The sequence below is a fragment of the Glycine soja genome, chromosome 8 (assembly GCF_004193775.1).
Source record: "Glycine soja cultivar W05 chromosome 8, ASM419377v2, whole genome shotgun sequence".
NCBI classification, from domain to species: Eukaryota; Viridiplantae; Streptophyta; class Magnoliopsida; order Fabales; family Fabaceae; genus Glycine; species Glycine soja.
The window spans coordinates 41,140,387-41,212,475 of NC_041009.1; the positions used below are offsets into that span (position 1 = coordinate 41,140,387).

At 32.9% G+C, this 72,089-nt stretch overlaps 6 protein-coding genes across 10 annotated transcripts; 1 reads left to right on the forward strand and 5 right to left on the reverse strand.

Moving 5' to 3' along the window:
* Positions 1-850: 850 nt before the first annotated feature.
* On the reverse strand, positions 851-1,598 carry LOC114420888. Its single transcript, XM_028386601.1, has one exon. The coding sequence runs from the start codon at positions 1,478-1,480 to the stop codon at positions 1,103-1,105; it is 378 nt and encodes a 125-aa protein (XP_028242402.1). The 5' UTR covers positions 1,481-1,598; the 3' UTR covers positions 851-1,102.
* A 3,734-nt stretch (positions 1,599-5,332) lies between these two features.
* LOC114423223 (serine/threonine-protein phosphatase PP2A-2 catalytic subunit) lies at positions 5,333-11,004 on the reverse strand. The gene is made up of 6 exons (XM_028389894.1): positions 10,357-11,004; positions 9,249-9,363; positions 7,252-7,360; positions 7,102-7,179; positions 6,163-6,354; positions 5,333-5,883 (listed from the first exon to the last, which is right to left on the reverse strand). The coding sequence occupies exons 1-6, from the start codon at positions 10,607-10,609 to the stop codon at positions 5,710-5,712; spliced, it is 921 nt and encodes a 306-aa protein (XP_028245695.1). The 5' UTR covers positions 10,610-11,004; the 3' UTR covers positions 5,333-5,709.
* Positions 11,005-14,817: 3,813 nt separating this feature from the next.
* On the reverse strand, positions 14,818-21,123 carry LOC114423224 (TMV resistance protein N-like). Of its 4 annotated transcripts, XM_028389898.1 has the most exons (6): positions 20,482-21,123; positions 19,001-20,090; positions 18,020-18,436; positions 16,072-17,676; positions 15,884-15,955; positions 14,818-15,781 (listed from the first exon to the last, which is right to left on the reverse strand). In XM_028389898.1, the coding sequence occupies exons 1-6, from the start codon at positions 20,970-20,972 to the stop codon at positions 15,266-15,268; spliced, it is 4,191 nt and encodes a 1,396-aa protein (XP_028245699.1). In that variant the 5' UTR covers positions 20,973-21,123; the 3' UTR covers positions 14,818-15,265. The 4 variants fall into 4 exon arrangements, with proteins under 4 accessions (XP_028245699.1, XP_028245696.1, XP_028245698.1 ...); XM_028389895.1 differs by having other exon boundaries at positions 14,818-15,955; XM_028389897.1 differs by having other exon boundaries at positions 14,818-15,955; positions 16,072-17,673; positions 20,482-21,122.
* Positions 21,124-31,816: 10,693 nt separating this feature from the next.
* LOC114424342 (proline-rich protein 4-like) lies at positions 31,817-33,624 on the forward strand. 2 transcript variants are annotated; one of them, XM_028391183.1, is made up of 2 exons: positions 31,817-32,015; positions 32,876-33,624. In XM_028391183.1, exons 1-2 carry the CDS (start codon positions 31,904-31,906, stop codon positions 33,433-33,435), a joined length of 672 nt encoding a protein of 223 aa, XP_028246984.1. In that variant the 5' UTR covers positions 31,817-31,903; the 3' UTR covers positions 33,436-33,624. The 2 variants fall into 2 exon arrangements, with proteins under 2 accessions (XP_028246984.1, XP_028246983.1); XM_028391182.1 differs by having other exon boundaries at positions 31,818-32,015; positions 32,867-33,624.
* A 2,466-nt stretch (positions 33,625-36,090) lies between these two features.
* LOC114423225 (phospholipid-transporting ATPase 3-like) lies at positions 36,091-59,256 on the reverse strand. The gene is made up of 27 exons (XM_028389900.1): positions 58,892-59,256; positions 53,955-54,020; positions 53,261-53,322; positions 51,949-52,030; positions 51,459-51,569; positions 50,771-50,848; positions 50,581-50,677; positions 49,282-49,388; positions 48,155-48,220; positions 47,073-47,194; positions 46,562-46,652; positions 46,391-46,468; positions 46,184-46,300; positions 45,868-46,014; positions 45,687-45,791; positions 44,878-45,020; positions 41,048-41,149; positions 40,899-40,962; positions 40,597-40,809; positions 39,139-39,304; positions 38,948-39,027; positions 38,622-38,861; positions 38,182-38,403; positions 37,938-38,105; positions 37,466-37,828; positions 37,249-37,355; positions 36,091-36,761 (listed from the first exon to the last, which is right to left on the reverse strand). Exons 1-27 carry the CDS (start codon positions 59,069-59,071, stop codon positions 36,455-36,457), a joined length of 3,684 nt encoding a protein of 1,227 aa, XP_028245701.1. The 5' UTR covers positions 59,072-59,256; the 3' UTR covers positions 36,091-36,454.
* A 7,152-nt stretch (positions 59,257-66,408) lies between these two features.
* Positions 66,409-69,144, reverse strand: LOC114423226 (transcription factor BHLH089). Its single transcript, XM_028389901.1, has 6 exons — positions 68,638-69,144; positions 68,182-68,385; positions 67,933-67,998; positions 67,595-67,663; positions 67,408-67,479; positions 66,409-66,916 (listed from the first exon to the last, which is right to left on the reverse strand). The coding sequence occupies exons 1-6, from the start codon at positions 68,917-68,919 to the stop codon at positions 66,788-66,790; spliced, it is 822 nt and encodes a 273-aa protein (XP_028245702.1). The 5' UTR covers positions 68,920-69,144; the 3' UTR covers positions 66,409-66,787.
* Positions 69,145-72,089: the final 2,945 nt, after the last annotated feature.

The window sequence follows — 72,089 nt, forward strand, 5'->3', positions numbered from 1 at the left end:
GAATTAATACAAACAACACCTATAGAAATAATACTTATATATAGTTGTATGTGAGTTTTGTCCTAATTTTAATTTGGTCATTTCTTTTATGTGATTGATATCATGATATGGTACATGCAGCCTCATATTTGAAAATTAAATCCCCCACACCTTATATATTTAGAAATTCCTCGGAACTACAATATGGTATGAACTTTGCTCACGGAGGGACTGGTATTTTCAACACTTTGGTTGATGGACCAAACATGACTGTCCAAATTGACTCATTGGAGAATCTAATCAAACAAAAAGTCTATACTAAAGCTGACCTTGAAAGCTCAAGTTGCTCTAGTGAATGCTGCGGGTAATGACTATGCTACATTTCTACTACGAAAACTTGGGAGCATACAAGTGAGTGGTTAAGCTAATTAATTTTTTCTACATACATCTTTGGCACGGTTTGGTGATCCAATCTTCTTTCTAATTTTGTTCACCGACTAAATTAGAATCATGTAGAAATTTTTTTTACCAGTTTTCCACAATGCTTATGAGAAAACGACAAAGATGAAAGCACCACGACGACAACTAACAAAGGTAAAGGAAACGAGAAACCAGGAGAGGTAAGGGCAAGGCATGGGGGGTTCTACGAGTATGGGCAAGGTACGCGAGATCTCCAATGGAATTGACACTAAGATTTTAATTTTTAGATTGATCAATACGACGATGATTATCCAAAATTATTTTTAAACTTGTTTTATCGACGATGGTTTTCACCAAAATTGTCATCGTATCAAATGTATTTATAGTGATTTTAAGTAAAATTGTCGTTAGCATGTTCCATAAATTACAAAATTGCCACATTTGAAGACGGTTTTGGTACAACCCTGGTTGTCCGAGCATCATTAAAATTTTTATTTATAGTAGTGTAATCTTTACACAATTGATCACCAAAAGTGCAAAACCTACTTGACTATATATAATATTGGTGAAAGGTTTTTTTTTTCCTTTTGTACAATGACGGCAATGAGGATTGAAGCTAGATATCCTCATGCATCTATCAAACCTCCCACCACTAGCAAACGGTTTGAGGTGGAAGATATGGTGAAAAGTGTTTTTCTTTATATCAATATTCAATATTACCACTATCCCTAATAATCTTTCCACGAATATGGCTGATATAGTTCTCAGCGTTGACATCAACATCGTCTAGTGCCTGACTCAAATAGTTCGTTGGATCCTCCTTTGGTAGTTTCATGAGGTACGAACGAGGCCTTTTGATCCTCTCCAGCTTTTTAGTTCTTTCACTCTTGTAAAATTTTGATACCGAAGAAGATTCATTGCCTTTGCCCACATAGATTCCTTCCTCTTGTGGAGGTTCAAGGTCTTTCGTGAAACTCTGGCCAGAAAATCTTAGAGAAGATAATCTGATGATGTTTGCCACCAACAATATTGACGTCTCACAAACTGATCTCTTGTTGTCTCTGTAATCTTTGTTGGCCATTGCGGAGAGGCAAGAAAGTGATCAACAATAAGAGGCGAACTTAAATGGTTGTTCTACTACAAGAAAAAGTGAAATTAAATGGGTTATAGTCTTATAGCTAGAAATATATAATCCTTAGTGGATTCTCTCAAGAACCGTGACTAAATGGTGACCACGTAACACATGCACTTTGAAGAAAGGTTCCGTAACAATAATTTAAAAAGTGATAAATCACGTAAGTATATGTACCATGCACGTATCTTCTTCTAAAAAAATGTACCACACGTATCTATATGTATGTTGTCCATGCTAAATGATAAGTATTCGTAAGTATGATATAATCATTAATACATGTTTGTGGGATATTTAATGGAAAAAAAGGATTTTATTCTAGGTTTTGGCTCCTTATAAATGAGTTATGGTGTCCTTGCTGTCTAAGATCACGATCCCTTGAAGTTAATAGATTAGTTAGGTGATTGAAAAGAAAGGTTTAAGAATGGAAGGAGAAAGAGATTATGGATTCAAAAAAAAATCCTTCTGTTAATATTTTAATAAAAATTAACAATAAAATAAAAAGTAAAAAGATCACCATCTCCCTCAATGAATTATGAACTTACTAATTCAAATTTATCACGAACCATGATCGTTTTCATATTTAATAGCTTTAATAATCATGAACAAAATTAATAATATGTATGTGTGTGTAAAATAAATGAGTAGAGTGTTAAAATTAAAAGGGAATCAATTTGTATTTATTTAATACTTTTTATAGACTTTTGTTTTATTTTGAATTTTTTAGACAAATTTTGACCGGTCAACCTATTATATTATAACCCAACAACCCACCATTTTATCTTTTGACAGTCAACTTGTTAACCCATCTGTATTTTCTAACCCACTTTTCATAAACAAGTCAACTTGTCATGTCCTACTTTAGGAAGGTTGATGACAAGTTAGGGTGAGTTGATCCATTTTTTCACCCCCTACGTGATAAGCAAGCCTCCATTATATAACACGAGGGGAGAGAACTCAAGAAACCTTGAGAAATCTAGATATTTATAGTGAAAAATAGGAGTTACAAAAATTGCATCAGTCCACTAATTAATTACGTGTTTAGTTTAAAAAATAAAAATAAAATATTTTTTGAATTAAAGTAAAGTATAAATGGTGTGAGTTTTCCTATAAAAAAAACTATAAAATTTCTCTCCGATAATATTATTTCCATCTTTCCTTTGAGGTAAGAGAGTTGCGTTTACTTTGATGTTTAAACTTTCGCTTAACGCCAACCCATTATTTCTCTCCATTCACGTTCAACTTCATTGAAATGTGTGAGAATGGTTTTACAAACACTCACTAAATCTGACCAAGTCAAATATAACAAAAATATCTACTTTTTAGATAAGCACTAAAACTCAAAATAATATTCTCTACTAATTAAATAAATATATTAACCTTTTGAAATATCAACAAAATTTACATCAAATTATATGTATATATTTATTCGAATCTATCAAACAATGCTCATTGACAAAGCATAGCTATTTGGCCGATCCTAATTGAACATCACACGTACCCTTAGAGGGCTTTGTCTTTGCAATCATAAAAGACAATCTACCTTTGTCCTACTTAACTATCAAGGCATCAATTACTCACAGCCAAATAAAATTATGGAAAGCTTTGCACATCACATTAAGTGTCATTTAGTGTTCAATTTCCTTAATTTTTATTGTTGCCTAATGCAATTGTGTAATATTCAAGCCCTTTCCCGAAAGGCCTCTTCGTGCATTCCTTTAAGTGGTGAGAACTAAGTTTGATCTCTTTGTGAATCAGTTATCATCTTTGGGAGAGTGAAAGAAAGCAACTAAAGCATTGATTCCTTCAGGCCTTAACTTCTCGAATCATGCTTGTTTTCCCCATGAATCAAAGGCTTTTCGTGAGGGCCCACACAAGACAGGTGCAGCTCTCACGAGCTGAGATTCAAACATCCACCAATGATTTTTTTTTTCTTCGTTTGTTTGTTTCCCCTAAGTTCTTCTTTTTCTATCAACTTCATCATATCAATCAAACCTAGCCTGTCCCTCAAGGACCAATGTCTCTGTCGGAATCAATACCGTGTGGAGTTTGCGTGGTGATTTCAAATTGTTCTCAATGTTCATAAAAAAATTATGAACATAACATATATGTCACTTTCTCTTCAATACCATATTTTCAGTTGTTATTAAGTTTTGGGCAATTGCTTTCTGCCCCCACACTTTTTGCTTTCTGCGCCCATATGTTTTAAAATTTTCATTTTACCCTTACCCTATCCAGAATATGATTTTTCTATTCTGGAATAAGTTTCTGGATTACCATATCCTATATTGGAATACGTAATCCGAAATATGAAAATTATATTCCCTAAAAGGTATTCTGGAATACCTATCCTGTTCTGGAATACCTATCTTGGACACCTCTTTTCATGGCACTGACATAAATACATGCACCACTTCTTTAATTCTTTGCATATCATAGCAATTGCAAGCTCACAAGGGTGCTCTTCACGTCTAGTGGGGGCAGTGGTGTTGGGTAGCGATGGGGCGCAATGGTGGTGTGTGGTATGGTGGGGCATGATGTTTGGGTAGGGTGTTGGTGAGGGGTATTTTGTTCTATGTGGGCCTTTCTTGGGTGCAGGAAGTAATTCCCTTGGTTTTGAATTGCAATGGACAGAAAGGTAACCTTGATCAGAATGTTCATTTATGCATATTCGACCTATAGTTTAAGCTCTGCTCACACTTGCTACACCATTATCAGATTGGGTCGGAACAAATACATCGTACAAACTAATGAGCAGAAAAATTGAGGAACAGGGATTTCCTTTATCTTTGTTGATGGACCTAAGTTCTTGTTTTTTGTGCCTGGCTATTAGCTAATTCTTGATGCTTAAGAAATCCCTAATAACACCTACGAATGAGTCATATGCTGAGTATGATCTCCTGAAGGATAAGATAATAATAGTCAACAGAGGGGGGCCTATAGTACTCCAACTTTGATTTCAACGAAACCCAGTATTAACAAACTTTAATTTTGGTCAAAAATGAAATTTTGGTTAAAGCAGTTCAAAAACATCAACAATAAGTTTAGCAAGTCCAATGAAATATATTTCATCTCAAATCAACATAAACATTGCAAGTTTATTGAAAAACTATTGGTAACATTTTTTATATATGTAATATCATGATCACTTATTTGTATCTGAATATATGTACATTTTGTTTCTTGATTATCAAACTGTTCGTGTAAAAATGACAGACGCATACTCTAAAATCTAAACTCTATTTCCATTATGTAAAAATTTACACAATAGAAACTCATTTTTAAAATGTAAATTTACATAAAAACTAGTTTATGTAAACACGTAAAAAAAAATTATTATATTATATTACGGAAACCAATAGCTACATTATGAAAACAAATTTTCGTAATGTAAAAACTTAATAAACTAGTCTCTAATGTTTATGTAAGCACGTAGCACACCAGAGGGGGCGACAGGGAGGTAAGAAGGGCCGTGAGGGAGTGGTGAGGGGAAGGTACTTTGGGCATTTTAAAATGTCCAAAAATAAATAGGTGTGCAGAGTAAAAAAGTGGGTGTAATAGCAATCTCCTTATTAAATCGATAGGCACACATAGATACCCTCTAGTACCCTCTGAAGAATTTGGCATGTTAACCCACAATTTGAGACGGTCATAAATTTGATAAACTCTGTCGCCTCAGTTTAGCATAAAAGGAATTCAACGACGAAATGAGCAACAGCAAAACCGAAGGGAATTGGTTCAAATAGGTTCCTAATTATTAGGTCTCAATGCACCATCCCTACTCAACCCTCTACCATGATATAATTTAATCACGAAAAATGAACACCTGCACTTTCATTTGGAATCATCAAAAGTCTCAAATGGACATCATTGTCAGGACTCAAAAATCTGCTCTCTAACTTGAGATTCAATTTAAAGAAAAAGGATTACAGAACAAGATATACCATGTTATTACCGCTTCCTCCCAAAAATATACAACCCCAATTGGTGGCTTGTGTCAGTTCTATTGGTTTCTTGTACAAATAAGGCAGCGGCAGCGGCAGCAGCAGCAGGTAAACTCCAAAAGAAAGAATTATGTTGATGACCACCCTCCACTTAAACAGCAAAACTCCTTTCCTTAAAGACACATCTACAGTAATGGCAGAGAGCAGTAACTACAAACAGGCAGATAAATGAAATTATAAAAAATAATCTGGAGTCTTGCGTGTGGTGTCAGGCTCAATTTGCCTGGGCGCTGGATCAAACTGAAGGAAATTCTGATCCATATTCTCTCCTATTTCTAGTATAGCAGCCATATTCCCACATCGGTAACAGTAATTTGGTGCACTAAATACAGTCACCACATTTTTGTCCTGAAAGAGTCATCATCAAAATGAAATCAATAGATAAAATAAAGAAGGTATTCTCAGAGTGGAAAAAGATTATTATATTGCTTGAAGAGAAATGCTAGTAATACACTTTCTTAAACACTCTTCATTTTTCGCAGGAAATCATTGAGAATCAAAAATTATATAGATCTTGCCTTATTTAATGAGTCCCCACTCATGATTTTGTAATTTCTACTAAATTTTAATCAATAATAGTGTTAAAGAGTATCACTCCTCTTAATTGAAAATAGCTATGTCCGTCACCTGGCACCAATTGAATCCTTCCATAACAAGCTGATGAGCTCTCGATATCAGGGAGAGACCATTGGTATGATTAAACTGAGCAGCTATATCCTGTCCAAATGTGTATCCTGCACCACGTGGAGATATTCCCCATCCACAGCGATCATCAGGGTCAGACCACAAGAGATCACACATTGGTCCTTCATGTGGAACCTGTAACATAAAAGTACAGTTGTTAGACAAACTAGGAGACATAATCACAAGGTATCTAGCCAATACAAATGTTAAGAAAATAGCATTCCATTGTGGAGTATAAGATGAGATATCCTAAAAGCTTCATGTGCCTGGCTAGGCCAATAGACATAGCATATTAAAATATTTTATTAAACTAAAGAGGAAGATATTGTGGGAGCTATATCGTCATCGTGGCTTGGAAGTAAAGGATACCATAATGTGGTCATTGAAGTTGACTGCCAAAGAGTTTCTAATAGTGTCAATAAGGAGCATGTGGATAGCTCTGAATTTCGAGAGATTGTCAAGCATTGTAAAACTTTGTTGAAGTCCTCACTGGATTACAAAGTTTGCTTTATTAGAAGGAAAGCAAATCTAGTAGCTCATTCTTTAGCTAGGGATTCTAGAAGTTATGCTAGCTTTCATGATTTTGAGATATATCCTACTTGTATTGCAGAGCAGTATTTGAAGGAAGTAATAATATAAGTCTCTCCGTTTCAAAAAAAAAAACAAAAGAAAGCAGTCATGATGGTAGGTCCTAGATGAAACATCTCGAGCAAAACAATATTACAAACTACAATTGCAACATCAAGTAAAATATTTCTCAAACCATAGTAACCATCAGATGTATATCTAACTCAAGACATCATTCTGCAAATAAAAATGTTCTTCATATTAAATGGATCATAAGGCAATTCAGTGCATTCATGCTAGCAATTGCATACAAACCTCTTGTATACGATCCAATGCTCTGATGTTATCCAGTGTATCCAAAGAAGGTGAGAGACCTCCATGCAAGCAGAAAATCTGTATACACAGAAGTTAAATGCTGGCATAAAATTAGTCAGATGAACATTCTGCAACATATTTAACTCAAACCTGACTCTCAATGAGGGCAGTCAGAGGTAAATAATCAAACAAGTCTGTAAAGTATTTCCAGACATTGGCATTTCCATATTTTCTCAAGCATTCATCATAGAAGCCATACCTGAAAGCAGTAGGTAAAGGATAGATGAAATAACACAGCAATAAAACAATTTTTAATTAAAAAAAAACTTGTTTGTAGTGTTTAAAGAGATTTTCTATTTTTTCCTGTTTCATTTCTGTCAAAACATTGATAAATTTGTTTTAACAAGTGTCATTCAGACAAAACTTACAAATTTGCTTTATAATGTTTCGCAGTTAAAGGGTATCTTTTTAAAGTTAGTTACCCTAGGAATTCACGTACCAGGTTCATCTCAACAAAGTACTTTTCTGGTTTGAAGTTTAGTATAATTGATTATGATAAAATTAATTTTGAACTGCTGAATGTACTGAGAGATGTGTGCAAATTAATTTCAACCACAAAGTTCACATTGGAACACGTGCTACAATGGGAGAAATTGATTTTAGTAAACCTCACAAGCACAAAGCAATCATGCTACTCATTCAGTGAAAAGACCATAAGTTGATAACAGCAGTCAGCATTGGATACATAGCTAAAAGCAACAAATATATTATTTTATTATTCTAAATATTAAAATCCTAAAACAGTCAGCATAATATTTTTTTTATTGACAAATGTTAGTTGTTAGTATTGTTAGTTTTTGTTAGCGGAGGGATTCGAACCAGCGACCCCTCCCCCCTTCCCTTCTCCCTTCACCACTAGACCAACCTTATATCTCAAGTCAACATAATAATGATGAGAACGACAAATCTAGAAAGAGAAAAAAATATGGCCTAAAGCCATTACAAACCAAAGCTGCTCTTAAGCCCTTAGAAATCACCCATTGGATAGATGGTGCACCAACAAGTTGGCTCCATTTGGTAATGAAGACAATAATGATTAGAGGTATTGAGGTTGCATGCAACTCCCACAAACTATTCTCAAAATTTCAAGCTGAATACATAGTTATCAATCCTAGATAGCGGTGTGGAGTGGTTGACTCCAAAGTCCAAAACTGTTATAGTGGAATAGCAGATAGCAAGATGGCCACTATTGTGAAATTTTAGATGCAAGTTAATTGATACACACACACACACACACACACACACACACACACACACACACACACACACACACACACACACATATATATATATATAAATGTATATATGCTCAAATATTAAAAAAAATCTAAAAGTTAGACATTCATTATTAGCAAAAGACAGCCAAAAGGGGCAGAAAACAAACAAAAAATGATAGGAAAGAGAAGAGAACAATTAGAGGGTGAAAACAGGGATAGCTGCAAAAATGGCAGAAGAGGATGGACATAAACTTGGGGTATGTCACCACTAGCTGGGCAATGTCGCCAGAGAAAGGTAGGTGTTCGCAAGAGAGAATGCATGCAAGAGTGAGAAATTTGGGGTTTCATTTGAAACCTCTGATTCAATTAAAGAGGGGGAGGGAGGAGGCAATCAAGGTTATCAATGGCAGGTGGCTGAAGGCCAAAATTCTGCCATATAAACACGCCATTGCAGCCCATGATGTCACCATAGAAGGCTGCCCTTCACAAATTTCCTGTGGCTGAGGGGTTGAAAAATAACATTTTATAGTAATGTAACTGTTATTTAACAACATTGGGGGAAATATCCTGAAATTACCCCCTATAAATCCCTAGCAGACAGTGAGACACTATTCCAGCTGCAAAAGATAGCAATTTCAATGTTATAGCAGCTGAAATGGCTGCTATTCAAAACCACAAAACTATTTGACTTCCATAGCACCCAAGAGCAGCATTGTGATGCGATCCAACTAAAGTGCGCTATTGACACTTATGGCTGAATATATATCAAACCTTCAGTTTAAAATGATAGAACTTAAACATATATAAATGACAATGGATCCAGAGATTGTGTTGTGTGACAAACATTGAATAAGAAGAAATGGTTCATACACTTGAGTAATTTGACGACTTTCATGATTTCCCCTGAGAATTGTGATTCTATCTCTGTAACGGACTTTCAAAGCCACCAAAAGTGTAACAGTCTCCACTGAATAGTATCCACGATCTGCATGAATTAAGCCATTATCATGAGGAATTGGAAGCAGTATCCACAGACACTGAAAATCCTTAAGAGCAGCGTGACAAAAGAAAGAAATATAATGACCAATGGTAAAACCTATGATGCACAGATACAATACAGGTATATAAGGCAACATGTCTATTCATGCAAAATGTAGTATGCAATATGTCTAGGATACGCAGATAGATATGCATGGAAAAGAAAATCATAAAGATAGTAAACATATGATTGCAATTCCAAAAGTTCAAACTAAGAACATACTTCTTAAACATTAGTGCATTACTAAAACAAAATAGAGACTGTAAACCATATCAGCAAAAACCATTGCCTATTTCCTACATTGAAGAATAGTTTCAATCTCATTGCCCCACCGACCATCATCTGTAAGGGTGTGAAAGATGAGATTTTGGTAATCATGCTTTGCTCATCCATTGTGTTGATAGTACAGGCACTATGCAGAGATAAGAAGATCAAAATAGTCATGCAAGAGAAAACTGAAATTTCATGTGTTATGATATGTATGTGCCAATTCCAATGCAACTACACTCCCATAACAAGATCTAATATACCCACAATTTCAATTTCAAAGCAGCCCTAAGAAAAATCCTTATCACGGATGCACGCCAATCACCGAACCAGGCGGGAGGAAGCAAGTTTCACTAAACAGTTCCCCATCTAACAACCCTTGGGCAGCTCAAAAAGTTGAAGTTCTTACTATTAGACTTCATCATAACCATCACAGACACAACACGGAACACAAACACGGAAACAATCAAGTTCATTTAATTCACCCAGAAATCATTAACAGTTATAAATAAATAAATAAAGTCAACACCGTGCTATCGACCTGGTCATAATTTCATTAAACCTTTATGGAACCAATTACAAATTGAGCCCCCAGAAAACCCTAACCACACACACACAAATATTAAAAAGATGAAAAAACAAAAAGGGAAATTGAATCGAAGAGTGACTGACCTACATAATCACCCATGAAGAGATAATTGGTATCGGGTGCGTTCCCTCCAATCCGAAACAGCTCGATGAGATCGTAAAACTGGCCGTGAATATCGCCGCAGACGGTGACGGGGCACTTCACCGGTTGCACGTTCCATTCCTCCACGAGAATCGCCCTCGCTTGATCACACAGCGCCTTCACCTCCGACTCCGACAGAGGCTTGCACTCCATCAGCTGCTCGATCTGTCGTTCCAGATCCGCGTGAGACGGCATCGTTTCGTTTCGCTCCCACCTCCGAGATCGCGTCTTCTTCTTCTTCTTCTCTCAGATCGATTCGGTTTATTCGGTTTGCGGCAGTTGGCGCGACGGTGACGGCGTCGACGGCGAGCGGAGGAATGCCGTGGATAGGGTTAGGGTTTCGAAGCAACGCGAGGACGGGGGAGTGAAACGCAGCGTTTTGAAGCTGGCCTGGTTTGATTTGGTCTCTCAATCATTCATTCATTTCCACCGTTGTGTGTGTGCCTTTTCTTTCTCTTCGTCTCCTCGGCTTTGTGTTTCTCAGTCAGACAGAGACAAAAAAAAATAAAAAAATAAAACTATTTTTTCTCTTTTAAGAAATAAAAATGATAATTTAATTGTTAATTTAATATTTGTGTGAGTGAGAGAAGAGAGGGGAAGAAGGTGGGTTTTTTTTTCCACCAATACACTCTCTCAGATTTTCTTACTTTATACCAGTTTGTTAGTCTCGCCATCCCCGACATTGTCCTTTTTTTCTTTAGTTTAATTTATATTTTATTTTAAAATTTGTTTTAATTTAAACTATTAAAATAATATAAATATTATATTATATAAAAATATTTTTAATTGATTTTTAAAATAATTTTTATTTGTTTAAGAAAATCATGTTATTAAGTATAATTATTTTTTATGTTATTTAATTTATACAATACTTTTTATATATATTTAATTTATACAATACTTTTTTATAAATTAAATAATATAAGAAAATTAATTATACTTAGTAACATCATTTTCTTAAACAAAAAAAATTATTTTAACAAAAAAAAATTAAAATCAATTAAAAATATTTTTATATAATATAATATTTATATTATTTTAATAATTTAAATTAAAACATAAATTTAAAAATTAAATTATATAAAAAAAGGCTTCGTACAGAAGTCAGGTGGTCAGATACGACTTCTCAAAGTAAAAAAAAAGTGGTGTAGATTGGACAATAATATACAAAAGCGGTGTATATTAAGAAAATCTAGAAGAGAGAGTGTGCTTGGTGGGAAAAAACCATCGTGAGTTGTCAGCCACAGCCAGAGAACTAAATAGAAAAATGAAAATGAAATTCAAATGCCGAAAAAATAACAAGAAAATGAATTTTTCTAAGGATGAATTATATATTTTGTGCGTTTTTATATATAAGACTCATCTAATTAAGAAAAATGGTTAATTTAATTAATAGTAATATATTTGTCTAATATTTATAATTTCTTTTAAATTATTCTTATCATTAATATTTTTTTCTTTTTTAACAATTTGGTAATAGATTTTATTTTTTTAATGAGGGATATTTTTAGTCTAAAAATAATTAAAGTAAGGATAGATTGAATATTAGCTTTTTTTACTCTGATTTATTTTTTAATTTAATTTGATTATCTAGTTTTTTTTAGTTTTAATTTGATCCTCTAATTTTTAAAGTTGATTTTGGTTTACCGTCTAAATTGAAAAAACAATATTAAGAATTAAGAAATAATACTTTGTGGAAGTTTAAAACTTCGCTTAATGATTTTAAATATGAGTGATAAAACTGGTCCAACCCGACATTGATGTTTCCAATCCACTTTAACACATCCATTTTTTAAAAATAAATAAGTTTAATATTTATTTTGATATCTTATACGTATATTATTATTTTTTATTTAATTTATTTTTTGTATAAATAAATTATTATTCACAATTCAATGTAATATATTCAATTTTTAGTAAGTATTTATTATTTAATATTTGTGAAAGATGAAACTAATTAAAATATATTTATTATTTTATTTCGTTCTTAATTTTTTCGTCTTTCATAATGACCCTTGTTTTTTAGGCTATGTTTCATAAAACTAATTTTTTAAGTTAGATGAAAAGTTATAATTGATCCTTAAATCTTGTCTCTTTTGCAAATACACGCTATAAAACTTTAATCTTATTCTAATTTATCCTTAATTTTCTTTTGTAACCATGATATTAGTATGAAATTGCCTTAAACTTTATTCTATTTGCAAATAAATACTATCAACTTTAATTTTGCTCCAATTCATCTTTAAACATTACCACTTTTGTAAATAGAGACTTTAAACTTTAATTAGATTTTATTCTTAAAATTTACCCCTTTTACAAATAATTATTCCTATCAAGTTAAATTACGCATCTTAAATATCAATCATTCATTAATCTTTTTTATTTTTTGTCACAATTCATTTCTACAAAACATTAAAATACAATAAAAATATGGATTTAGACAAAAAATAAAAATAAAAAACATAACTTTTTTGTTAATTCTAAATTTTATTATGTTTGGAAAAGTGATTTATAAATATAAAACAACAAATGACTAGGATTGAAAATAAATAAATGATTGAGATTTGTGCATTGCTAGTATTTTAGCCCTAATGTAATATAAAAGACTATTCATAAAAGGATAAATTTTAAAGATTAATTGAGACGAAGTCAAAATTAAGACGTTTATTTGCAAAAATAATAAAGTTTAAGATCAATTGGAACATAATTAAAGTTTTATGATGTATATTTACAAATAAGGTAAATTTTAAGGATTAATTAAGATAAAATTAAATTTTATGGTGTCTATTTGAAGAAAGGTAAAGTTTAGGGGGACTAAATACTCTTTTCCTTTAAAATAATAGTTTTTCAAATCAAAGTGCAAAATATGCTGTTATCCTTCAAAATAATTGAAATTTGATTTTAATTTCTATAAAAAAAATTCATGCTTTTTTATATAAAAAAATAAATACATTCTTAATTCTCACAGTTATCAAAAGTAATATGATTTTAATCTCTTATCATAAACTAAAAATAGGCATTTCTATTAAAATGTAAAGATTAAAAGTATATTAAATGTTTACAAGGACTACATAACAAATATTTTGAAAGAACAAATATATATTTTATCCAATTATCAAAACCATTTTAGTAATAAGAATTATACAATAAATAATATTTATAACAATAGTATATAAATATTTTTTTAACTGTACCGCCCATGGTGCAACGAAAGGATGAAACTGAAAGGGAAGGGACAGGTATATAAGAGTAGTAACCCAATTGTCAACAACTTCAATTTAAGGGTTTTTTTTAGCAACTTATAAGTTATTTTATTTTATTAGCTTATTTTTTTATAAATTACTTCAAAAAGCTTAAATTAGCAGAAAATTTATAAGTTAGGAGCTTAAAACCTAAAGTTACCTGAAAATTTATAAATTAACTGATTTAATTAAAAGTATGATAAGACCAACGGATAAATATTAAATGACATAAAGGATATATATTTAATATTTTTTACATTTGAATTTATTTCTAGTAACTTATATTATTAAAATGTAAGACAAACATTTTTAAATTTTGTATTATAAGAAAATGGTAAAAATTTGGTGATTTTACTTATATTGTTTAAACTCAATTTTTAATTTTTTTCTAAAAAGTAAAATTAAATGAAATAAATTTTATTAGAATTATATTTTTTTTAAATCATTTTTTGACATTTAAATACTTTATTAATAATATTATTTTATAACAAAATAAAAAGTGTTTTTTCTTTATAATTTTCTTAAACATTTATTTTTTATTTATACAAGAATAACTTGGATGTATATGTCTCTCAATTGCATAATTATGAAACATGATACAAATTATATCTTCTATTTAAAAATAATTGTATATATTTAAAATTCCATTTAAATTAGGTCATATAATTTAAAAACATAAAAATAATTCAACAAATAATTATAAAATTGATATAATTCAAATCATTTGTAACCTTAAAAAATGATGTGACGATGACAATTGACTATCATGTGTGTGTAAGAAGGAAAACCTATCAAATATTTAACTTGGGAGTAAAGCTTATCAAAATTAATGATTTTCAACAAATTTTACATCATTTAAATCAAGAGAAAAAATCATTAACTTAGAAGTGGAACCTATAAAAAATGATAATTTTCAACAAATTTTAATTAATCGCATCACTAGTGTTAGAAAAAGAGTATCAAAGATAATATCACTAGCCTTTCTCTTATTTTACGCCCACTATACCAATTATCAAACAAGTAATAATATTTTTTTCTCACATTATAAATTCTATCATATTTGTATTTTATTTCTTTTTTTTCTCTTAGTAGGTGTTGAATAAGGACATTAGGACTTAGGTGTCCATGCAATTTTTTATTCTAAAATTATGAAGACTTTTATGAACATGCAAATGCCAATCAACACTATACATAGGAGAGAAAAACCCTAGCAAAGGTACATGTCATTTCCATTTTTACCTCTTACTAATCAACCCATCAACCTAAGTACTAGAATCCCTGTAGGTAAACCTACCACCATCAATGGAGTAATGATACATCAACTATAGTTTATTTTAAATACCTCTCATTTTTCTCTATCACTCTCATTGTATCACATCATAAACCATATCAAATCTATCTTTTTCTTTCTTTTTTCTCTCCCTCCCTAAGTGTCTAATAGCATTGAGGGTGTTCATCATATATTTTGCTTGCTGAACTCTCCAGAATCAAAGAAAGACCACAACATCACCGGAAACACTGCAGTGATTCCTACCTTAATGGGCACGTGAAGAACAGAGCTAATAGCAAATTCTCCTAATAGAAAGACAATCATATAAACTCAGCCCAACTATATGTATCGATCTCTTCTAAGCAACACCAACACATATATATAGCACAAAGAAAAGAATAGACCAATCAGGAAAAGAAAAATAAAATTGCTTCTAAGTGTAACAAGAAAAGATCTTGGCTCTTGTCCCATCATCTCCAATTCATTCTGATTCCTGACACTCTCATCTTCATAAGTCTTGAAAAAGTTGGCTAATTTTTCTGAGACAGATTGTAGGTCTTTGTCCAATGATTCTTCCCCTCCATCATAATCATCATCCCCTTCAAAGATTAAATGAACCCCGCATTGTTTTAACTCCAACCCTTTATCAAAAGGTGGATTTCTCTTACTCACACAAAATGTATCACCATCTTTTAAAATGGCTATCAACTGATGGTAATCATGGAACCTACACAAGTGTATGTGTTCTTCATCTGTCCTTGGCACCCCACAGATATTTAAAACTGTACTAAAGAGAGTTTTGCCCTGTTTGAGGACATTTGCTTGAACATCAAGCACTCCAGGCATATGCTCTCGCTGCATATTAGGTATGCCAATGTTAATATTATGGTTGATTGAAAGAACAACACCAACAATTACACCTTTTAGCTCAAGATTTTTAGGCTTGGAAAAGCATACAGTTTGTCCTGAAAACCATTCAGGTAATTTGCCTCCTGGCATGCTCAAGTTCTGTAAATTCTTCAATACTACCTGTCATACAAATACTTCGTTGGTTAGAAGCTATAAGAAGCAACAAGTAGTATAGTCTTGATTTTTCTTAATTTATGTATGACTTAAATATGTATGATTAAAAAGGGATTAAAAACCTTTGAAAGTCTCTTGCGTATTTGTGAGGAGCATGCAACACAACCACTCAGGTACAACCTTCTCAAGGACTTCAAGCCTTCAAGACCAGGTATATCCCTCACTTTTACACAGTTTGTGAGTTTCAACTCCTTCAGACTTTCTAAATTTGACATGTCATGTATAGTTTCTAGTGCATAACAGTTTTCAACATTCAGCTCAATCAAGCTTGAAGGAAGTGAGGGGAGAGAGATCAGCTGAGTGCAGTTTGGAAGTGAAAGCACCTTGAGAATAGAAAGGCCCTTCAAGCTGGAAGGAAGTTTTTGAAAATCATTCATGCCCAATTTTAAAGTCTCTAATTGTGATAACTTCTCAAATTCATCTGGAATTTTCCCGGATATTCTCCAGGAACGAGCATCAAGCTCAGTTAGCAAGGTCAGATTGCAAAAGGAAGGTGTAAGTACAAAAGAGTTGTGGTTCTCTTCAGGTTCTGCAAGGAAGCTATTTTCATTGGTATTTAAATTAGGCCTCTTTGCAATTCTCAATGTTCTTAAGCTTGAGAGCATCCCAAAGCTTTCAGGTAAGCTTGCCACACAAGTTTCCTCCATGAAGAAGTGATACAGAGATTTCAAATTTCCTATAGAAGCTGGAAGCTTGCTGAGCATTTTACATTTGTTCAATCTTAAGGTGACAAGATTTTCTAGCCATCCAATGGACTCTGGCAATTTCCTGATATTTCCATTGACCATGTTCAGTGTAGTAAGAAATGCTAGGTGGCCAATAGATTCTGGTAAATATTCAAGATTTTTGCAATTCATCATCTCAAGTTTCCTCAATAATTTCATCTCTCCAATCTCATCTGGCAAATCTGTGATGGTTGTTCCATCTAACTGAAGCTCAACAACTGAAGCCAAAGTTTTAATTGAATTTGGCAATTTACTGAGAAATTTACAGTTCCCAACTGATAACTCCCTCAGGTAATATAAAGAACCAATGGTAGAAGGGAGTTCTTTAATTTTAGTGCTATTAAAAAAAAGTTGTGTCAATGATATGAGACTGCCTATAGAATCAGGAATTACAGTGAGAGATTCACACCACATCAAATTGAGTCTCTCAAGGTTATTCAATGATCCAATAGAGTCAGGTAATTCTTCTAATCCAGACTGATATAGAGATAATTCTTTCAAAGAACATAGATGTCCTATAGAACTAGGTAGCCTTCTCAAATGTTTGCAACCTTCTAAAACAAGTCGTTCAAGTTTCGTGAGGCGAAAAATGGACCGGGGCAACTCTGTTATAGCTGTGCCATCAGCATGAAGTGCTTTCAAGGATTTCAGGATTCCTATGTTTTCTGGTAATGATTTTAACTTGGTGCAGCCAGAAAGAAAAAGGCTCTCTAGATGTTTTAGCCCTGAGACATCAATGGGAAGGTTGATAAGGCTTGAACAGCGCGTCAGTTTTAAACTACGCAAGGTACTCAAACTGCCAATTGAGTCATGAATATTAGTTAGATTAATGCAGTTCTCTAGATCAATCTTTTCTAGATGTCGACACCCAGATAAATCAGGGATAGCAGTGAGTTCGATGCAGTAGGAGAGATTCAAGACCATTAAGTTTCGCGGCACCTGCTAAACAATGTGATTTATATATATGTTATTATAGTTAAGTAAAACAAAAGAAAACATATCCTAGCAAGAAGAATTACAAAGCTTGATTTAGTTATAATAACCAAAATTATTAGAGAAATATCACTTGAACACTTCCACTCTTGTCAAATGCTTATAATAAGTGTCTTCAAAATTGTTTTTTGGTAAGTAAAGTTTCATTAAGTGGTTTGACATGTGTTTACTCTTTACATATCATAAAGGGCTATAAGCTAGATTTGAGTAAAGATAATAAGTGAAGAACCTAATCATCAAATCATAATAATTTTTTTGTATTCATACTAGACAAGATATAGCTGAAGCATACCTTGTAATCATTCCATCCCCACAAGGTTTCTATTTTCTTGCTGTTTTTGAGATCAAGAACAGCCAACTCTCGTGGCCAAGATTTCAAAGGCATGTGTTTTAAAGGGCACCCTTGCCATTGTAGCCACTTCAGTTCAGCTGGAAGAAACTTGCCTTCTAATCTCCGATTATTAATCTGAAGTTGTCTCAGATTAACCATTGGTTCAAAGGATTTTGTATGAAGTATAACCTCTTTGTTTTCCTCTGCTTGAGGGTGGAGATAATTCTTAAGGCATAGGCATTGTTCGATGATGCCTCCTAATACATTTCTTAAACTTGATCTCCATTGAAGGTTCGTCGAAAAACCTGATTCGGCCTTGCTTCTATAAAATCTTTCTTCTTCAAAATCTAGCACAATTCCTTGAATACATCTAGTTCCCTATTATAAAAAAAAAGTTACTCAAACAAATTAGCATATAGCAGATTAAAACGTACGTATTCGAAATGTTTCAATCTTCAAGTAATACCATGCCCATCAAATATAATATATTAATCAAACAAGAACATGTAAGTATAACACTACATCCAACAAAAGATGTAATCTAAGTTATATTACCTGAACAGTGTCAAATAATTGGCATAATTAATGACATCCTATTAGACATTGTATATAATTATATCTATTTCTCACTCATTTTATCTTTTATATATTCAACAAAAATTGTCGTAAAGGTGTTGTGCAAAAAATATTATTGTATAATTGAGTAGTATCTCATTTCTTCTTTATTAGAGAAATGGCCACAATGGCCGAACGGCTTATATTTTATTTGCAATGCTCCTTCTCCAGCACGAGAAGCGACCCTTTTGAATAAAAAATGAATTAATGGTTTTGTTTGTGAAGTTTCTATATTAACGTATCTTAATTAGTGCTGAGAGACTCTTCACGTCATACATGTATATTATAATCAAACTCTCTATATGTTGCAATTTTAATAATCCTTACCATATGACCCTTCAAAACAGACATGATTTCAGCACGATCCCACAGTCTACTACGCTTACCAGGATCAACAATGCTTTCATCTACAACAATTTGCCTCCCCATGTCTCTAATTTGATCATGCATCCACAGTGTATTGTCCTCATCGGTGATTTTGATTAAGCATTTCTGCACAAGCACCGTAATAGCTATCTCACCCCTAAAACCACAACCTCTTAACACATCAATCACATCATCACGCTTCATTCCCATTTGGACAAACAAACAAGCCATATCAAGGAATATGCACTTCTCTTCTTCATCTAATGCATCATAACTTATCTTCAACACATCTTGAAGATGCTTAGGGCGAATTTGTCTCAACTTCTCCACAGCATCCTCCCATTCCTCCACCCTCCTCTTATCAAACAAAAACGAACCAAACACTTCTAGAGCCAAAGGCATTCTTCCAGTCAGAGACACTATCTTCTTTGACAGATTCAGAAAATTTTCTGGCGGTTTATTTCTTCGCAGTGCATGGTTACTGAACAACTCTAGTGCTTCATCAAAGTTCAATTCTTCAACTTCATACAACTCATTCACATGATTCTTAATTAGAACTGTATCCCTTGTGGTGATTATCACACGGCTTCCATCATAAAACCATTCCCTTTTACCAATCAAAGCATCAAGCTGCTTTACATCATCAACATCATCCAAGACCAACAAAACTCGATTCTCCCTAGCTTTTACATGATCACTGATGATGGTGGGAGACCCTGGTTCAGGGAAAAGGTCTTCGATGATTTTGGTTCGAAGGGAAACCAAACCGTCTTGTTTTGATGAAACTTCTCTGACATTTGAAATGAAGCAACGATGCTCAAAATGATTGAGAAGATTGTTGAAAAGTGCCTTGGCAAGGGTTGTCTTACCAACCCCACCCATCCCATACAACCCCAAAACCTTGACACCATTGGATTGAACTTGTAACACTTTCATCAACTTCTCAACGCGTTCATCAAGCCCTACTGCAAACTTAGGCGCACCCAAAGGAGTATTACTCAACTCTTTCATTATCCGTTGCACCAAAAGCCGAATCAGAGTATCTTCCTCACTGACACAACAACAACAAAAGCATTAAAATAACAAGAAGGAACCAGAACCAGTCAACCCACACCCTTGTTCATTTTCCTGTTAATTAAATTTTTTGCTATGGTAAGGCATTAGCTACTTTATAAGTTCAAATATAAGAAAAAAGAAAAAAACAGCATAAGTTAATTAACTATGTTTAATTACATTAATCTAAATTAAAAATTATTTTTTTTAACTTATCATTCATTACAACTTGAAATCAGAAATAAAAAAAAAATCGTTCAAAGTGTTTTTTTTTTCTTTCTAATATTTGACACAGGCGAGTAGCTTTCTTAAAAGTTCTAATTTTTCATCTCCTTATAAACTTAAACTTGTTTATAAGTTAACTTTATCAATAAAACACTCCAATATACCTGTCATTAAAAGGCCAACCTGAAACTCCACCAAGTTTATTGAATGCTTCCCTCCACATGGAAACCTCATTTTTACCAAACCTTCGTTCATGCTCAACAAAACCCGCTTCGAAGGGACCCTTTTGGTCGCGGACATGACTCGGGTCGACCCGGTAGAAAACGGGCAAGACGAGCCTCCCGGTGTCGCAAATCTTGGTGAGTTCCTCGAGACACCAATGGGAAGTAGCGTAGCTTTCAGATATGATGACAATGAACGCTGCTGAGTCATCAATGGCCTCCATGAGCCCCTGCTTTATCTCTTCCCCACGCTCCAATCCCACGTCGTCCAGGAACACGCGAACCCCACGCGCCTCCAGAGACGAGTAGAGACCCTTCGTGATGGTGTCGCGCGTGTCGATGCCCCTGAAGCTCAGGAACACGTCCCACCGGAGCCTGAACGCTCCCGGAGTCGGTGCCGTGACGTCACTTTCCGGCGGCGACTTATATGGCATCGTGTGTTGTGTTCGCTCGTATGTTACTTGCTTACTCTGTCAAGAATGATCTGTGTTTTGGCGTTGGAATAGATGCTGACAAGTATGTGTGTGGTTTCTTAGGACTCGGGAGTTGGGACTGAAGGAGATAATGCATATTTAGTTTCTATTTTTATCATTTATTCTATGTATATAGTTACTGACATTAATTTAATTCTTTTGGGTTGGTATTATGTAATTTTCATGACAACAATAGTGAGTTTGAAAAGACAGCACTGGGATCATGTGCCGTGTGATAACATGATTAATGGAGAGCATCTTGTGTGCTAGAATTGAATAAGTCTCGTACGATGTCACAGTTTTTCTTCACCATTGAATATAATACTAAAGTAATCAATGGCAAATGCTTTTTTATTAAATTTTGAAAAGCATATATTTTTTAAAACAACTACAAGTGGAAAAGAAAAATACATTTTTGGGTAAATAGTAATGTATTAAATATAAAATTTAGTCATTGCGTTAAAAATACAATAAATATGTCATGACATTAACTTTCATTTAAAAAGTTGTCTACATGATACAGAACACAAATTTATCACAAAATTAATTATCAACATAAATATGCTAACTAGATTAAATGAAAATATTTAAAAAATATCTTTTTTATTACAAATGTCATTATTTTTTTATTGAACAAAAATATCAATATTTTTTAGATTGATCTTGAAATTAAGTTTGATCTCATCCAATTTATCTTGAATTCTCAGTATTATCCAATTTTTTTGGATAATCAAAAATCTCATAAATAACAACATTTATGAGTCAATGTAATGTGGCTCATATTATTTTTTTAAGTTAAATCCATAATATTTTAAATAATTTAATTTTATTCTATGTATTTTATCAATGCTACTTAATTTTAACTTTTATATATATATATATATATATATATATATATATAAATAATACTGATATAAAATGAATCTAAACTCTTTTAAGTCTCTGTAAAAACGATTTGAAAATTATTTAATTTAAATTTTATTAGTAAACCTTTTGATTTTATTTATATCAATCCTATTAATAAAAGAAAGTATTAATTTTTATAATTCAGTCTTGTATATATTAAAAATATTTATCTTTTTGGCAATTTTAACTATATAAAAATAAAATTTAGCTTCTAGGATTAAGATACTAATTATATTTAAAATCTAAATTAGGGTAGTTAAAATATTAATTGATTCATTTTTTATATTTTCATTAACTTTTTGTTATTTCTTCATTTATACATAAAATAAATTAAATAGATATTCAAATAATTTTAAGAGTGACTTGATAGAAAGAGTTTAGATTCATTGTATATTATTATTATTAATTATTAATAAAAATAAAAGTTAAGTAGTATAAGTAAAGATTGCAAAAAATAAATTATTTATTTAACGATGAATGATAAAAGTTAATATCCGGATATATTTGTCATACTTCTTACACTTTTGGAAACTAAATTTTATTTATTTTTCATCTTTTAGGAATGAATTTGTTAGCGAAATGAGAAGATGAAAAGTAAAACAAATATTATATGACAAATATTGCTAATTTGACAATCTCTAATTGTCAACGTAGGAATATATTTATCATGTAATTGTTAACTTAGGGGCAATCCTAGAAGCTAAATTTTATTTTTATATAATTAAAATTGCCAAAATATAAATATTTTTAATAAATACAATAGTGAATTATAAAAATTGATACTTTCTTTTATTAATAAGATTGATATAAATAAAATCAAAAGGTTTACTAATAAAATTTAAATTAAATAATTTTCAAATCATTTTACAGTGATTTAAAAGAGTTTAGATTCATTTTATATCAATATTATTATTATTATTATTATTATTATTATTATTATTATTATTATTATTATTATATATATATATATATATAAAAGTTAAGTAGCATTGATAAAATACATAGAAAATAAATTAAATTATTTAAAATATAATGAATTTAACGTAAAAAATTAACATGAGCCACATTAGATTGATTCATAAATGTTGTTATTTTATGAGTTTTTTTGTTATCTGGAAAAATTGGATAACACTGAGAATTCAAGATAAATTGGATGAGACCAAACTTAATTTCAAGATCAATCTAAAAAATATTGATACATTTGTTCAACAAAAAATACTGACATTTGTGTCCAAAAATGATATTTTACTGACATTTTCATCCAATCTAGTCAACATAATCACGTTGGCAATCAATTTTATGATAAATTTGTCTCTCTGTATTATGTAGGCAACTTTTTAACAGTGACAGACGAAAGTTAATGGCAAGACATATTTGTTGCACTTTTAACACTTTCTTGGACTAAATTTTATATTTAGATCTTTCAGGAACACATTTGTCAGCAAAATACACTTTCAGGGACAAAAGTGGCTATTTACATTACATTTTTTAACTTCCAAGTTATTCACTTCTAGATCATGTTCACAACATCCTCAGTCCCCATTTTTTTTTTCACTGCTCAAATAGAACAAAGCGGCAACTTTATCCATAAAAATATGACACGACTACTAATGACTACACATTAAAGCAACCTTAGCCAGATCCACAGACATCAAAAGGCAAATTTACTTTAGGGGGTCCCCTTTACAAACTATTTACGTAAAGGGGTCCCTTCTTTAACATTTTACGCAGGGGGTCTCTTCTTGGGGTGGTGCCGCCAGCGAAATTAGCGACATAGGCGTGCCGCCAAGAACAAAAGCGAGAGCTCCTGAACCCGCCAACAGAAATGGCGGGATACTCCTCCACGTAGGCAGCAATGCCGCCAGTGGTGCCTGCGAGACAGGCTAGCAGGGAGTATTCCGCCATTGCTTCCAGCGATATAGGTTCAGCAAAGGAAAAAGAAAAAAGAAATAGCATTGAAATCCATTTTTATTGACCAATTAGAATTGCCTCCCAGGATCTATAATTGTCTCAAAAGATCCAATATTCATACATTATTTTTCCCCAAGTTGCTAGCAAATCTGAACAAAATTAAACCAAATATAACAAAATCATTAACCAATACAAATAGAGAAACCCCTTTATTCCAAGTTTTCTTTTTTCCCTTGAATTTGAAGAAACCCACAAAAGCTAAGAATTTAGGGAGTTATAACCAAATACAGAGACCCTTTTGTTAAAAGCCTTTAAATTTGAGACCTTGCACACACAGGAATAAACCCAAACACCCTAAGGTCAGATTTCAAATCTCAGCAAAGACAGAAGCTTTCAAAAGTTTGCGTTATTTTAGAGAGAGAAAGTACCTGAGCAGACTCAGAGGCTCCTCTAAGAGGAAAAGAGGACAGAAAAAAAAAACTGGGTGAATGAATCAAGGGAGCAATGAGAGGGGGAGAGGAAGAAAGAAAGAGTTGGCTGTGGTATTCATAGAAGACCAGGGAAAGAAAAGGAAAAAAATAAAAAAGAGAATATTTACGGAGAGGAGTATCCCGCTGGAAGAAATGGCGATACCTCCTAGCCTGTCTCGCAGGTACCACTGGATTTCTGTTGGCGGGTTCAGGAGAAACTTTCGTTTCTGTTAGTGGCGGCACGCCTATGCCGCTAATTTCGCTGGCGGCACCACCCCAAGAAGAGGCCCCCTTCGTAAAATGTTAAAGAAGGGACCCCTTTACGTAAATAATTTGTAAAGGGGACCCCCTACAATAAATTTACCGACATCAAAACACCAGACATAATTTTTTTTAAAAAGGAAAACGTTTATGGAGGCAAGAACATCAGAGAATATCATACAACCTCGCACAACCATTATTCTTTTCTCTCCGACAAAATCGATGAATCATGCCTGAGATAATGGTAATTTTATATCTTTGAACCTATACTCCCCAACCGATAACATAAAATTGGACTTTTACCATTTACCGAAATATCCATCACCAACATCTATTTTGGTTCAATAATCAATGTTTGTTCTTTGATGAAATCGCAAGACCAAGGATGAAGCAAAAATCTCCGGCAAAACCACATGACCAATAATGAAGCAAAAATCTCCGGCAAAACCACATGACCAATAATGAAGCAAAAGGGGAAAGGGGGATAAACGGTGTGCAAGTGTGGATTCTAATTTTCCACATGTATATACTTCATCAAATTATAAAGTTAAAAAATCCATTTTTCTTTTTCACATGGAATTTTTTAAAACAAGTATGTGTTGTGCTTGACTTATATTTGATGGGCCAGACAAAATGATAGACTAGAGTGACTATTTCTATTTTTTATTCATAAAAAAATTGTTACATCACAATATATAAATATATAATATTATGCATACTATGGGTTTTATCCGCACCCCAACCCACTTTGTAATTCAATAACATGTGACATTTACGTTCTACTCTATCATTTTGTCCGACCCATAAAATATGAGTAATGGACAACAATCTTTCACCTTGACAAATATTTAGCCTTGTGAAAGATAAATAATAAATGATTTAATTACCCATTTAGTCCCTATAGTTTCCAAACTTATCCCTTTTAGTCTCTATAGTTAATAAGTGGATTTTTTAGTTCGTGTAATTTACCTTTTAATTTCCAATAGGTCCCTACCATTAAAATTGTTTAATACCGTTAAATAATGTTTACCGTGGACCTTTTGTATAGCATGAGTTTTTAATTGGGAGGGAACTCAATAGTTTTTAAGCATGCAAAGGAAGGAACTATTTCTTAGAACTCTCACTCGAAACTCTCACTTGCACATCAATAGAATGCTCACCGACAATAGGTGTGTTTTTGTTGCTCTTCTCGCACCACACCGACTTTTGATTGCATTTTCAATTCATCTCACTCTCGACCACTCAAAACTCATTGTGATTTTTGTTGTTGTTGAGTATTATTTTTGGTTGTAGGTAGTTACATGCCAACTTGATTGAGATTACCAACACCATTTGTTTGTTTTTTAATGTCGATTGTTGAGGACAATGTCGACCATTGAACAACAAGTTTAGGTTTTGTTATCAATTAGATTTTTGCCTAATTTTCTTCATCTCTGTTTTTTGCTTATTATGGTTTCTTTGTTGTTGAATCATTTTGAAGCTGTATATCACGGTGGTCACTTTGTGAATATACCAACAAAGTCACATGGGCTTGAGTTGAATTATGTTGGGGGTAAAACCTTTTTGATGAGTAAATGTGACCTAGATGATTGGTCATTGCAAGAGATAACCTTTGAGCTTAAAAAACGGGGTTATAAAGGTTTTGTTCATATTTTCTATCGCTAACTTGGAATAAGGTTGGATAAAGATCTTGTTTAAGTTTGGAATGATGATGGAGCAAGGAAAATTGTTTAGACTGCTATGGATTTGTTTCAAAAACATGTTGAAGTATATATTGATCATACTTCACACATGACAAAGGGAGTTTTGCTGACTGTTGATGAGGGAGGAAAACCCATGGTTGAAGGAGATTTGGGAAATGATGCCATTGATGGAAAAGACAGTGATAGAGAGGTTGTCATGATTGACTTGGATGATAGGGATAAGGAAACTGATGAAGATAAGGGAGATGATGATAATTATGAGGAAAATGATAGTGATAATGGAGATGGCTTGGATGCTAAATATGATACTGATAAATTAGAATTTGATATAACAAGTGAAGAAGATGATGACTGTTATGCACTTCCTATGGCACCAATTAATGGAGAAGATATATCAATAGAACCAGTTTCTAAGAGATTTCAACCTCATGAAATGGGAAGAGATTTTAATTTTGAGGTTGGTATGAAGTTTGATTCAATTAGTCAGTTCAAGGCAGCCATTAAAGAATATGTAAACCTGCATGGTTTTGGGGTGAAATTCAAGAAAAATGACAATGTTAGATGTAGGGTGATTCGTTAGGATGGTTGTGAGGTGGCATATGTGAGTATGGTTGGTGGATCAACAACATATAGCTTGAATACTTACAATGAAAAGCACACATGTGCCAGGTTTGATGGTGGTAAATTGGCATCAAGTAAATGGATTGTAGAAAAATTGATAGAACCTTTGAAGCAGACCCCTAACATGTCAATTAATGCAGTGATTAAAAAATTCTTTGAAAGCTATTGTGTAACAATATCTAGTAAGAAGGCATATTGGGCAAGAAGGATTCCAAAGGAAAAGGTGCAAGGAAATTAGGTGGAGCAATACAATAAATTGTGGGATAATGTTAATTAAGTTAGAAGGTCTTAGCCCGATTCAACATTGTTATTATTGACTGAGCCATCTGCATATGGTAATGGAGAAGTGTTTATGTGATTTTATATATGTCTTAATGTTGTAAAGCAAGGATTTCTGTAAGCATGTAGGCTTATTATTGGTCTTGATGGTTGTTTCTTAAAAACACCTTTTGGTGGTATATTGTTGGGGGCGATGGGTCGAGATCCTAATGACCAGTACTATCCTTTTGTTGTGGTTGTTGCTTAAAGCAAGAACAAAGACTCTTGGAAGTGGTTTCTACAAAACTTGTTAAATGATATTGGTCATGAGCAGAAGTGGGTCTTCATTTCAGATCAACAAAAGGTATGATCATGTATGCTTTCATTCAAATTTTATTGTATTTGGTTGAGACATGTCTGATAACAAGTTATTGTGTAGGGATTAGTCCCAGCTTTGCAGAAACTGCTACCAGTTTTTGAACATAGGATGTGCGTGAGGCATGTATATGCAAACATGAATAAATATTTTGGAGGTGGTGCTGTTCTTAGGGACAAGATGTTGGCAGCTTGTAAAGCTACATATATAGGAGATTGGGAGCAAAAAATGATTATGCTAAAATAGGTATGACTTCTAAAAACTAATTAAAGCATGCCTTTTAATTTTTATTCTCAATATGACTTCTAAAAACTGATTAAAGCATGTCTTCTAATTTTTGTTCTGAATATGACTTATAATTTTAGGTTCTAAAAATTGATCTGAATATAGTTTCGAATTTCTTATCTTAATTTTAACTTCTATAAACTGATATGCATATAACTTGTAATTTTAATTTTAACTTCTAAAAACCGATATGCATACGACTAGTAAAAATTGATACGACTTGTAACTTTAGGTTCTAAATTTTGATATGACTTGCAATTTTAGGTTCTAAAAACTGATCTGAATATAGGTTCAAATTTCTTATCTTTATTTTAACTTCTACAAACTGATATGCATATTGTAATTTTAATTTCTAAAAATTGATATGCATATGACTTGTAAAAATTGATATAACTTGTAATTTTAGATCTCTAAGGAGGCATATGACTGGGTGATGCAACTAGACCCGAGATTTTGGTCAGAGGCTCACATGTCAGAGTACTCCAGGTGTGATATGATCATGAACAACATATAAGAGGCTTTTAATGGTAGGATTTTGGAAGCTAGGGAGCAACCCATCGTAGCTATGCTAGAATGGATAAGAATATATGTGATGACTAGATTTGTGAAATAGAAAATTAGGAGAGAAACAAAAGGCAAAGGGTCAAAAAGTATGTCCAAGGCCCATGAAGAGATTAGATCAAGAGGTGTTGGCATGTTCAAAGTGGATTGTGGTTTGGGGTGGCAATCCGAAATTTGAGGTTCAAAAATACCCACTTGCATTCAAGATCGATCTCAATGAGAAAAGTTGCTCTTACAAGTTTTGGCAGTTGATTGGAATACCATGCAGGTAATTATTCAAGCTTCTTAATTTCATGAAATGTTTGATTATGTGACAATTATATCTAAGTTTGTAATTTATTTTGTAGGCATGCAGTGGCAGCAATGTTTGACTGTAGATTGCTACCATCTAACTTTTTTCATCCATATTATCATGTAAATACTTATATAAACTGTTATGCGCCCATTATGGAACCAATTAATGGAAAAGATATGTGGCAACAAACTGGACTTCCAATTGTCTTACCCTTTAAGTTAGAGTCCCAATTGGCAGACCAAAGAAGGCTAGGAGAAGAGAAAATGATGAAGCACCAAAACCTCATAAGCTAAAAAGGACAAACACGTCTTTGAGGTGCGACAGGTGTGGCACATTTGGGCACAACAAAAGGGTGTGTCAAAACATGACAATCCATAAACCAGATCCTCCAACAAGATGTTGTGAAGAATGCATCTTGGAAGAAAATTGATTGAAATTTTAAATGGTCACTATGTTTTATTTTTTAGGAAAGATACATACTTGTATTATGGGGTATTACTTTTTGTCTTTAAGTGTGGTTTGCTGCCACCACATGGCTTGCATACTATTTTTTGTCTTTTATTATTATCACACTCCAATCTTGTTTAGGAGCCAATGAACGACTTTACTGTTCTATCAATTGTTCACATTTTCTCTTTCAATTATGTTCAATGTTGGCAAATTCTTCAGTATTGGATTCAACATAAAATAAACATTTTATTAATTTCAATAAATTGGTTACATTACACTACAATACAATGACTTTCTTCGAAAGTGATAGGAGAAAGACTTCGTTGTAATGGTGTGTCGACAAAATTGATGTCGATGTCCCCAATGCCGAGAAGATGGCATTTTCAGGACTGGCTAGGAAGTCCTCCATAAGAAAATCCATCTGCAATGGTGTTGATCACACTTTTGATTTGTTGGGTAGGTTCATGTTCTTGGGGAGGTTGTCGCTCGCGCCTTTATTGTTGGTGTCTCCGTCTACCTTGATCTTTCGCATCATGATTCTCGTGTTGCTCCTCTTGGTACCCTCTGGGTCTTGCTACTGCTTGATGGTTGTCCGGTCTTTTAACAAACTAGACTAAGTACCCAACCTATATAAGCTCTTCTATTTGGTCATGTCTAACCCCAATCTAGGAGGTTTCATCGGGGATAGCCTAATGGGTACCTCCAAGTTGAAAGCTTCCTCCAGGATTGTAGTGCGATTGGTTGTCAGGGGTGTGTAACGCTCAGACCTAGGCCCTTTTGGGAAAGGTTGGTGCTTGTCTAGCTTGTGCCTCTTGTTCAACTTATGTGAATCGATCTTAGTGCTTCCTTCTTGCTTGTCGTGCTTCTTTCTGGCTTGTCTGACTTTGTTCCTAAATCTAGACATTTCTTCCATCTGGATGTAACTCTTATCTAGTTCCCGCAACTCGTCCATGCTACCAACGGTTTTTTTTCACAAATTGTCCACGAACTTATTGGGTCATAGGACAAGGAGCATGGAATGCAATGCTAACTCTGGGTTAAGATTTCGGATCTAGAAGACAATGCGCCTAAATCTGTCCATGAATTTTCTAAGAGACTCGTTGTCTGCTTGTCACAGATTGGCCAAGGCGACAATGGTCATACGATAAGACCGACTAGTTGCGTATTGCACATTGAAGCGCTCGACGAGGGTGTGAAGTAGTCTATGGATCTTTGTGGGAATCCACCGTACCAGGTCAATGCTGCCTCCTTGAGGGACCTTGGGAAGACACGACATAGGATCACATCTTCATTAGTGTACAGATTTGCCTAAGTCAGGAAGGCATCCAGATGTTCATTTGGATCGGTGGTCCTATCATACCGCTCCAGGTTGAGTGGTTTCCAACATAAGGGTATGTTGGCTTCCATGATGCAATTGACAAAAGGGTGTCGACGAGTAGTTCGCCCTGCTGGACAATACATGTGGGAGAGACTTAAGTCATCTGGAATGTTGATTGTGTGTTGGAGGTGTGATTCCTCTTAGGTGCACTCAGGAAATGTGTGAGCAGAGTGCTCATTGCCCTGGGGATGTCTGACACAAGCCTCTAGCTAATCATGGTCAGCCTTTAGCTTTCTCAGCTCCTCCTCATGGTTTCGCTCCATTTCCACAATGCAGTTTTAGAGTTGTCGAAGAGTATTTGTGAAGGATTAAAGCCTTCAAAAGGGATCTCGTGTCTGAGTTCAGACCAAGTGCTAATCATGGGTGAAAAAGAGAGAGATGACAAGAGACCGTGGAGTATGTTTTACTGTGACTCCACGGTGGGCACCAAATGTACTTATCAAAATTCGGAGCTGGCACACGTCATGGTAGACTTGGCTAAGGTGGGATCTCGAACTTTACACATGGGTTTTAAGGGTTGCCTTTGTTAAGAGGACAAGAAGGAGGACTTACAAAATAAAGGACTTCAACGCTCAAATAAGTGTATGAATTAGGAAAATAAGCAAGAATGTATAAGAAGGTATGCAAGCATGTGTGCTTATTATGCTCAAGATGTGCTGCTGAGAGCATGTATGTTGAGAGTTCGAAGAAACCTAGTATTTATAAGAGAGGAATGGAGCTACAGGTCCTTGTTTGTAGGGACTGTTACAGTCCTTGTAAATAATTATCGACTTGTAGATAATAAGTGATAGTTTATAAATAATGTTATAGATAACATGTAGCTTAAAGATAATTGCTAGGAGATAATTGTTACTTACAAATAATGCAGTCTTGTAGATAATTGAATATCTGTCAAGAGATAAAGAGATAACAACATATTCAAATATTAAGAGGCTAGAGATAACCTGTTTGTTGGGGAGTCCGGTTACTAAGCGTCGGACGTTCCTGCTCTTATGCCATGACTGATATGGAGGGTAGACACATGTCTCGGAGTGTCATGCAAGATGCCACATGTATTTTATGGACCCTGGACGATACCCTTCCTAACTTTGATGTAATATTCTCCAAATTCCCAAAGAAAATAAAAACCTAACTTATGAAGCTGATTTAATGGAGAAAGCATTCATCGTACCAACAACTTTAGAGGTCTTAAACACTATTGACCTCTCTAAACAAACGTCAAAGTTCCAACCACCCACATAATAATCCGAAGACCAAATTTAAATATCGGAGTATATTCACAAAAGTTTATGGCCCATGCTAGCTATTATAAATAATGCGAGGAGTAGGGGACAAGAGTAAGTAACTCAACCTTCAAACATTTTGCCTTTTCAGCTTTCATTGCCCAACCTTGTAGTGTGGCCTTGCTGTTTTCTCAATGAGAAAGGCTTTTACTCTGCAACGCGCACTTTTGCGCTTCTCTGTTGCGTTGTTGCTGGTTGCCAGCTTCACTTGTGCTACTTCTGTTATGGCAATAACTGAAGTTTCAGGTTTGTGGCTGCATGCTAACGTTGATACAAATTTTGTTAGGTTTTTGTCATTTAAATTTATTTTATTTGCTTTATTCTTTAATGTTTTTTTTCAATCCTTACATAGTTACATTTATAAAAAAAAATACATACTCGTTAATAAGGACTACAAGCTTTCATTAAAAAAATAAGGACTACAAGCAAAAAATATAATGTTTTTACCAACAACAGGTGATTGATCTTTTGGTTTTGTGTTATTGATCTAAGTAGTGATAGACTTAGGTCCTTTAAGTAATCAGTAGTTTGATTAATCGATCTTCTTCAAGAGACCACTCAACTTCTACTTTTAAGTACCTTCAAATCACCTAAAGAAGATTAGTCTCACTAAAAGACCAATTTGCAATCACACGCGTATATAAAAAAAAAAAGAAAAAATATATTTTATTTTTATTTTTAAGCACTGATTAAAATTTAAATATGGGTTAATTTCAATTAACATAACACAAAAAACATATATAATCTATTTTATTGTGTATAAAACGGGTATAGTTACACACATATATCATTACTTAAACATAGATCGGTTTGGGAAAATCTAAGCTTGACATTCATACAATCAAGACATTCCCTCTGGAATGTGAGAAATGAAAAACTATTCATGAATTGTATATATGTCGGTGTTGCCTAAGTTTTCAGGGACTCTTCATATACTAAATTCTGTTACTTGCTAGTTTATTAGTCTTTATGACTAATTATTTTCATCCTTTATTTTGTATTATATATTTTTCTCAGACTATGTCTACATTAAAAACCAAATTTTACTATATCACCAAAATATTATGTATGTTTAACTTCTGTTCTTTTACAATTAGGGAATGAAGTGAATACAGATGGGAAGCTTGTAAATGAAGAACTAGCAAAAACAAGCCAACAAGGATATGACAAAGAAGCAAAATTTAAAGGATTTTTTTCAAAACCTATTCCAAAACCAATTTCTGTTGTTAAGCCTATTCCTATTCCACTATATAAGTCTATACCAAAATCAATTCCCATAGTGAAACCTATCCCAAAGTCAATTCCTAATGAAGAAGAAAAATTTAAAGGACTTTTTCCAAAGCCTATTCCCATAGTTAAGCCTATTCCGAAGTCAATTCCCATTGTTAAGCCAATACTAAAACCAATTCCTGTTGTTAAACCTATTCCTATTCCAGTATACAAGTCCATACCAAAATCTGTTCCTATTGTTAAGCCTGTGCCAAAGTTAATTCCGGTTGTTAAACCCATAACAAAACCCATTCCTACTTTTGAGCCAGAATCTTTTCTAAAGCCGAAGCCTTTCTTTGAAAAACCTGTTCCTAAATTGCCACTGGAGCCCAAATTCAAGAAACCACGTATTCCACATTTTCCGGTTCAAAAGCCAATTTCAACTCCAACTCCATAAAACTATTTTGCTCAGAAAGTTATTCGATCCATTATCTAACGCCTATATATCTACACTAAATATCTCAAAATTATCAGTTGCATCTGCATAATCATCCTATCATATTTGTGTACTGTATTGGATAACATGTGGCGGATGTAAATCAATATTATATTAAAATACAAGAGTCGTATTGATTTTCCATTTTTATTTAAATAATATTTTTAATATGTGTTTCTGTTTAACATTTTGTGAGATGATATTTTGAGCAAGGATGCTCCTGATAAACTATATATATACTCACTTCTTTACCTGGAAGCAACATAAACATTAAGATAAAAGGGACAATTCAATGGCATTATAAAATAGTTTATATAATCATCTAATAAAAAACACATACGATAACTTTATTAATGTTTATAATAACTATTTTAAAAATCATACAAACAATCATTTATAAATTAGATAAAAATATATAATTGTTTTACACGCAAAATCATAACTCTATTAGTAAAGCATTAAGTTTGTTGAAATACTCTTACAAATATATATATATATATATAATTCTCTAAAATATAACGAGTATATTAGCACTTCTAAGCAAAGCTAGCTAGCTACTATTGTATCTTAGAGGGACACCACTATAGATTAGAAAATGACTATTTTTAGCGGTTAAAGAGGCTCTGCTTCAGTGATTACAACCACGAACTAGATCAGCACGAAAAAGGGTAATATTTGTGGTTATTATTATAAGGAGAAAGAGAGGCATGGAGTGCTTCTTTAAATATTTTTTTCCAAGTACAAATAAAATAAAAGGGAAGATAGATAAAGGAAGCTAAATAAAAAGTGAGTGTACAATTAATTTATAAGGAGAGAGCAAAAATGAATTGTTAAAAACATGAAAATTATTTAATGTAGGGGTAAACATGACGTAATCCAGTCCGTTAATTTGGTTTGATCCGAGGTTGATTCGGATGGATTCAAGCCTTTGGGTTTTGAAAACAAATTTGCTGTATTTTTTTAAGAGGAGCTTTGGTTAGGTTTTGTATTGTCCCATTAAAATTAGTATATTGTAATAAAAACATTTAGTCGATTCGATTTTGTCCTGTGTATTTTAGATCTTGATCGAATTAGGTTGAGTTTGAGCAAGCATAAACCTAACCAACTAGACCCTATACCCTCACCTAATTTAAAAGAAAGAGTTATTTAATAAGAATATACCACAAAAGTATCTAATAAAAAGTGAACACCAAATTAAAATATTCTCATTATAATCATCTTTTTTAAAAGATAACATTTATCTTTTTTGATATAAATAAATTTTTTTGATCCAAATATGATCATGATTATGAATAATAAAATTCTCCATTTGAGTTTCTGACACAATCATTATATAATTAAAAATTATAAGAATACTCTTGTCTTTTCTCCATTAATAAAAGTCCTTAACTAAATTGCTATAATCATAGATTTTTTACTCTTATGAACCATGATATTCTTGATAACTATATAATGTAAGATCAACTCCCCACTTCTTAGGGGTGCAAAGTGGGTCAATCCAATCCATTTTGGTCTACCCCATCACTAGCCCATCAAAAATAGGGTAGGGTAGACTAACTCAAGTTCTAATATGGGCTAAAAATTATGGTCTATCTCATTTAGGGATGGATTGGTAGAGTGACCCATTAGAAATAAAAATAAAATTATTTCATAAAATTAGCTCAAATGAACAAAATTAATTTTTTTAAAGAGGAACAAATTTAGTTAAAAATGTAAAGTATATCGATTGTTTATTTTAAGTTTGATTTTAATATAAATTTTCCTATAAGTATTAGAAAAATTGAATTTATAAAATAATATAAAAACAGTAACAAATATGTATTTTGATTTTTGAATGATACTATAAACTTAAAATAAAATACAAAGTGATAACCTAAACCCTAAATACCTATTAATATTTATAATTTTCTAAAAAAATATATGTATGGTAGGCTAACCCATCCCATCTCGCCATTGACCCATTGGACTGATGTTTTAGGCAAGACATGGCACAGTGGGTTGACAGGTTGGATTCCTCGTGCCATCCTACTGCATTTATAGTGGGCTGGCAAGCAGACCTGCTAGCCCAGACTGTTTTATCATCCCTATTCCCTATTTTGTCATCCCTATTCCCTACCACTTCTGTCGTAGTTGATACTTGAACACTTACTATGATACTTTTGCCTTGTGTTTGATAGGACAAACAGAAGGGAGTGAATGTAAAAAAAAAAAAGTTAGATGTTTGGTAGAGTGGAGTATGAAGAAATTTTCAAAAAAAAAAAAAAAAAAGAAAACGTGAGGGTCTCATCAATTTTGTGTAAAAACGAGCAAAAGTGCCCAGAATTGAATTTCAAACACTACTAGGACTTCATCCCGATTATTCCTCACCCTTATATGTTATAATAATAATCATATTTTTATTTAATATTAATTTCTCTATACTTTTTTATCATCAAATAACTTTATTCAAATGTTTTCTCTCTATTCCACTTCAATTAAACAACCTCTATCTATATTCTCACCTACTCTTGTTTTTTTTTTCAAATATTCCCTTCATTTCCTTCCACTAACCAAACACCATTAATTTAGTATAGAATGTAAAAGAATGCATTTAATTGCACAGAAAAAAAAAGGCTATTAGAAACAACACTTTGAGCATGAATTTCAACAACAACCTGACATTGCAGATATCCAAAAACTAGTTACGTAAATCCAATACAAAGAAAAGTACTGAACTCCACGAATCAAGGCACAACCTCTAAATTTCACAAAATTGTCTATATACTAATTGCCGAAATGTCCTGGAATGTACATCTGACAAAACCTGAACTAATCCCACTACCACCAAAAAAGACCAAAGAAAGAAAAAAAGAAAAAGAATATATCCTAAATGAAAATGACTAAATATTTTACATGGCACATCCTAATTTTACAGAATTACTAGGCTGGCTCTCAAGGTAGAAAACCGAAACTAAGTAATGTACAATGATCCTACTCCAGATTATTTTTGCTGCCCAGTCTTTGACCGTGATCTCATGCTAGCTCTTCTTGCCACATCCCATGCCTTGGGTGGAGCATATACACCGAGCTGTGCGGCAAAGAAGGATTCGTATCCAGGTGAATCAAAAGCAAATCCGGTGTGCTTCGACAATTCGCGTGGGAGTTGAGATATAGCATAACTCCTTGCCTCATCTGGTGTAAGCTGGTTCCCTATCTCCAGCAGCTGTGCTCTACCAGTGCTATCTACCTCATCTCTATGCATTTCTTGAATAATCTGATAATCATAGGGGAAGAACCATCTTTGAACCCTGTAACCAAATGAACCAAAATGAACAAAGCTGGATGAATACCAAAAAATTGGTGGCAGGAATAGAGGCCACCAATTTATAAGGGAATATAGTTAATAAATGTCAAGTTTTTTACATGCTCTAAAGCTATCCTGTCACACATGCAAATAACATAGGATACTCAATTAAATTCACTATGTTCACCTGTCCATAAAAATATGTTCCCACTGTTAAAATGCAAAATATTTCGAGCACAATGAGAGATGATGCCGCAGCATCCATTTTATCAAATGAACATTATAAAAGATTAACATCTCTTGAAACCGAGATCCTTTTTCCAGCATCAACAGTTGGGCTTCCAGAGCATGATGAAACTTAGATATTTATCATTGTGTTTCTTGATCTTAAGTTCTTCTGTAACTATGCTAATCAGCCCCGATAGCATACTTTTATCTTTATCCATATTATGCATAATCAAAAATACAAGTTCTTCAAATCTGAACCTTACCCTTGGTAAACAAAGTCGCAGAAAAGTGCAGCAACAGGAACTAGAAATAGCATGACGTAGAAGTAGAATGTACTCATCAAGACATATATGACAAAATAAATATTCTCCTGCAGAAAATGAAACAGAACTCAAGTTAACAGCATTCTTAATGGGTCATAAGGAAATTGCCAGAGTTTCTTTTTCAACACAACACACCCAGAGTAGAAAGGGAATTCACCTGACGATCATAAGGAGTGCTAATCCCTGAATATATGAAAATAAAAAGAAACCAGGCTAATATACTTCCACCAACACTAATATAATGCCATCTAGTGATCGAATTACATATCATAAGCAGTCGCAAGTTGACAGTTATTACAACACAAGTGAAGGCCATTGTACTGACATCCCAGAGTCCAAATATCTTGCCTGCTGAGTTTTTAGCACTTAAATTTGTTGAACTCACAAAATAGAAAAATATTAGAGACTGGTATACAGAAAAGAATGCCCATATGGCCACAACTTTCCATTTGAAGAAAACATTTCTAATTCCTTCCATGTATAGTTGAGGATACTTCTTGGATAGAGATGAACTGACATCCTGGCAAAGGCACAAGTAACTAATCAAAACATGCCATCCATGAAGAAAAACTGTAATGTAACAAGTGAAGCACAACTGCAAAAGTCAACTGCCGGAACAAATACCCTACCTTGTCAAATAATCCAACAATGATTACAGGCAGCGCTGTGAAGATAACATTATATAATGATTGAAACCAATCATCATAGAATCTCTGACCAGAAAACCCAGTTTGAAATGTAAACCAAAACTGGGTAAGAGTGAAAGTGAGATTCTTGTAAAAGAAGTATATCACAACCTGCAATAACCAACTTAAGTGTTATTACAAATAAACAGTTACACTAGTATACATTGCAGTTAACAAAACATTATACCTTGCATATTCGCAAATATGACCATCGGCCATGAACAAGAAGCAAATCTGCAAGGTAACGGAACTGTGCAATGGCAAAATCGCTGGCCATCACAGCTTGCATTCCCTCCATCCCACTTATGCCAACCCCAACATGAGCAGCTTGAATCATGCTAACATCATTGGCTCCATCACCAATACTAAGTGTTATTTTTTGTGCACCTTTCTTGACCATACTCGTGACCTGTAAACAGATATAGTGAACAAATAATGGAAAATTTTCATAAGCTAACCAACGCCAAATTCTACTAGGCAATTACTTTAAGCACTCCTACTCACTAAGCCGAAAATTAAATCAAAATTAGCTTCTTGGACAACATAAATTCTCTACATATAAGCAAGATTAATAACTATAGCAGCAATAAATCAACAAATAAGTTATTGACACAATATGAGCTTTACCTGTGCTTTCTGTAAAGGAGAAACTCGGCAGCAAACTACAGCGTGACAATTCAAACTGAGATTCAGCAGCATCACTCTTAAACTTGGATCCAACGCATACATCAGACATTTTCCATCAATTACAAGTGCTAATTTTGGTCCACGTAGGGATTGAAAAGAGCTCTGTGCTTCCTCGAGGCATTTCTTCAGCTCTCTTTTCACCACTTCTTTAATAAACCGTGCAATTTCTACTTGGTCACCCTAAATAAATTACAAAACAATGCAATTATAGCAGTCAGAAACACTAAGAACTATGAGCAAAACATGGTAGTGAAAAGGGACAGTACCCTGTCTTCAACTTCTCTAATTTCATCAGTTTCTGAACTAATAACAAATTGCTTCATCTCATTGTTTATCAAGTTGCATGCTGTAGCAAGGTGAAAACAAGATATACAATGATAACTGCTACACTTTTGGGCAGATTAACATAAGCATAAAAATAAAAATAAAATATGGGTCTAACTCAAAACAGTCTCACCATAGGCTATGTTTATCGCTGTTTCAATCTTGTCCCCTGTAAGAACCCAAATTTTAATACCAGCTCTTTGCAGAGTCTCTATGCAAGCTGGTACTCCCTCTTGAAGCTTGTCTTCAATGGCTGTGCTACCAATTAAAATGAGATCATTTTCAATAAGTTCTGCGACCTGTATCATTTCTAGACACGTCAGTAAGAAGAGAATAATTCACATTAGTAACTTAACACAATGAAACCCAAATATTATGCACTCAAGGTAATTTTTTACAACTAGGGATTTAGTAAATAGATTACTGTTATAATTGATTGACATAAGTCTCATTGTTTGGAGGTTTGTAAAAAGTGGTTTTAAGATAATCTATTTCATTTGAGTTGCCTAAAATAATTGCTTTCTGTAAAAGCAAAAATACAAAAAAGAGTATGAAGTTATTTGCCGTAGTTGATTTTGTATTTAAACTAATCAACTGTTGGGTATCAAATGGAAAAACAAAATTTAACTGAAAAATAATCTGCTAGCTTTTATAATCATAATTTCCAAAATTTTGTTTATCATAAAAGACAATTTTCTTTGTTAAGATTATAATCTTGGATTCCAATTTATATCATCAAAAACCTTTGAATAGTAACACTGACAGTTATTTTCTATCAATCAGATTATAATCTTGAATATTAAACACATCCAAACATGCAAGCAGTTTCAAAAAGGAAACCATTACCATAAAAAATATGGTTGCAGACTGTAGCTAAGAATATTAAGAATAACAATTGTTTTTTTTTCAATTATCATATCAGGATTCACTCTCTGGTTGCAGCATTTAATTTATCAAACAACGAAATGAAGAAAATTATTATCAATTATCACTTCAGAAAATTAGAGAAATTGAAGAGAAGGTAAGATGGAATTTTTTGTTTCTATGTTTTGATGATGTATTCTTAAATTTTCAGACTGTCGTGGTTTAATGTTTTGCAGTTATTTAATAGGGTCCAAGTGGAAAGTGCAAAGTTTATTGAGTGCATTGTGGGCACAGGGCCATTTTCACTTTATCAGAACTAAAATTAGCTCATGTAACTGGTGGCAAAGGTCTAATGCATACATTGCGTCCAAGTTTGAGAGTAATGCTACAGAATTTGAGTTTCAGTTGTCTTGCTATTTGAATCTGCAGAATAGCATAGTTGTTTCTTTCTATTGTTCTGTGGCTATTGAAGTTTGGTTTAGGGTTTAAATTAGTAAGAACAGTGAATCAGTTACTTTTTAATCTTAACTCTTTAGAATCCAATGACATTGGATTGATGTAATGAAAAGCAAACAAGAAACCTAACTTGACAAACTTAAAGAGAAATCGTCAAAACAATATTTTAGTGAAATTTAACTACTTATCAAGGTAACCTATTCAAAAAATATAAACTGTTTGATGCTAAATATGCACATAAAAGCTTCCATGCAAGTAGGATAAACTGAACCTCATCCAATTTCTTTTCACGATCATTTAGAGAAGACTTGGCCTGGATAAACTTCTCATTCCAGCTTTCATAAACATCAGGATGCAATTCTTTGTAGGCTAGGCATAAGGTGCGTAATCCAGCAGATCCAAATTGTTCCAAATGCTCCCTGGTGACTTTCTTGATATTATTATTACCATCAGCCAGTCTCTCATAGATTACATTATCAGCACCCTGTGAAAAGAAAGTTCCATGGAAGATGTCATCTTAGCCAAATCCAAGCAACTTTTTAATATTGTGGGGAAGCTTCAAGAAACTATTACCTTACAGTATAGTACAAGCCTTCCATCAGGATAACGACAAACAACAGACTGACGCTTCCTTGTACTATTAATGGAACAAAGATTACAATGTTCAAAAGAAAATGTTAAAACCATAAAATTTAAAGTGTACCAGTTGGGGGGATGGTTACCTATTAAACTCGAGCACATTTAAAATCTCATAAGACACATCTTGAACTTTGCCCATTTTCTCAACATGAGATTCACGAACATATACCATTGTAGGTGTGCGTCTGACAAAGAATCATAACTATTTGCATTAACTCAAACTGAAATAATTTTAACTCTAGCAGTTATATTGACAAACCAGTAGCAGAAGCAACAATAGAAAGGCATACTTGGCATTGTAAAAGGATTCATGCACTCATGTAGCAACTTCGCTTATCAAATGACAGTTCAACTCAGATTCCAGAGTATAAGATAGACGAATAACTAAACAGGAAGAATAATAAAACACACTCAAATTTGGGTCCTACAATGCATTATTGGTCAAGCTAACTACATTTCCAAGACATCCAATCCAAAGATTCAACTGAACACCTAATGTAAACAAAAATATCTCTCTTATACTCTAAACAACATATTAGTATTTAGTACTTAGTAGCACACACATGTCCACTAACTACTCTGGATTATATATTATAATATATGCCTATGAACAAACAATTAATAGCAGATGAACAATACACAAAGTTCAACCGTGGAGTTTTCCATTTACATACAACTCAATTAATATTTCTATATTGATCCCTCTGTGTAACTAACTGAATACAGTTCATTTGGCAGTCAAACTGTCAGTCAGGAGTTAGTTAATTTGGTTCTCTATAAATAGCTTGCTCTGGACTATCGTAGCTGAGTTTCTACATTTTAAGATCAATACACATTTATGATTCACTTTTCATTTCCATCTCATACCCTAATATGTCCCAAACTTATGACTTTTTAAAATGATAAATACAACACTAAGAAAGTGAGAAGTTATAATAAATCAGTTAAAGAAGTTCAGGGAACTTCAACTTAACCAAAAAAACATCCTGCATTCCATGTAATTCTTATTATAACTTTTTACGATCATTTTGTCCCTACTAAAAGGGATGCTCGTTACTCACTCAGTAACAAGTCTTTTCTTTTATAGCCACTTAAGCAAAAGAATATAACAACAACAACAACGCCTTATCCCACTAGGTGGGGTCGGCTACATGGATCAACTTCCGCCATAATGTTCTATCAAGTACCATACTTCTATCCAAATCATTAAGTTCGAGATCCTTCTTGATAACCTCTCTTATAGTCTTTTTGGGTCTTCCTCTGCCTCGAATTGTTTGTCTTCTCTCCATCTGGTCTACTCTCCTCACTACAGAGTCTACCGGTCTTCTCTCTACATGCCCAAACCACCTAAGTCTATTTTCCACCATCTTCTCTACAATAGGCGCTACCCCAACCCTCTCTCTAATAGCTCCGTTTCTAATTTTATCCTGTCGAGTCTTACCACACATCCACCGCAACATCCTCATCTCCGCTACACCTACTTTAGTCTCATGTTGGCTCTTGACCGCCCAACATTTTGTTCCGTACAAAATCGTCGATCTTACCGCAGTCCGATAAAACTTTCCCTTTAGCTTGATCGGTACCTTTGCATCACATAACACCCCCGATGCTTTTCTCCATTTCATCCATCCTGCTTGAATGCGATGATTCACATCCCCTTCAATTTCTCCATCATCCTGTATTACAGACCCAAGATATTTAAACCGTGTGACTTGAGGGATAATATGGTCTCCTATTTTCACCTCTGAGTTAGATACCCTCCTACTTTTGTTGAACTTACATTCCATATACTCCGATTTGCTTCTGCTTAGGCGAAAGCCATGTGTTTCTAGAGCTCGTCTCCAAGTTTTCAACCTCATTCAACTCCTCCCTCGACTCTCCAAGGAGGACTATGTCATCTGCAAAAAGCATGCATCTCGGCGCTATCTCTTGGATTTGTTCCGTGAGGACATCCAGAATTAAGGTAAAAAGGTAGGGGCTAAGGGTTGACCCTTGATGCAAACCAATTGTGATGGGAAAATCGTCTGACTCTCCACCCTGTGTCCTAACACTAGTCGATACCCTATCATACATATCTTGGATAGCTCGAATATATGCAACCCTAACCCCTTTCTTCTCTAGAGCTTTCCACAAAATCTCTCTAGGCACTCTATCATACGCTTTCTCCAAGTCAATAAAAATCAAGTGCAAGTCTTGTTGGTCCATGCGATATTGCTCCATCACCCGCCGTAATAAATAAATCGCTTCCATGGTCGACCTTCCCGGCATGAAACCAAATTGATTCTCAGTAACTTGAGTCTCCTTTCTTAATCTCCGTTCGATCACTCTTTCCCATAATTTCATGGTATGACTCATGAGCTTGATTCCCCTATAATTTGCACAATTTTGTATATCCCCCTTGTTCTTATAGATTGGCACTAACGTGCTTCTCCTCCATTCCTCCGGCATGCGTTTTGACCTCATAATTTCATTAAAGAGTTTGGTGAGCCACTCAAGACCTCTATCTCCAAGAGTTTTCCACACTTCAATAGGTATGTTGTCTGGCCCCACCGCCTTACCGTTACTCATTCTTTTCAACGCTTCCTTTACTTCCTATTTCTGAATCCGACGATAATACTTATAGTTCCGGTCCTCTTCTCTTGTGTCTAGACTGCTAGAGTCATATCCATATCCATCATTAAATAAGTTGTGGAAATACACCTTCCACCTTTCCTTGATATCTTTTTCATGCACTAAGACTTTGCCTTCTTCATCCTTAACACACTTTACGTGATCCAAATCTCTAGTCTTCCTCTCTCTACCCTTAGCAAGCCTATATATAGATCTTTCTCCGTCCCTGGTTCCTAGAGCTTGGTATAGTCCGTCAAAAGCTTGGGCTCTTGTCTCACTCACCGCCTTTTTGGTTTCATTTCTAGCTATCTTATACTTATCCCAAGTTTCAGAATTTCTACACCTAGACCACTCCTTGAAACACTCCTTTTTTACTCTAACTTTGCTCTGAACACTTTCATTCCACCACCACGATTCTTTACCCCTAGGTCCAAAACCTCTAGATTCACCCAACGTCTCTTTAGCCACTTTAATAATCTCTTGGGACGTCTTGTTCCACATATCATTTGCACTTCCTTGTGATTGTCCACACCATCCCTCCCATATCTTTTGTTGGAAGATTCCTTGTTTCTCACCCTTCAAGTGCCACCATTTGATCCTTGGTGCTACCATAGGACTTCTTCTCTTTGCCCTATCTCTAATTCTTACATCCATAACCAAAACTCTATGTTGGGTAGTCAAGCTCTCTCCCGGGATAACTTTACAGGTCAAGCAATACTTCCTATCAGACTTCCTGATAAGGAAGAAATCTATCTGAGAACATGTCCCTCCACGAATATAAAATATCAAGATTTTCATAGAGAGCTGGCATCAACCAATCAACCTTTCATTCACTGTTCCCATCAAGCTATGTTTGCTACTCACATAGAAGCATACAATCCTTATTTTGTTGGTAACCTAGTATCAATGAGCAATTAGTGATGTCACAATTTCCATCCAACAGCAAACCATCCAGCATGAGTCCAGAGGCTCATTTGCAGCTTTAGTTTAACTTTTTCACTCTCTGATTTCCAATTCGTTCGGTTAACAGAAAATAATGGGACTTCATGTTATAATTTTGAAATTGAACAAATTTAGATGAAAGATAAATGGCAGGATTACTGAAAATCTATTATGTGGAGACAGAAAAGGTGAACACAAGATCTCCATCCTATTGAAATGGGAATACCACCAATGAGGTTGTAGCTGGTTGTGAAGTGAATGTTGGAGGCTCAATACTTAACCATACTGCCCCCACCACCCCTTTTTTACCTAGATGTTATGAAGATAAATAGAACATAATCAAGAAGTTTGAACATTGAACCTGTAGAAAAAAAAACCAAAGTGTTTTGCAGCAATAACCAAAGCAGCCTCATCGGGAGATGCAGCTTGATATCTGATTTTTTCAGGGGACTCATCACCCTCGGGCAGTACAGTATGGCATATAGCAAGGCATCTGAAGAATTCCTACATAGCAAAAAAAAAGGAATATTACATTGTTTTACATAACATACTAAATCATGGTATAGTTCATGTCATAAGCATATTGTAAAGAAAGAAAATGAGAAGCATGGTTAAACAATATGAATATACTTCTCTTCCAAAATGAAGAATCTAGACTACGCCAACCGTGCTTGAATATTAGATCATAAATATAAGATTTGATTATTACCTAGGAAGCGTGGATATGACACAGAACATGCATACATCAATACAAAATAAACATGAGAATACAAAGTTTCAAAAACTATAGGCCACAGCATAGCAATATTATAGAACATAAAATTAGAATGCGCACTTATTTCTAACAAAGGTTATACATTTTGGTATCCAACTGCATCATACAAATGTGGCATGGAAATCATGACAGATGGTTACAGTTCATAAATCTTATACAGCTACTTCTAGGGTACACTTCAAGAAACAATCTTTATATTAACATAAGACAAGCTAAGATTTAAAGCCAACTAATTTGCCATTATAGACAAAGTATATTAAGAAAAGTGAATGGATACATATAAGAGCCTTTGTCAGCAAGGGTCATACTTATGAAGCAAGAAACCCAGAATTGAGTTGAGAAAACGAACAGACAGCAGCCACTGATACAAAGTAAAGCAGCAAATTCATTTTTACCTTGCAGACATCAGGATTAGGCTCATTCCTCCAAGCTCCTCTCATAATCCTAGCATCATCAAAATTAAAACCCCTCTCGTGCACTGCATTGGGAGATCTATTTTCCTGTAGAGAAAATACAATATAACCACAATCCCTTGTTATTGATAAACCGCTTTTACACAATGCATACATATTTTACCTCAATCTTCATTCCATTGCGCTCTGCCAATCCTCTCTCAATTTCAGTCACACCATTTCCATAGACCTCTCCTCCAATTGAACATTTAAAGAACTCCATCAAATTTCTTGTCAGAGTCCCAGTTTTGTCAGAGAAAATGTATTCCACCTACTCAAATCAGAATGTAAAATTGGAGTTAAAATTTTGTTTCTCTTATTTAAATTTTTTTCATTCCAATTTTGAGCATAGTTTATACTCTCTTTCACTTTCTTCCTTTCCCATCGCCATCAGTAATAATTGTTTTTCTTTCAAGCAAAAAAATGAGGCAGCAATTTACCTGCCCAAGTTCTTCATTCAGATTTGAAGTTCTGGCCAATGCAGGTGTATTGGTTTCATTATGGTACATGCACAAGTCCTTGTTTATAAATTGAGTTGACTGAATAAATTTAATCATCTGGTAAAATAACCAAAATAAATTACATTTTCTCTTTATAATCATGACATTGGCTTTTATAGGGCATAAATAAATGAGAGAGAGATAAACCTCTATAGACACATAAAGTGAAATGGGAATGATTGTTGAGTATAGTGTAATTAGGGTAAACATAGTTAGGAGAAAAACCTGACAACACAAAACATAGAATTAACAATAATAATTTAAGAGAAAGCAAGAAAGGAGATGGCTATTCATCTTGATGGACTAAGCACACAGTACCAAAAATCTGTTTTTGGGGTTGAACTGTGCTGAGCCCTCCTCTGATGAATCAAGGTGTAAGTAAAAATACTTTTTGTTTACGAAGATAGCACTGCAATTTACACAAATACAATAATGTCATTTAGAAATAAACTATACTAGTACACAATAAGGGATTACCTGTCATGGTTTAATTTGTCCAAAATACCATCATCATTTAATTAAAAAATATATAAAATGGACACAGTCCTCAATTTCCCACTCTGTAATAACTGCTTTTAATAAGATTTTATAGTTAGAAAAGGCTAATCATTATTTTCTTTTATAACACTACCTAAAGATTGAGGAACTACATGTAGTGCCAAACTGCCAATTCAAAACACATTAACAGTAACAAATACACTAAATCTAATGCAGTTTTTGAACAAAATCAATCCCTACCTCATATTAACAATTTACTTTAACATAAAAGCCCAGTAAACATTAGGAGCAGATTAGAAGGGGTCCGGGCAAACTCAATTGTCTAACTCACCTGCCCACGGCTCCAATGAAACACATCACGAAGAGAGTTGCAAATAGAGTTAGTATGAGCTTGTCAAGCTTCCTCTCCAATGTACTTCTTTTGGAAGGAACATTCATTGTATTCATCATCACCTGCAATGTTATTTCAAATATCTGTAAAACAGTATCCATGAACAATCACAGTAGGAAAATAAAAAGCAACAAGAGGGTAAACAAAATATCCTGAAAAGGCAAATATAAGACCAAGTTAATTTATACTTACAAAAAAGTAAGGAACAGAAGTTTAATAAAACTCATAAGTTGTAGATACATCTTTGGAGAATGTTTGGTTTGTTTTTGTAAGAATTATTTACTTTTGTGTGTATCAGACCACCTTGCTGATATTTTCAATTTTTCATTGACAATTACAATAATGTCTCCTTGCTTTCATTCAGCTTTCTGTGTTCAAAATTTGGTATAGGACATACCAGAATATCCATGAACAATCAAAGAAGGAAAACCTGTACGCAACAGTCACATTTTTTTAGGAGAGCATTAGGTTTCTTATTTTCATTCAGTTTATAATTATTACAAAAAATGTTGCCTTGTCTTCATTTTGTCACCTTTTATCAATATTTTGTGAGGAAAAGGATGTAAAGAAACAGGAAATTCATCATTATTTCCTGTACAAAAATTTTAAAACCTGGAAAGTGAACGAAAACATGGGAGACTTTTTATATTTATTAATTGAAACATATTAAATGAAAATTGAGAGCAAAAAACAGATTAAAACAAAACACCCCCTTAAGTTTCCATTTTCCATAAAACAAGGAAATCAATCCATAGCCATCAGAACAAAACTGACTTTCAATTGTTTTCTTCTTTTCCCATATCCCTGGCAGGGATAATTGCTTGGTATTATATCAAAATTAAATATTTGAAATGCTAATGATTTATGAATGCATAACAAGTGCAAATCAATATCAGTTTGTCACTAGCAACATTTTAACAATCAATCCATTCCTAGCATTACATGTCTTTGGACAAGATGCAAACCAAGGGCTACGAAATTGGTAGAGGTATTATCATTAGGCATCATTTTATAAAGCAAACCTTTGTTTCTTGTCCTGTAAATATAACAACCCCAACAATATACTCTGTATTCCTGAGACTGCAACCCTGAAAAGGCAGGATACTCCAAGTCAATGCAAGTTCAGATTCACAAACCAAGTAAACAAAATATCGGTATACGGTACAGAGCAATTTGTGATGCTTCAAACTGTGAGAGACTATCATCTATCGTATAGCCTAGTTATTTTTCAGTTTCTGCCAGTTGTCTTGTTAGCCCTGAAGCATGGGTACTTATAAAATCATGCCGTACATGTACCAGGTACATACAAAAGAAGTTGTCTTTTTAGGTACGTATCAAGCCCATACCTACGTCTGTATGTTACGAAAGAAATTGAAGCACATATTTCTTTATCCATTATGTGAACAAAAAAATAGGCTCAATCCAAAGAGAGATGAAGATTTAGTTCTTATACATACAAATTTTCATCTCCTCTTAAAAGAGTAAGAATTATAAAGGGGTTGGCATTCTTAAATTCAAGTTACTACCCTTTCTCTTAACAAACCAGCTATAGGGAAATTCTTTTAAGTGACAATGGACAATAAAATGATGAGATTGAAATTGTTAAAATGTGGTAAAGATATTTTTTTGTCATATTGAACAATTTAATATCCTTTTATATTACATAAAATTATGCTTATCTGTGTTTATTTTTACCACTTATAAGATTTAGTCGTACAAATTAAATTCTATTTTTATTTACATACATGTTTTTTTTAACCCGTGCCCTAGATTTTTGAAAAATCCCATACCCGTACTCGAATCCATGCAACATAGCTTATTTGTAGTTCTGTTAATCAGTTGTAACACAGTTATAACTGTCACAGCAGCAATATGTTAGGATCTCAAGCCTTTGTTCTATAAATATATAAATGCAAGCAGAAGCTTCCACTGCACAATCTAATACCACCAGAAATGCAAAATATTATCTCTATTTCACTCTTCTCTCTCTCTCTATCCCAATCTAATACAAACCAATCCAACAAAGAAAAAGCACTCTACTTGCCTTATCAAATGAGACAATTATCACTAGTTTATCAATAAACACAGTTCACCAGAACAAAAAAAAAACCTAGAAAATATCATTAGGCTTTTGGGGGGGATAACATACCCGCAACAAGATTTGATTTGGACTGAGAGGCAGTGTTTGCTTTTGAGTTATAAGATTTCCAGTAAAGGTATACAATGAATTGTTTGGTTGTTCACATTCAATTTCACCTGCACATAGTTAGAAAACTTGTCATAACTTGGAACAGACAAGCAAGAAATCAAATTTAGCATTCATCAACCTAATAATAAACAAGTCTTGCATAGACGTCTGACTAATATGCCCTAAAAAAATTGAAGACAATTCTTCCAAAGAGTCATAAAAAGTCCTATGAAGACAAATTACAAATTAGGAATTTTTATTAAAAAAAAAACCACCAGTTGAGGAACAGTTAAGCACACAAAATACACCAATTTATCATGAACATAAATTTACTAGTATCTTCCAAGATTCTCCTGCTTAAATCCAGTTGTGATCCCAAATTTAACACTTCCATCTATTTGGAGGATTTATTCAGCTGGATATATGACACGATCAATTACACAATTTTACAATACTTTTACTCAGCCTGGAATCCGAATCCTCAACTAATCTAATGCTGGAGAATGGTGAATGTGAACATTATCATTTGAATAAATTGGAAAAAGAGATTACAAATTTATAACAACTTTCAGGGAACGTACAAAAACAAGAAAATTGGAGTAAAACAATGAATATCCAACAGTAAGTGCATTTTCAAGTAATGGGAACATATCTATAAGATACTAATATACCATTTCACCAACTAAACTCCCATAGACAGAAGAGAATGCCAATTGAAAAGATTACATTTCTGTAGTCATACAACATATGAAATTAGAAGCAGAATTACATCTCAAAGAAACCAAGGCATTTAGCCAGTCCATAACAACATACAACCCAATGGGATGAGTAAATGTGAATCCTTGTTCTCATTACTCAGATGAGCCAAAATTATAAAATGCCACAAAAAAATTACTGTAAGCTTAAAATAAAATAGATGAGACTTTGCAATCAATAATATTTGTGAAAAGCTTCAACTTGTCTCACTCAGCTGAGACTTAATTTTGTATATAAGAAATCAACAAGTACATGTAAAGGCAGGGGAAGACTTTAGTCCTCTGTACAGCAGGGGGGAAAGAGTGCAGTACAAGAAAAGAAAGATAAGAAAGATACATATATAATAAACACATCTATCTAACAAAAATTATTTTTTTAAAAAATAGCTGAAATGTTGTCATTGTGAATCCGTGTTCACATATGTAAAATCACTTCAAACAAATTAAATAAAGGTTACAGGAACTGTTATTATAGGTAAATCAATAAAATAAAATAAAAACAGACCTTTAAACTCAGATGCCTTCTCTGGAGTCACGTAATCCCAAGTTTTTTCCAATGCTTTCCTAATCTTCAAATTGGTTTCCCCATCCAAATTAGCAGTCTGTCACCCAGACCCAATGTTAATAAACTGCATACACTATTAAAGAATATCAAGGAAACACTCATACCAGATTGAAAATTATAAATAACAAACCTCAATGTAGCAGACACCATCAGCATTGGTGCTAGCCAAGAAAAGCAGATCTGCAGGAAAGAATGCATCCTGCTTAACCTGCAACATAGTATACCTTATAGTATTTATTGCAAGTAAATAGGAACACCCACAATGACATCATAACAAACAGCTAAGGAGTACAAACCCATGGGTCTTATATTATACACAATCCGCAAACCAAACTTAACAGTTAAAAATTAAAATCATATATTGACAAAGGAAAATATAACGGTAACAAGAATTGGTGAGTTCCATGCACATCTTTCTAAGGAAAAAGAAAATTCCAAAAATAAAACATGATATTGTCATGTTGATGAATAATAACATATAAGAAATCATTACTATAATACTATTTAATATTGTATAATGCAAAGTAGGAAACCTATTATTATCTAGAAATGGATAAGTGACAATAAAAATGAGTTCAACCTATTAACATCACCATGTCAGTAATGACATATTTATGGAATAGAAGGGGCAATAGCATATTTAGAACATATGCAATGAAAGATTGCTGCCCACAATCACAACAAATAAATAACCAACATCCTGTGAAAGTTTAAAACCACAATATCAATTGTAGATATCCTTCCTTTCCTTGTAAGTACTAGTTCAAAACATAGACACATCAAAATTAAACTAGCACATAAACATATAGCACACTCACCTTGACAATGTCTCCAACCTGCAACTTTTTCCAGGGTACAGACTCCCACTTTTGATCATGCAAAACATCTATCGTATTATTGTTTATGGACATGTCATTTTGAAAGCGCTTCTGTTATGCATAATTTAAAGGGGGGAAAAGAAATTAATAAGAGGAATACAAATACAAATCTATTGGCATAATACAATCTGTGAGAAAGAGTGGACAACTTCCAATTAAGGATGCCATTAAAAAATTGAGATCATAACCACATTCTCTAAACACAATATGTATAATGTTTCACAAACTTGTAAGCACATTGTACAATAAAATGCTTATTTCTACATTCTACTATAAAAAATATCTCCAACATTCTTCTATAACATCCTCTGCCAGAATTTCTATAAAATTCTATCTGAAAGATGAAACTTTAATCCCCTTGCCCTTAAAAACTTAAGTAAAATGCATTAAAAAGAAAGCAATGTGCAAGGAGAGCAAAAAATATTCTTACCCAGTCCTCAAAAGCTTCCTTAATAAGAGAGACAAGAAGCACCAGAGATAGAGGAAGCACATTAGTTATTGGAGACACAGGACTACAACATCAGAAAAATTATAATTAGACTTAGTCCAGCTTCTTTTTCAAAAAAATATAAAATTAGCCGAAAGTATAAATGAAAAGCATTCAGCATATGAAGTACATATTACTGATAGGAAACTCCATAATAATTAACACAAGGCAGGAAAGTAAAGCATAATGCAATATTCAATATAAATGATACTATAGCAATTTAATGAGAAGTTTGTTGTAATAATAAAGAGTAATTAAGTAAATAACTCATGAATGAATTAATAAGAATTTTGTTAGAGTAGGATTCCACTAATAAAAAGCTAAGCTGTTAAGAAAGTCAAGCTAGATCTAGTAGGTTTAGATTGTCCATGTTAGTCTATTAATGTTTCCGTTGAATTTCAGATTTTTTTTTCTCACCCAAATACTGTTCTTTTCCTTCCATCCTCTTATGGTGTAAATAAAGTAACAAATAGATATAGCACAACAACCATAACCAGATGCTAAGAACAATAAATTGAATGGGTAAATTACATACTAACAAAATCAATATAATTCCTAGAGAAATTGTTAGAAATTCAACATGACACAAAACAGACATCCAGAGAGCATTCCAACAATTACAACTTCAACCAACTTAATACTTTGTCAACCAAAATCCAAAAGCAATGCAGAGAAAATTTGGAAAATTAAAAAAAAAATGAAGGGTCAAAACCTTAGCTGTTTCTTGCTTAATTTTCTCCAGACCCAAATTCTAATGTCATAGCATCACAGGTATTATTCACAGCTTTCTAATAGCCACGAACTTGACCCTTAAACCCATCCAATGGCTTCCAAATTACCCTAATCCTCTGATTACCCAATGAACCTTTAAAGCACCAATTTTCACCATGAATTAACCCAAAAAAATCCTGAATGCAACCCATTAAATACTAAAACTTTCACTGTCCTATGTCAACCATGCATGCATTACGAAATATAAATTCCCATATCAAGATCTACGAAGGAGATTAAGATCCAATGCAGCGGTAACATATCTTGTCCATACAAATACTCACTCTAATAAAAGTTACCCAAGTATTCGAGAGCTACTACCACCTTCACCATACAGATAGCAATCAATTTAAGAAGATAATTTTTCATGAAAAATTAAGATGGTACTGTGCCCCTCCAGTGAGTACTGATTGCTCACTTATCTCAATAATGCTTGCAAAATGCAAAATCTTCTCAATTGTGAAGTTGACTGGTATTTACGTACCTAATAGGTGTGGTTGACAAAATTGAGATCGTAAGAAAGTAGAGATTGGCCACCCGTCTGAACTGCAGGACAATTAGGAATTTCTATCTTCTGAGTAACTTCAGTCAATAATATACGAATTTACAAAAAACGACGGCAAATTAATTTGAGCACAAGTTGCTTTAGTTTCACATATTGTAAAGCACAACACAAGAAGAGCCATTTCATTTTTCTGTGTGTGCAAAGAAATCAAAAAGCCTTTTGACTCCACCCCCACAAATTTGTAACAGAACTGGTGGCAAGAATGCTAATTTAAGAGGAAAAAGAATGATACAAAACAAAACAAACATAATAAGAAGTGTATAGAATGTCTAAAACAATTACATATAAAAAAAATTACTCCTTGACTAGGTTGGTAGTGGGTACCCTCAAGACAAACATCTATCTGAACAACCATTCAACCAATCAGGCATACTTGATGTTTATTAAAAAAATGAACCTACAAAAAATGTAAAAAGTGCTCCACCATAAACGTAACAAATCATATAGGCCAAAGTGTGTCATCTAAAAGAGTCACAATGTACTTTCAAAAAATACTGAAGAATAGTTTCCAGAAAATGCAACCATGCATGGTAAGAAAAGCCTCATTTTTTGAAAACTGGAAATCAATTGCATCTCACATGCTATCCAAAATCAGAAGCTTAGAGTAACTTACCTGTTCAAATAATCCTTTTGGCAAAAAGGTGAAGAAGTTATATTTGGTAGTTGATATAGAATTCCCCTGTCATAATCAATATTAACTAATAAAAATTACTAAATATAATCAATAATATCTCATAAAACAGAAATCTCCAATTTCTTAAAGCATGTAAACAGAAAATTAATAAATTTTCTCTAGCTGTGTGCATAACAGTAGAAATACAAGAGAAAATAGAATCAATTTGATTCCATATTGATCAATTAACTGTAAGGCATACTGCACTGACTGCCTTAACTAGTTCAGCAGACATCCATGTTTAAGGAAAACTTGTGAAAAGGAGGAAATTTTCATAGAACTTTTATTTTCAAATGTCTGACCCATACATAATAGCAATGTTATACTTATACATCGCAATCTTTTTCAATTTGTAAATTCTTCCGTCCTACAAAATCTGAAAGCTCCAAACTGGACAAACCATGCTGTCTAGGAAATAAAAAAATCACTCGCCAATACCCTACATTTTATGCTTCACAAGATTTTAACTTCTTTCATATCAATTCAACACTTTAAAAAACTCTCTTTAAGAATTCGCAATCAAATATTTGCAAGTCCACTCCATAATGCAAATCTCATTACACAATGTCATAATTATACTACCAGTTCTAACCACCTTTTGAATAACTATAATACATTCTCCTTGTCTTTTTATTTCCTGTACATGATAGTAAATCACTTTTTGGGAAGAAAAAAAGACTATGCTTTTATTCAGAAAAAAATGCTACAAAAAATTCTAAAATGGATTCAACTGCTATTCCTACCCTGTTCAATCTTAAATATTGAGAAAAATAGAACAGTGCAATCAATTGGTGTGGTTGAACCAATGGTAGTTCAATTAGTCTGTCTTCTTTCACTCTTCCTCTGTTCAAACCGCAATTTGCTGTACAGGAGTGGGTTCACTTTTGGGCTTTGTTGTTCTTGTTTGTTCGAACTTCAAACCCACACAGCCACAAACCAGCCTTTATGTGGTGGCACATTTGTTATATTAGACATTAAGATTCTAGGATTAGAGTATTACTATTTGCTTTCGGTATTTAAGTTTTATGCCTTTAATGTATTTTGTACATGTGTTTTGGAATTGTTAAGTTTCTTACTACTTTGTGGGTCATGACTAATGAATATGATGCTTGACATTCATGGAATATGGATTGTGAATTTCATAAAATCCTACAATTCAATTCACAATTTTAAGATTTACCTCCAACACCCCTCCCTTTGTCATGAAAACCTTAAATCCAACACATTGAATTCATAAAAATGTAGCAAATAACTTCAAAAACAATGTCAAATTACATGCCATTCCTACCAGTTGGGATTACAGGGATTTAAGTAAAGGAGGAAGAGAGAGCAAACTCTGAATAATAGAATATGATAGTGATATATGGCATGCAATTATATGTTGCAAAATACAAAGGGCATCAATCCCTATTTATTATAATACCTGATTCCTAATGCTAATTAAATATGAAATAAACTAGGAAATAAAATGAAATAAGGAAAGCATTCCTAAGAAATCGTCTAAGGGCATATTTGGTTTAACAAAATGTTTCAGTTCCCAATTGTAAGTATAGAAAATGACACTTTATTTCTTATTTTCAAAGGTTTTTGTAGAAAAAATGAAAACAACTTTTTATTGATTTCACTATTTCCTATACAAAGTTAAAATAATTTGGCATTTTTGTAATTAAAATGAAAACAAGAAACTTTTTCTCATAGAAAACAAGCCATTAGATACTCTAAAATCTTCTAATAAGATATAACAATGATATTATGACTTAATGAGATATTTTCTAAATATTCTAACCAGTGTTGTTAAATAGCAAACATGGTAGTGCTATGACGGGTTGCGATGGCAGAAATCCTTCTGACAGCCATCATATGGCTGTGGCGAGGCGGATTTGTCATGGCGTGCCAAGGCAGACGCTATTTGTGTTGCGGTTATGTCGTCCATGGCCATGGCAGAAGATGGGCGCACAATGCACAACCAAACATTGTATCAAGCTCAAAGGCAATGCGCACCACTTCTTGACGCCACCGAACATCGGCATGCCCCACTTTACTGATGACCCTCTCTGGCAAATGTTGTGGTTGTGCTTTTCTTTGTTTCTTCTACTCTTAAGCCTCTGCCTACTCAACCGTAGAATGGCCACTGAACAAGGCTCAAGGGGAGGGAACATTTTTTATTTTTATTTTTTTTTTTTTTGAACGGCCAAAAGTAATCATATATTATATAAGGATAGTACCAGAGGTACTACAAAGATACATATAGAAAGCCATATGCTGAGGCTAGAAAACAAAGCCTACATAAACCTCCCCAACAAGAAACATTACAAAACCCAGCCAACCTTCCCACACTAGGTGAAGGCAAAAGACATAGATGAGGACCATTGTTGAAACGGAACGGCAAAGTCCTTTTCCCACCCCCTCAACCAAGACCAGGTGAGAAAAATTGCATTATCCACCAACTTAGAGATGACAAACTGTTGATTTTTAAAAATCATATCATTCCTATAGTTCCAAATAGAAACTGTGGCTGCTATCCACCAAATCTTCCACTTTCTATTAGTAGCCCTCGAAGCAGCCAAAGAGAAGTGCTGAGTGAAGTGGCCTTGTGCAATTTACAACACTGATTCTAACACTTGCACTCAAGCTAAACTTTACTAAGCTTGTTAATTGTAATTTAGCACACTAAAAGGAAATATGCTGAAAATATTAGAGTGGCTGGAGATGTAGCCAACATCTACGACTAGAGAAGTGGATACAAAGTCCAGACTGCAATGGGATAAAGATGGGAAGCAGACTGCATCTGCAACAAATATGCAGACCAAACTGCATCTGGGCCAAGAGATAGGACCAGACTTCATCTGGGACACAGATAGGGACCAGACTTCATCTGGGACTACATCTGATGGAGAGAAACAAAGCAAGTAAAATTTGACTAACAAACAAGGAAAAACAACAGCCAAGTAAGCCAAATAGCCAAGCCAGGAGAAGGTGGCATTGGCAAACAAGAGCAGGGGGCTGGATCCAACCAGAGACAACTAAAGGTGGCACAAAGGATAAAAAGTGACAGCTTGTGCTCCCAGACCACGCGAAAGACTAAATATACAGAACCACTAACTAGAGTGTCCTGTTCTAGAGATTTGATACCTTGTTTGAAAGAAATTGTAGGGATTAGAGAAAAGATGAGGGAAGAAGACAATAAACTCTGAATATAAAATGAAAGCGCAGAACAATCTCTAAGAGAGAGCAGGGAACAGTGAGAGTGAACAGAATAGGAACAACAGACCAAAATGTCAGACTGTGCCAGAGAACAGAGCAAGGCCAGAAATATCATGAAGGTGCCAGAAAACATAAGAAATGACCAGAGATGGTGCCAAAGAATAATGGTTCATGTTTCGGAAACACAAGGGCACACGATTGGTTTTATAGGATTTTGATTACGAACCACAAATATGGGAAGCAAAATCACAAAATTGTCCCCAAAAATAAACCTTAAATGATGCAGTATTGCAGTAGTAGACAAGGGTTTTCAACCATAAATCTAAGTTGTGCCATCTAATGCCATGAATATCCACAAATGTGGCCGCACCACAATTTGCCCCGCTTCAGGTGCAACAAAGAGCTGCACTGCAATAGCTTCAATGGAGCAGCTCATAGCCGTGAGTCGCGACGCAATGGTACTAAAGCGCCATTATAGTGCACATCATGTGATCACTCGTCACGATGACAACTTTGGGTAGAATTAACTACGTGAATCAAAAGATGCAATAAAGTTCAATTGCAAATCATGTCTATACTCTATAAATGAATATTGACCTCTGAATCCTTCTTAATTGCTTCACTTATAGTACACCTCTAGCAATTAGGGATAACCTTCACCCGATCTACTTTCTTTACCAGGGCTTCTACAGGTCTTCTCCATACATGTTCAAACCACCTAAGGCAAGCTTCTACCATCATTTTCACAATAGGTGATCCCTCAACTTTCTCTCTAACATTGTCAATCATAAACCTATAAAGTCTAGTAGTAAGAGAAATTTACTTCAGAAGAAACTAGAAAAATAATTTACTCTTTATAAAAACTTAAAAAGAAAAGGACACGCCCAGCCAGTCCTTATGTCATCTCATAATCAAAACATTCAACTAAGCATCTCCCTCAAATAAAAAGGAAAATGCCAAAACCAAGTAATCCCCTGCTTCTCTTTCTTAATATTCTATTTGATTGCAATTTGAAACGCTCAACCATCCAGGTGGATGAATTTCACTAAGTATGTTTGCTTTGCCGTTGAAGCCACCAAATGTAGATTAAAAAAAAACGTGAAAATTCCAAAAGCTACATTTTGTTGCTTCACTATTAACATGAAATTTTGAATTAATTTTGTTAACAGTGAATCTAAACCAAACATACTAAGCAACTGCCTCTTATTAAGTAACTGAAAAGGCATTTCTCAAGCAAACCCTACAGGTATCTTCTTCCAACAAATAGATCCAGTAAAAACAAAATATTAGTTTATTTACACTTTTACAGTTTCGAAGAGCAAAAAATACTTCCGCGTAGAAATTCTTCAACCATTTCGAAGATCAATCAAAACACACACTTGTTAAATCCAGATAAATCTACTCACCAAAGCTGAACTAACCTTAGCCTTCGATCTTTATTCTAATCATACATAAACAAAAACATCAAGCAACTAACCAATCACTAAATCAAGAAACTCACTCAAACAAACACTGAACGAAACATCCTCAACAACTACACAATCAGGCAAAACCATCAATTAACCACAAAACACGACCACGAATTGAAATATTTTTTAAATAAAAAACAATCATGAAAGTCAGTTACTCGCAACAAAAAAAAAAAGCAAAATCGAAGAGGAAAACGGTGAAACCTTGAATCGGATGGGAATATTGGCCTCGCGATCGTTGCAGAAGATGGTGCGGTGAGTCGGAGCCTGAGGCTGAACTCGGCCGAGTCGAACAGTTTGCGAGGGAGATTGTTGTTGATGTTGGCCCAGCGTGGAACTCGATCGAGAAGAGAACGAAGATTGAATCCCATCCCATCCCTTCATCCTTCAATTTTTCATGCGATCGCTTCTTCTTCTCTTTCTTTGCGAACGAATCAACCAAACAATTTTGCTTTTAAACGCAAAGAGTGAATGAAGATTGAAGAATGAACGAATAATATCTCGGGCGCAACGTTGCAAACGCTACTTGGGTTGGTGCTTCTTCTTCCAAACAACGCTGAAACCAAGAGATTCAAGTTAAACTTCAACCCCCCAAATTTTTGTTTTGACGGTTTTGCCCTGCGCGTATGTTTTTTTTTTCTTTTTTTCTTTTTTTTTTTATTTTCCGGAACCCGCGTTCACGTAATTAGGCGTGCTAAATTCCCTCCACTGCAATAATTCCATTCAAATAAAAATTACTGCGACAATATTTGATTTTTTTATTAGATTAAATTGTATAAATATTTGAACTATTGGTTGGGCCTAATAGTAAGGAATTTGAGTAATATTAAGGAGATTTAACACGGTAGATGATAAAAAAAAATTAAATATGTTAACACGAATTTAATTTTGATCTTCCCTGAAAAAAAATTATATGAAAAGATAAAATTTACTTTTATGATTTACGTGCTTCAAATGTTTGTTTCATGACTTTTAATAATGAAAATATCTTACTTTCGAAAAAAAAATACAACAAAGTTAAATAAATAAATATTTTTTACAAGAAATAAGTAAAAATATATGAGTATTTAAAATTAAAAAAAAATATTATTAACAATATAAAATATAAAATGTTTTAATATTAACATCTAATCACAAATATATAAAGAGTTTTTTATTTTAATAATAATTACTTTTTTCTTACGAAATTTAATGATCATTACTTAAAAGTTAAATTAAACAATTTTTTATTGATTTTTAAACTGACAGCACATTAAACTATAAAATTTGTAAAGACTGAAGTGTAAAATCCATGCCCTTAACCAATTTATTAGAAATATTATGTCAAAGATGTTGTTTTCTGATATTTTTAAAAGGTTTCGTGACCCGTTCCTCGTAGAAGCTTTCAAAATTCAAAATTGGAGGGTAGTTGATTATTATTTTGCTTAACCAACTTTTTTTGCTAGGTCTATTTGGATCAAGTGGCACCTCTCATTTAAAGAAGGCAAACCACGATGTTTCCTTCACCGTGAGACTTGAGGATAAAAAAAATTGGTTTAAATGTGTTTTTAGCTATTATAAATAAAGAAAATAATTATATGTTTAAATCGTCATTTAATTATAATTTATTTGTGATTAGATGATAATATAAAACTATTGATAAATAAATATTGAATTTTTTTAAGAATTTATATCATTAATACATAAGCATTAAATTCTTATAAATATTGATAAACTACCAAAAAGTCTAACTAAATTGATTGAAGAGAATGCATTGATTAAAAAAAGTGTATAAATATTATAAACTTCTACTATTTTCATAGGGATAAGTTATCATATTTTCCTTTAAAAAAATTGTCATATCATCAATACAAATTGTATTGAAGTAGCATGAGACATAATATCATTTGGGGTCTTTGTCCCGTAACTATTTTAATTTTTTTCTTATGTATTTATATTAAGGTAATTATTTTTGTTTTTAGATAGTATTGCATATCATTTATCTCTTTCTTATTTATGACAAAATATTTTATTCTTCTTTTATAGTCTTTTATTGTGAAAATAATGATATTTTTTATAACTTTTTATTTTTATATTTTGTTAAAGTTAAAGGCTATAACATATAAATTGTATTTATATTCAAATGACTTTATTAGTATCTCTTTTTCAATAAATCTTAGAAAAAATAGTATCTTTCAAGAGGAAAAGAAAAATCTCTGCGAGCTATTTCCAAAGAGAGTATTCAAGTTCTCCCAATAACTAAAAAGTATATCATGCCTGAATCTAACTGGATTTGTAGTGGTGGAGGAACTCCATAGGAAAAAAGAGTGATTCTAGTTATAAGATATCTAATGAAATCATTGTTGAAATTGTCCAATCAATCAATAAATATAATATTTTGGTGTTTCATAAATAAATAAAAACTCTTTAAGTGTATTTTTTTCTTTAAAAAAATTTGTTGGATAAACAACACAAGGGACTATAGATTCCATTGTGTTAAGGGGGTTTCAAAAATAACAACAAAGAAACTATGATTTCGTTGTTATGCTTAGAATGACACAAAAATATAAAACAGAAAATCACAATTATGTTGTAATAAGAGGGATATGAATTGGGTTATACCCTGAAAATCATAGTTCTGTTGTACATTATGGATAATTCTATTCAAACTTAAAAAAATAACTTTAAAGTAAACATTTTTTATATAAAGTGTTCTTTTAAGAAATATGTAAAATTTGTTTGTTAAAATAAGAAAAATAAAACTATTTTTTAAAATAGAAACAATTTAAATAAACACAATAAAAACATAAAATTGTTTATTTTATTAAAATGGGTGTTTATTTTAATAAATAATTTTAAACAAACTCGTCATATATTAAAAAAAATTATTATTCCTGAGGAAGATTAATTTTGGAATAAAAAAAAGGTTAACCTCTTAGTAGAGACCAAAAGCAATTCCAATGCAGCAAATATCAACTCCCGATAATTGATTAATTCACATGGGTCCATGAACACCAATATATGTAAGGAAAAAACTTCACGAGTTGGATCAGCATCAAAATCCCCACGCACTCCCCAGTTTGGTGTTAGAAAATTAAAATAAAATAAATGAGAAAAAATGTAAAATCTTAAACTAAATAACAGTAAAAAAATAAATCCAAAATATGAAAACATGAATTAATGCTGTTGCAATATAAAAAAAGAAAATAATTTTAAGGGATAAATTTTTAATTAACAATAGTTGAAACACGTAAACGATATCTTTAGAGAGAAAACGTCTTCATTGCACTGGTAGAAAATATGATTACGCTCCTCTTCCAATATACAATAATCTCATTGATTTCGATCATGTACAGCGAAAGGATTCTCAAACCTTCTAACCACCAATGTTCTTACTTTCAAAAAGATAATTTTCATAAGAAAGGACAAGATAAAATTTAGAGGAAAAGAAAACTAATGATTTGTTCTGCTTGTGTGTTTTGTGCTGAATGAGAGATATATATAAACATAGATCCTTATACAACAACAAAAAAATATCAAAGTAAAATCTTAAAATATAAGAATTCTAATTTTACATAATAGATTTTAAAACAAATATTTTTTCTTATAAAAACAAAAATTAATATAAGTAATATATTTTATAAATTTTAAATTATACAACAAATATTTACTAACATTCCTCCACATAATTTAAAATTTTAAAATATTTTTAGAAAAATATAATTGGTATAGAAACGTAAAAAAAGAGCATGTGATATTGTATTTCAATGTAAGGAACTTTTTGGGTTTGAGCCTTATACCTAGTGTTTATAAACTTTCGTCCGAAAAAAATGTAGTGACTTAATTATCTTGAACTACTCCTTCTTTAACCGAACTTTAGTATACAACCTATACAATATTGACGTTCATTTATATTCTTCTAATAAGTGGTAGTTACACGACCTTACGCATCTATCTTGTTTCATGAGTGTCACTTAAAGATTAGCTCATATCTCATAGTGACGGGCTGACGGTCCCACCACCATACTCACTAGGTGAATCCTCAAAGATTGATTTGTCTCACCCCTATAATAATTGTCATCGGATTCATTATGAGGTTTTTTTTTTACCAAAAAACACACATATAAATATCTCAACCTTAATATTGTCACATTTATAATACACCTCGTCATAGGAATGAGAAACAAAACAACTCCGCAAAATTTTATTTTTGTGTACTTTAGTTAACAAGGAATTTTGTTGTTACCCGTTGAACTTCATTCATGGGATCACCATTCACCAATCACACGGAGATGGGTGTCCATTGTTGTAACTAAATAATGGGATCTAGTCTCATTCCCCTCGACGACTCAAGTACTTGTTGGCGCATCAACCCTTTTGTAAGTGGATTCACAATATTATTTTCTAACCTGACAAAGTCAAGAGAAATGACACCATGAGAAATCAAATTTCTGATAGACTTGTGTCTCACTCTTAAGTGTCTTCTTTTTTCATTAAAATTTGTGCTAGTAACTTTAGATATAGCAACTTGACTATCACAATGCACTGAAATTGAAGGTATAGACTTATTCAACAATGGCAAATCACATAACAAATTTTTAAGAAACTCGGTCTCACTAGTAGCAGTATCTAAAGCAATAATTTATGCTTATATGGTAAAATGTGAAATAATAGTTTGCTCAGCAAATTTTCATGATACTGTCCCCCCAGCTAAAGTAAAGACATACCTATTTGTTGATTTTGTTTCATCAAAATGAAAAATTCAATTTTGCACCACTAACCCCCTAAATTACTTCCTAATCTACCAATTGCGTATGCAATGTCAGGCCTAGAGAAGTTTGTCAAATATAACAAAGAACCAATAATTTGATAATATTTATGTGTAGAAATTCTTTTACTCAAACTTTTCTTTAACTTAATGTTTGAGTCATAAGGAGTAGAAACATGTTTCACATCAAAATAATTAAACTTCTTCAATAGTTTTTCAACATAATGTGATTGGGTTAAAATCATGTCATCATTTTTCTTTATAAGCTTAATATAGAAAATCACATCTACATGATCAAGATCCTTCATATCAAAATTACTAGACCAGAAAGACTTCACATCATTTATAAAATGTATATTACTACCAAATATCAATATGTCATCCACATACAACATAAAATGACACATCCATTATCATCAAATTGTTTCACATACACACATTTATTACTATTATTGATTTGAAAACCATATGAAAGAACAATTTGATCAAACTTTTCATGCCATTGCTTTGGATCTTGTTTCAAACCATATAAAGATTTAACATTGCAAACTTTGTTTTCCTTACCCAATTTAGGTTGATTCATATAAATTTCTTCTTCTAATTCATCATTTAAAAAAACAATTTTTACATCCATTTGATGAATTTTTAAATTAAAAACACAAACAAGTGCATTTAAAACTCTAATAGTAGCAACTTTAAAAATAAGAGAATATGTATAAAAGAATTCTACACCTTTTATTTGTTTAGAACCAATCATAAAAAGTCTTTCCTTAAATTTTTCTATAGACCTATCAGTTCTTATTTTATTTCGGAAAATCCACTTACAACCTATACTTTTACAACTAGAGAGAAGATCAGTAAGAAATCAAGTTTTATTAGTTTTAAGAAAACTATTTTCATTATTAATAGCTTCTTTCCAAAAAGGTGCATCAATAGACCTCATGACCTCACCATACGTTTTAGGATCATCTTCTAATAGAAAAGAACAAAATTTAAAACCAAAATCCTTAACTTTTTCAAATCTTTTACTCCTCTTAGGTTAAAAAATAATGTCCTTATTAGCATTACTACAAGATGATAAATTACACCAAGAAGCATCACAAACAAATTTAAACAATTTATTTTTCAAAGGAAAAATATTTTCAAAGAAAGTGGCATCTCTAGATTCCATAATAGTATCATTAGAAATTTGAGACACTTCTAAATTAACAACCAAGAATCTATAAGTAGTATTATGTAAAAACAGAATGCTACTACATAAAAGAGACTATACAAGAAGAAATTAGTTTTTCTCTATAAGACTATTAGAAAATTAAAATAAAATAAAAGAAATAGATGAGAAGAAAATGCAAAGTCTTAAACTAAATAACAAAACAAGGATAGCAAAGTAACTTCAAGATATGATAGAACATGAATCAACAATACAATATAACACCAATGTTCTTACTCTTAAAAAGATCATTTTCATAAGAGAAAGGAGAAGACGAAATTTAGAGGAAATGAAAGCCAATTATTTTGTCTGCTTGCGTGTTTTTTGTCAAATGAGAAGAAAGAAATATATAGGCAAGACCCCTTTATACAACAAAAAAAAAATCTCAAAATAAAACTGCATGAACATTTGAAACCAACATAACAAACTTCATTTACCCACTAAAAGCAAATTTTTAAAACACAATCATTCTAATTTTACATAACAGATCCTAAAAAAAATATTTTATTTTATAAAAACAGAATTAATCTACGTAATATATATTTTTATAAGTTTTAAATTATAAAACAAATATTTACTAACATCTTGGTGCCTGTGCTTCATTTTAATTTTTTTATTAGTATATTTTTACTCTTGATTTAAAAACACCACTTTATTCTTTCGTTTCTTTCTGTTTTAAAAATGAATTTTTCAGCGTATCAAAATGTTTTCTACATTTGCAATACAGGGCCATCAAATTTTAAGTAAAGGATGATAAAGGAAATCGTGTCCACAAGTATAGAATGGCACAAATGGCATGTGCCACTCACGTGATAATCAAATTTTGCAATATCAACAGTTTAACACGTAAGTTACTTATCAAACAGAAACGCATTCTGATAATTTTGACTGAGAATGATGCACTAAAAGTGTCGTTTAAGTTCTTTGATGGATTATTTTACATAGACTTGGCCATGCTCGTCTTGCGTTAGCAATTTTTGTTAATCGGTTGAATGGAATAGATAGGACAGTGTAACAGTTAAGACAGTTAAGGCAAGTGTCTTAGGCCTCTAATTTTATTTTATTTTTTATGAATAAATTTATTTATATTTATTTTTTTAATAATTTCATTTAAACATATAAAGAATTGTGTTTCAAATTTTTTACTATTTCAATTCAGACATTAACATGTTTATTAGAATATCACGAATATTACTCATTAATTAATATAATACCTAAAAAATTGTGTAATTTGTATTGGCCTATTGATTATTATTTTTTTATGGAAAGGTCTATTGATTATTTGACTGCATTAAATAATACAGTAATTAAAACTAATAATTGAATATAGAACAAGAAATGATTGGAACATGTTTGCAATATCTACGGGAAAAAATTAAACTTTATGTGAAATTTTGAATCAATGGCGCAATGTTTCATCCTTTAGAATGCCACGAGTAACATTTTCCAAGGTTTGTTTGTAACCACTTGGATCTCTAAGTTCCCAGGAAATGACCATCAAAAAGCTCCAATGTATTCAACAATTTTTCTTGGAATCCCATGAGAAATGCTAACAACATATTTTCTACCACATTCTTTATTCTTTGCTAAAAATACAAAATTGTGTTTGTCTCACTCTTTATTTCTTCACTCATGATATTGCAGTTAAATTTTAACCAATAAAGAGAGTGTTGTTAGCACTCTTCGAAATCCTGAACTATCACATTAATATGTTAAGTATTTTAAGATCTTTTGCACTTGTCAGACTAAAAACCAAAAACAGAATTGTACAGTACTATGAGGTTAATTTATTCAACATTGCTTCACAAACCCCAATATTGAGAGTATTACACAATCTGTAAGCATCATGTATTAAGATGAAGCAGCATTCTTTTACAAGAAGAATGATCATTTTAAGGGTTATGTTGAGTAGCAGAATACAAAGCCTAAAAGTCCACTATACTACATATATTGAGTAAATGAATTCATTTTCCAACACACCAACATATGGAGATGCTTAAATAGAAACTGAAGCAGTCCTGTGAAAAACAGTGACAGCTCCATGCCTAGTGTAGAAAATGGGAATGAGGTGCCCATTGTACTTGCTTCCCTGAGTAATGGAATACCACTGGTTTATGTATTTATTACCAAGGGATCTCGTAGACTACGTTGTTCTTTCAAAACTACCTCCTATCTGCATATGTAACCAGTCTGGTGAAGAACCTCTGCTATACTCTCTTGGAGCTTGCGAACCGAATGGTATGCCAGCAGGATCAAATGCTTGCTGACCAAACTGGAACAAAAATTGATGTCTTGTTAAGACTGAATATCTTTCAAACAGTGATGAAAAGCTGAACTCTACCAATCATTTATAATTCTTTAGGTTTCAATTTTGATTTGTGTGTTCAACACACTTCCTAATTTCTGAACTTTTTATTTACCTAACAGAATGTCCTAATTTCTACACACTGTTATCGTCCTCAACCATATATATTATTTCCTGAATTAGTATTACTGAATTAACCAGCTCTGAAAAGCATTAAGAAGCACTCCAGTCGTTTGAAGAAAAGAAGCAACTGAAGATTCAACCCAAAAAAAATTCAAGTACCAAATGAACAAATTTGCAAATAAAACACTCTGATGACATGAATGGCATCTACAAAAGATGATTCAAACCCTAACAGCCATCCCAGGAACATAAGAATTTAAAACAAGAGGGATAAAAATCAGCTTTTAACTCAATCAGAAATTCAATGTAAAAAGCAAGGGATGTTTAAGACTTACATCTTTAGGAGGAAACGCTTCAATACCAGAGTTAAGTCTTGAATTCACTGCTTCAAGCTTCATTGACAAAAACTGTAACATCCAGTGACAGCACAATCCTCAACATCAATTCCAAAACAGGTATAAATTTAAGAAAGAATATAAAATTGTGCAGAAACATCAAAATAAGAAAAATCAATAATAATACCTCAACTTGGCGCTGAAGAGATTGAATATAATTAATTATCTCATCAAGGACCAATGCTTTCCCAATAACCTGAATTAGATAAAATATATCAATTCATACTTTCCATGGATCATAAATTCATAATCACACCAATTATCACGAATGATTTTCCATTGAGTTATTGTTATCAATATGGCCATCTTGACAGAGACATGTCTATACAAAATATCCAAAATATAACTTTGTTCTTTTCTAACCTATGTAACTTTTTTCTTTCTTTCTAATTCCCCTCTTAATTTTTCTAGTTATGCATACATATGAGTGCAGAAACAGAATTTACCAGTTAATAAAACAAATACCTTATTACAACCAGGGACCAAATCCTGAAGAATTTTCATCCTTTCACTAATCTTTTCCCTTCGAGCCTGTCCAGCATCCACAAACATCCCAATCAGAAATCAATCACAGTCAACAACTTTAATCCAAACAAATCAATAACCTCAAAATTACCCCTTTAACTCAGAAAAGGTAAACTCACAATAACATCACATTTTCACTTCATTTTTCCAAACACAACCCTCTCAAGTACAATAAAAACAAAAAATTACTCGTTCTGCAAGACTGTGACTATCAGTGGCTTGACCCCTTCTGGCTCGAACGTGAATGTAGTCTTGCTTCGGAGGCTCCGAAGCTGGCTTAGCGCTTTGCTCCGCAGGCTTTCCTGAACTGACTTCACCTTCACCTTTATTATTACCACCATCACCACCACCCTCGTTCCTATTCCCTTTAACACGTTTTCCATCACCCTCATTCTGCGCAACAATAATCCAAACAACCCCTAATTAACACAAACAAATAAAATAATTTTTTTAGCTTCGGTCCAAAAGAACCGGCTACAGAACTAATTATTGGTCTAGGACTTAATTACACTTAAAGCTTCTCACCTCTTCCTAAGAGTGTATTTTGCGGGGATCGAATCCCCGTGTGTTAACTAAACTACACTCATTCATACAAATAATTTTTTTTTACTACTTTAGTATTAACAAGTGAACATTTTTATGTACCACGGCATTGCTGGTGGACACGCCCTTAGCGGAATCGTCCTCCTCGGAGTCGCGCCGCTTTCTGCTGTTACTGGGTCCGAGTCCGTGGCTCGGCCCGGTGGTGAAATCCCCAAACTGCCCTCCTGGCCCGTGACCGAACTGCGGGCTTCTGAGCCCCAATCCACCGCCGCCACTAATCGCCGGCGGGAACTGCTGCCAGATCTCCGCCAAGCTAAACGGCGCCGTATTACCGCTCGCATTGTTCGCGAAGGAACCCTCGTTCATCATCGCGCCCGGATCCATAAACAGAAAAAAAAAACCGAACCGAACCGCAGAGTCAGTTCAACATTCACTTGCGAAAGAATGAGAAATAGAACAACAGCACAAGAGAGAGAGAGAGAGAGAGAGAGGTGTGTGTTGGGTTTGGTGCTTGATCTCCTTGGACAGTGGAGAATGGTGCGCGCAGTGGGTTTATACTTTATAGTATAACTCTCTCTACAAGTGGTAAAGGAGTTCTTATTTAATAATTTTTCGAGTTCAAGTTTCCGTGAATCAAAAATAGGTGACTGAAAGAATCAGAGATTAGTTGTGTTTTTCTACTGATGAAGAAATTAGCTTTTGACAAGTTTGATGAATGTTACATACTAATAATAATAATAATAATAATACGGTAATAAAGTAAAATAAGAATTCTAGTCATACTATTTCTAACCTTTTTTTTTGTTCTTTTAAATTTTTATGATTCATCAAAATTATTTATTTTGATGGATCTTATATTTAAATTAAGAAGAGTGAGATTCATAATATTGATAATTTTTAACAAATTTTTAAAAGTATTACAAGAAAATGTATGAGTATTTTTTTTAAAAAAAATATTATATTTTTCTTCGCTTATATTACTGTTATATGGACGTAAGTGAAATTATCTTAAATATTTGGAAAGAGTTTAATTTTTACATAGTAATTCTAATGCCATGATTTAGAAGGAAAAAAATATATATATATACTTTTGTTCTACGAACCTAGGTGGCATTCTAGGAAGTCGTTTCCACTGAGGTTTTGGTGGTCCCCTCTTCGTTGCTGTACGATTGCATTACCCTGTCTCATACTCTACGAGATCTTGACCGTTGATTTGGTTTGGCCAATGGGATGGTTCCACGTAAGAAGGGTTTTAATATGTTCGGAATCTGAGACTCGGAGCAAGTGCGGTTGGGTTACGAAAAGGTTTTAGAATAATTAATCATTGTTTGGATTTAAATAATGCGAGTGTTTGGGTGATGTGAAACTGAAAGCGAGAGGGGTCAATTTGGAGAAAGTTTCTAATAATGATGGTTATGGATTCTTTTATCAAATTACTGATTAGAATAACAACAGCATTCAAAACATTTTCTCAACACAATCTTGTTATTAGTAGTATATTTTTTGTTATTAATTAAAATTTATTAGAATCTATTAATTATGAAAGAGATTAAATACAAGTAAGGCTTACAAAACTATGAATTTTTATGAAGTATATTTTATGAAGTAAGTCAATGTTATAAAAAAAATATGAATCCAAGTTTGAAGAAAGAGAAATACTCAATTCCCATGGAATTTTTTTCATTCAGTGTTTGGGCTCCTACTACAATATACGTCCGTTCACAATTTTTATTCTTTATGTAAAAAGTTAGATTTGATTTATTTAATAAGTTTTATCTTGAAAGAAAAAAATCATTATAATTCCATCTTTCTAATGTATACATAAAATTAAATTCATTTTGAAAAATATGTAAATTATATTAAACCTAAAATGATATAACAATAGGGAAAAATCAAAAATCTCCCTAATACAATAAGGCCTATACCAAGATATTAAAACAGATGCAATATGTTTGTCTATACAATAAGGCCTATATTAAATTCATTTTTTTTATTACTAATAATGTGTTTCCATTTTTTTTTAGTGTTTTGGGGGGGCGTCAAAGGATAATAAGAACATAAGAACTTTGGATGCATATTTTAGAAGGCCCACAAGCTAAGTGTTTCGGCATGGAGCTAGGTTTGATGTTGACACTAAACTCGTCCCGTTACAGTGATGATCCGTTTTAATTTTTGGGCTTATCTGATTTTGATTTTAATTTTTCTTTCGACGTGTGTTGTACCAGGATGTCCTCATTTTGTTGCATAATAATGTAATGCAAGGTCCCATTTCATAACTGTCAAGGAAAGTGAAATGATCGATATGAAATTAAAGACAAAAGTGGCTCATTATTAAGTCATTAATAGCACGGGTTTTAGTGAGGATTAGATTTGGAAAACTCAGCTATATGTGTTACATTTTTTGGGATAAAATAATGTTCAATGATAGATGATGATGATTTTATTCATTACATATCAATGTATCATATAATTTTATATTTGCATTTTGAAGCTTTTTGTGTAGCAAGATTGACAATAAGCAAGCGCGTTTTGTTTAAGGGGGGAAGACCCTGTCGAGGAGTGGCCCAATTCGACATGAGCACGTGATGAAGAGCATTTCTTAAGATTAAAACAATAGTATTATTCAATTTTTATATATAAAAAATAGTGTTATTCAATGAGTTCAGTCTTCTTGATTAAGTCTGCTCCAAAAACAGGACATTGGGTTGGTTTGATTGCACTTAAATTTGGTTGAGGGAGCCATAAAAGGAAGAGTCAAGGGAGTTATATTGGGGTGAGCAAAAAAGAGTTAAAGACACTTGGTTTTTTATGATTGGTAATGGTGGGTGCACTTGGTTTTTAAGCCTAGGCCTATGGACTATGGAGTCATTGATTTGTTTCAAAAATGAGATGTTATTTTTTTTCATCGCATTTTTTTTATATTTTTCTTTTATTTATTAATTTTGTTTTCTTTTTTTTTTTATCGGTTTTGTCCAATATAAATTCAGTTGCAAGCTATCTTATCTTGATATTATACTTATTTTATTTCAAATTATCTGGTGTTTAAAGTAATAATATATATATATATATATATATATATATATATTTCTCATAAAAAAATAATATATACATTTTAAAAAAATACTACTGTTTAATTAAGACTTTGGGGCATTCAAAAACTTTATAGACCTAATAGATCAACATATTTAAGTAGATATAATCATCAATTTTTTGTTATTATTATTATTATATTAATTTTTTATAATGTATTAAAATCATATAAGCTTACAGAAGGATACATTTATATATATATATAAAAGTTAAGAATGTTGATATATTAAAAAGTTAAGCCTATAAGTTTATTGAAGAATAAATTTATACATTATTTAAATATCTTATTGCAAAATAGAATTTTAAATAAGTTATGATGAATATCATATTAAATCTTAAAAATAAGTTAATATCATATAAACAAGTTAGATTTAACTCTTACAAAATCTAACTAGCCTATTTTAATTTTGTTCTCTCTTATGCCTTGAGTAATAGTGATTTTAATTTTTGTAGTTTAATTTATA

Excerpts from the sequence above, each read along its gene's own strand:
- LOC114424342 (XM_028391182.1), top strand. The coding sequence starts at position 31,904 with ATGAGAAAGGCTTTTACTCTGCAACGCGCACTTTTGCGCTTCTCTGTT. Across the intron at positions 32,016-32,866 it reads GGCAATAACTGAAGTTTCAG|GGAATGAAGTGAATACAGAT; the intron begins GTTTGTGGCTGC and ends TTTTACAATTAG.
- LOC114420888 (XM_028386601.1), bottom strand. The coding sequence starts at position 1,480 with ATGGCCAACAAAGATTACAGAGACAACAAGAGATCAGTTTGTGAGACG.
- LOC114423226 (XM_028389901.1), bottom strand. The coding sequence starts at position 68,919 with ATGGATCCGGGCGCGATGATGAACGAGGGTTCCTTCGCGAACAATGCG. Across the intron at positions 67,664-67,932 it reads TGGTCCCTGGTTGTAATAAG|GTTATTGGGAAAGCATTGGT; the intron begins GTATTTGTTTTA and ends TATCTAATTCAG. Across the intron at positions 67,480-67,594 it reads CTCTTCAGCGCCAAGTTGAG|TTTTTGTCAATGAAGCTTGA; the intron begins GTATTATTATTG and ends TGGATGTTACAG.
- LOC114423225 (XM_028389900.1), bottom strand. The coding sequence starts at position 59,071 with ATGAAGGGATGGGATGGGATTCAATCTTCGTTCTCTTCTCGATCGAGT. Across the intron at positions 48,221-49,281 it reads CAAATCAAATCTTGTTGCGG|GGTTGCAGTCTCAGGAATAC; the intron begins GTATGTTATCCC and ends CTGCCTTTTCAG. Across the intron at positions 46,469-46,561 it reads ACCCCAAAAACAGATTTTTG|GTTTTTCTCCTAACTATGTT; the intron begins GTACTGTGTGCT and ends TTGTGTTGTCAG.
- LOC114423224 (XM_028389895.1), bottom strand. The coding sequence starts at position 20,972 with ATGCCATATAAGTCGCCGCCGGAAAGTGACGTCACGGCACCGACTCCG. Across the intron at positions 20,091-20,481 it reads GGTTGGCCTTTTAATGACAG|TGAGGAAGATACTCTGATTC; the intron begins GTATATTGGAGT and ends TTGTTGTGTCAG. Across the intron at positions 18,437-19,000 it reads CTGTTTTGAAGGGTCATATG|GGAACTAGATGTATTCAAGG; the intron begins GTAAGGATTATT and ends TTTTTATAATAG.
- LOC114423223 (XM_028389894.1), bottom strand. The coding sequence starts at position 10,609 with ATGCCGTCTCACGCGGATCTGGAACGACAGATCGAGCAGCTGATGGAG. Across the intron at positions 7,180-7,251 it reads CTGCCCTCATTGAGAGTCAG|ATTTTCTGCTTGCATGGAGG; the intron begins GTTTGAGTTAAA and ends CTGTGTATACAG. Across the intron at positions 5,884-6,162 it reads AAGGATTCAATTGGTGCCAG|GACAAAAATGTGGTGACTGT; the intron begins GTGACGGACATA and ends TGACTCTTTCAG.